Source organism: Euprymna scolopes, chromosome 18 (genome assembly GCF_053919585.1).
Source record: "Euprymna scolopes isolate OS-2025 chromosome 18, ASM5391958v1, whole genome shotgun sequence".
Taxonomy (NCBI): domain Eukaryota; kingdom Metazoa; phylum Mollusca; class Cephalopoda; order Sepiida; family Sepiolidae; genus Euprymna; species Euprymna scolopes.
Window position 1 is genome coordinate 65,596,635 of NC_136499.1, and position 72,089 is coordinate 65,668,723.

Sequence of the window (72,089 nt, forward strand, 5' to 3'; positions counted from 1 at the left end):
GAGAGGTTTGGAGAGTATGGCGGATTAGGCAGAGTTTCATGGACCAATTCATTTAATTTCTACAGGGTTGGTTTAGCAATGTGCGGTCGGGTATGGAAATGGAGGAGGATTAGACATTTTCCATTGACTAATGCTACGTGTTGTTGAAGTTTCTGATGCTTTTCATCCATTTGTTAACAGTACTTCTCTGCCGTAATGGTTTCGCCTGCATTCAAAAACCTGTAATGGATGAGACCAGTCGCAGATCACCAAACAGTCAGCATGACCTTCTTTTAGTGCAACTCTGGCTTTGGGAAGTGTTGTGAAGCTTTGTCAGTGTTTAACCACAGAGCTGAGCTTGTTTTCATAAAAAAACCCACTTTTTATCGGGCCCTTCTCATTGAGTAAAAGAAGAGATGACACTGCATAGCGTTTATTTTGGTTGTAGTTTAATTCATGAGACACCCATTTATCAAGTGTTATGCCTTTTCAATATCTCTCAAATGGTTGGAAATCATCTTATATGTTACGTATAATTCAGAAGCAAGTTCTCGAACAGTTGTGTGTAGATTAGCTTCGATTAAGGTTTTTGATTGTTGTCAACATCTGATGGCCAACCATTACACTCATCATCTTCAAAACTCTCATTGCGTCACAAAATTTCTTAAAGCACCATTGTGCTGTACATTTAGTAGTGGTTCCTGGGCCAAACGCTTCATTGATATTATGAGCTGTATCAGCAGCTTTTCGGCCTAACTTGCATTGAAATAAGAAAATTGTGCGAATTTGCTTTTTTTTTCCATCTTGTATTCTACGTACTGAAAAGAAGACATAATTGTTTTAAAACGATTGAAATTTTAACGATTAGATAGAACGAAAAACGCTCTTTAAAATGGTATATAAAGTAAAGGTATTATAACAAAAACTTATTTGGAAATACATTATTTGAAATCAAAATAAAAAATTCTGCAAGAACTTACACGTCCACCTTATAAAACTACATGATTTTTGGTGTGCAATATTTTCTTTTTTGTCATATATACATAGCATATAACATTATCATATGGATTTTTCATTGCCTTTCATCTGTCACATCAATGTATGATTCTGTTCTGACAGAAGCATATCTTTAATTTGGTTCACCCCACCCTTTTTTCTTCTTTGCATTATTCCCTTTACAGAAGTGATATTGCTAGTCTCAGTCTTTTCTATAAATACTATTATAGCACATGCTCTTCAGAACTGTCTCAACTATTCCCTGCTTTTTTTTGTTCCAGCTCATTTGACTCGTTAATCTAATGGTCTTTTCAAATTCATTGTTTTGCTTCTTTGGTATGATACAGTTTCCTATTTTAGTAGTGTATTCCCCAAAATGACAAGCTTGTGGAGCTCTCTTACTGTTAACTGTTTCCTCCAATGAAGAGCTTTGGTCTTTTCACGATTAAGGTTAATACGTTACCTCCTATGTTTGCGATAATCATCTTTCATCCTTTTTAATTTCTTATATCACAAATATTTAAACAACCATTTCATCTGTTTTCATCAATGTTGTGCTAATTTGAACAAAGTTGACTTTGGCAGGAGTAAATCGCTTAATTTTTAGTCTTTTTTTAAAATCCATTCAGTGATAGCTTAGATAGTAACGACAAAGGCTGAAGTGCTGAATGTTTTAGTTTTCATTCCAGCTGATGGCACCGAAGTTATTTTTTTTAAAACTTTTGAAATCATTACTATATATATTATGCACAATCATTACTATATATATATTATGTACAATCATTACTATATATATTATGTACAATATAATAATCAATACGAAATGTGCATAAATTAAAATATTCTATTCAAGCATATTTTACAATCTAGCGGGCGACCTGCTAGTAAGTAAATTTGAGGAGGAGGAGGATTGTTGTTGTTGTTGTTGATGATGATGATTCTAGCCGTGTTTATCAGCTTATTATTATGTATTCACTAGGAGGTCATTATTAGTGTGATGTTCCCTGGACTCTGAGTAACAACAAGTCTCCCCGATCACTAGTACTCTTCACCTCCTTCGATAACCTTTGTAGATGAATTAATGTTATTGATTCCTTGTTGGCAACAACCATTGGTCTTCCTTAGGACTTAAATAATAATAAGCCTCTCTAAGGTCCCAGACCCCTATGCATTGTTCCAGTGGAGGTCTTATTTGTGCTCTCTCTCCACGATCTTTTGATCCTTCACAGGTATTTTGTGTGGCATCGGCCAAGCCTGATTCTGATTATTATTATTATTATTATTATTATTATACGTCTTTGTTCTGCCCACAACCCCCACCCCCACCCCCACCCCCACCCCCGTCACCATCTCCATTCTCACTTATTTTACAATGCCCCCTTTTCTTTCTCCCATAACGATTACAGAATGTCATCAAACAATCTTAAAACCTCTTACAACTTTCTCCATTTCGGCGTTCTCTTACCCTTATTTAGCATTGAACGCAACCGGATGAAAAAGCAGATTTGCAAGTCATTTTGCCGACGTTGTCCATCGTAGACAAATCCATCAATCACCCAGCCTCTTCCCTCACCTGCCTACTCCTCCCTCCCGCGTCTTGTACGTAAGTGGTGTTTGATCACGTCGTGTACAGCCATAGGAATTAGAATTTGAATGCATCAGTTTGTTTCTGGACGTAGTTGCATGTTGGAATTGTCGAACCAAGGGCCAAATATGGCCACCTGCAAAGAGAAGTCGTCAAAGAATCAACATTTAATAAGGTAAATGTTTTGATTTATATTTAAAAATTTTTTTTATCATTTTGTTTTTACTGGGATGGAGCATCCTACCAGATGCCAGATATTGACCCCTACTTTAAACACTCCAACCGAGAGATATTTTTTAGATTTTAATTGTCTCTTTAAATGCAATTGTTTGCATTTCCCTTGCGCTTAGTTCACCGGGTATATTCGCTAGGTAGTTTTTAATAATTCTTTTTCATGACTCAGGTTGATCTTGTAATAACTGGAATGATGGAAATCTTAAGATTCCAGTTTCTTTTCCTATCATAAATAAAATCTTGATATTCTCCCTCTCACCTCTGTTTAAGCCAGCATCATTAGCAACACTGACTTCAACTAGGGTTGCTACTTTTTCCCTCTTGTTGCATATCACTATGCCAGGTTTAAACGCTTCTCCTGCTAGGTACGTAGCTTACTAGCTGTAGTAGAATGAGCTTTTTTTTCATTTACTTTCTTTGAAGATTGTAATGCTGGGTATGCGGCAGCCAAACCAGTTGCCAACATTGCCCTGCTTTTTATTGAAACCAACCGAGAGCTCTTTTTAGTATCCGCGCTGTTCCCTTAAGTGTAATTGTTTGGATTTCTTTTGCACTTGGTTCATCAGGAATATTATTTAGGTACGATTCAGATTCTTCTTCATAAGCCCTGTAGCACCTATAATAACTGGTATGATTGATATCTCCCTAAGATTCCAGTTTCTTTTCATATCATATATACGAGACCTTGATATTTGGCCTGTTTCTCCCTTTCAGCTCTGTTCAGACCTCCATCATTAGGGACACTCACTTCAACCAAGGTTGCCACTCACTCTAACTTATTCCATATAACTATGTGAGGTTTACCTCCAGTAGGATGATATGTATGTGTATTATGCACGTGCACTCACAAACACAGCACATACACATACATAGATTCACAGGCACAATGTGTTTATGTGATTGCATATATATATATATATATATATATATATATATATATATGCGGTGATCAGCAAGACATGCAAATTAGTCGTACATGCTTATGTGTAGTCGGTAAAATTGCAGTTTAGGTAGCTGTTGAGAAATCGTAAATAATAATTTAAAAAATAAATAAATGACTTATACCAACCGCAGTAGAATTAAATTATCTACCGACTTGTATACTTGTAAAGTGCTGAAACTGTTTTTTTTTTTTTTTATTTCAAAATTTATTTTCAATGTTCGTGTGGTTTATTGCCAAACTAAAATCAAAATTGCTGACCACCTTAGGCCTTTGGTTAAATTCATGCTGAAAAGATAGTAAATAAATACTTACTCAACATTAACCTTAAGTTCGGGTAGTAAGTTTCTAAAAAAAACAAAAACAAAAAAAGAAAAGAAAAGAAAACTCTCATGAAGTCATACTTATCACCTTCCATGTTTCTTATGTACATGCGATCACAGAAATAAAATTCTGAAAAAAAAAAAAAAAAATAGTTTTCACACTTTTAAATGGGCCGATAGAGAATTTTATTCTATTTCATTTGTTAAAAATTATTTTTTGTTTATATTTTCTCTTTACGATTTCTCGGCTTTTAACAAAACTGCAATTTTAACGTGTGGTCTCCTATTTATTCAACCCACCCGGCAACGAGAGCAAAGTTAGGCACAAGGTCTGTTTTTTAATGTGTAGAATCCTCCCTCTACCCCCCCCCCCAATAAAGAGAAATGCTAGATAAAAAAAAAATAAAATTGTTCCAGGCCAGGAAAGTTTCTACTCATCAGACTGAAAACTAAACAGATACTACACTTTGAATTATTTATTTGCGAAAATGGTAAGCAGATTTTACATAGTTAGCACAGGAACCTCAAAAGGATGCGGAGCATGAGTGAGTAGCAGGGGAGAAGCGTTGATTATCTTTTATCTATCCTACTCTTAACTAAATACATTTTTGACCCATTCGTCCAAGCTTCCGACTTGTTTGCATCCCCACGAGGTCAGTGTTAAGCACAAGATTGGCTTTTAGTGTGGAAGAAATCACCCCCCCCTCTAAATAATAAGGTGCATTCTAGATTGGAGCAAAAATAAAAGTTACCTCAGTTTAGGAGGATTTCTTTTTCACGGACCAAGGACTCAGACGAAACACATTACATAAACAGATGTTCCTAAAAAGCATCTGTGTGATTTGTTTCATTAGCAAATATTCTCATTTTCAATTTCACACACACTCTATCTATCTATCTATCTATCTATCTATCTATCTATCCCCCCTCTCTCTGTGTATATTTTAAAAACAATATATTATATATAACTAGTAGGACCCTGAAACCACATTCCCCAGTGGAATCATGCCCCCCCCCCGCCCACTGCTGTAAAAAATTAAAGTACGGTTGTTGTTGTTGTTGTTATTGTTGCCCAACCCACCAACATTTTGGAATAGACACTCCTAAACTTCTCATGTTAAATACGGCTTTCGGAATTGACACCCCCAATCTCCCTATGTTAAAAACGGTTTTTGGAATAGATACCCTCAACCTTCCCCATGTTAAAAATGGCTATCAGAATAGACACCCCATTTTGTGAGGGGAGGGGATTGTCAAAATATTTGCCCCAAATTTAACCTTGATAATCGTTGTCAGAATACCCACTCGCAAATACTATAAACCAACAAAAAAATTGAGGGATGGTAGTGTCGGTAGGATAGAAATAGATTTGTTCCTTTTGTGTGCATACAAATCTGGCGGTTACTGATTTAAAGTGCATAATACAGGTATTTACATCTGAAAAACGATTTGTATCTGCCAAATATTAATGAGATTTTATCAGCATAGTCGAAAACCTATAAAAGTCATCATTTTAAAGAAAAGTATGAAGGTGGAGGTAAGGTAAAAATTTACCTAAAAAAAAACATAAACAAAGGTAATGTATGTGCAGTGTCATCTCGAAAACTACTTGTATATGTCAAATATAAGTGAGATTTTCTTAATCAGCATAGTCGAAAACCTATTCGGACCAGAAAAGTAACATTATTGAAATGTAGCTATTTGTAAGAAAATATGTAAGTAATTTAAATCAGCCACATTAAAACTAAGTATAAAAAGTATTTAAAAAAAGATTTAAAAATAAACGCCTCGATAAGAAAACAAAAATTAGCATCTTGTAAATTTTGCTAAGCTGCTCTGAAAGTGAAAAATAAACAATGGTACCCATATATATATTTTTTAAGGGTTTGTTTTTGTTTGGGGGGGGGGGGTAGTGGCGTGTTGTTAATGTGAGCATAGGTAAGTGTAAGTTTATTAGTATTTAATTTTCTGTTCATGAGCGGTTATTATGTTTGTATTTGGTTTATTTTTTGTAAAACGATAGCTTCGAGAGTACTGTAGAGAGTGCTGCTATGTTTGAAAAGTTCTGGAGCATTCGTTTAGGGAGATTTTGGAATAAGCGAATTGTCAGCTCCCATGAGAATGGGTGGAATTTGAGAAGGGAGAATTTATTATTTTTTAATTGAGAAATGGAATGATTATTTAATGTCTATTAGTTTATGATCCAGTTACGAAGGGTTCAAGCGCAATATCTGTAGAATGTATATATTTCCTCCCGGTCTTGACTGGTGGCGGTAGGAGGACTTAATATTTAGGGTGAAAAATAGGAACTACTTTCTCTAAGGATGTTGCGATTGCGATGTTGTTGCATTTAAGGTGAAATGTAGGATTTTATTATAACGATTAAATGTATATAACATGTTGTTTTAAAGTTACATAAGATAGTGGCTAATAGTTTAGGCATAATAAATTAGTATATGGCATCTGTTGTTGCAAACCTCGAGTACTTTGGTCCAGAGAGGAATTTCTGCAGTTAAAATATGATATGCTAGCAGGACCCATTAACCAGCATTGTTTGGTGGACACAGTCACCCCTCTCATAAAAAATTAAAGTACGGTTGTTGTTGATGATCAATCCCCAGCCTTCGCATATTAAGAACGGTTTTTGGAATAGACACCTCCAATCTCCCCAAGTTAAGAACGGCTTTCAGAATAGACAACCCCAACTGCCTCATGTTAAGAACGGTTTTCAGAATAGACACCCATAATCATAGAAAAGAACTTGTCTTTACCAAACTTAAATGAGATTTTCGTAATCAGCATAGTTGAAAACCTATAAGTCGTCATGTTAAAGAAAATTGTGGAGGTGGAGCTAATGTAAAAATTTACCCACAAAAAACAAAAAAAAAACAAAGTTATTGTCTTCTGAATGGAGCGATGCTAAACGGTTAATATTTTTAATTTTTTTTTTTTCAGAACGATTGTAATCTGTAGAGAGCGATGACAATCAGTTAATATGTTTAATTTTGTTTTTCTTTTAGTGACACCAATTAGTTAATGCTTAATTTAATTTTTTTATCACAATTGTAATATGTAGAGAGCGATGACAATCAGTTAATATGTTTAATTTAGTTAATTTTTTAGTACGATTTTCTTCTGTAGAGAACGATCCCATATTGTATAATTTCTGGAGCATTCATTTATTTATTGTAGAAGTGGATTCTGAAATATACGACTAGTCAGGTATCAGCCAATCAAAATGGGTGGAATTTGAGAAGGGAGAACTTATTATTTTTGAATTGGGAAAGGGAAAGATTATGTTATGTGTATGTATGTAATAACTAGTTAATGGCAGTGCAAACACAATATCGAAGGAAAATATAGAATTTAACCCGGTCTCAACTGGTAGTGGTGGAAGCAGTAAATATTGAGAGAGAAAAGTAGAAACTTTTTCCTCTATAGATGTGGCGATTGCGATGGTGTTGCTTATCAGATGTAATATAGCATTTTATTATCACGAGTGAATGTGGCAGAAATGGTGGTCGTAAACTACATAAGAGAGTGGCTATCAGGGTAGATGTATTGAATTTGTATGTGGCATCTGTTGTTGCAAACCTACGGTATTTCGGTCCAGAGAGGAATTTCTGCAATCAAAATATTATATATATACAGTAGAATCTCGGGACACAGTGGCCCTAGGATACAGGTTTTTTCAGGTGGAATTTGATGTTTTTCCAGCCCCTGCTTATGGTATTTGCCCCGCTTTACAGTGTTATTTTTAATGTTATTTGCTTATATACATGTATATTATATACTGTACTGTATTTTGTTCCTAATTTTTAATGCCGTATCCCGGGGTTCTACTGTATGTATATTATATATATTATATATAATATATATATATAATAGATAACATTTATAATAAGTATATATTATAATATATAATATATACAACTACCTGGGGTACCCGGTGCTGCCCAGGTGTGGAGGGGTGGTGCAAAACAGCAGTAGGCAGCCCGGATGGAGAGAGGTGTTAAAAAAAGTGGTAGTAGGTAGGCAGTCTCGAACCCGTAACGCGAAGGAGGAAAAGAAGGTGAAAAAAAATCTAACTGATGCTTCTATCGCGAAACCAGAAGTTGCGAGGGTTAGAATTAAGGGTAGTCAATTGAAAGGAGACGATGACTTGGGAAAATGTCGACGAAAAAAGCCACACCTTGTAAAAAACAACCTAGCAACCTAGTTAAAGGTGAAGGAATTGATCTTTTTGGTCAATTTTTTGATATTTGTCGTTTGAGAGACCGAGCTTTAAAACAATACCAATTTTGCCACGTTCTGACACGTTGGAAGTTTTTGCGAGACACACACACACACACACACACACACATTTTACCTTTTATATCTTATATATATATATATATATATATATTATTTTATATTACTTACAAAACAGTAATCTACGGACATGCATGTTTTGAGAACCTATCTCTCGTCAGTGTAGCTTGACTAGTTTAAAGAATCGAACCTGAGACCATGTTTATTATGATCTGGTGCGTTAACCGTTACGCCACAAAGTCCTAGATCTTTTTTTAAGTGTTTTTTTATCGCTTTTAAACTTATGTCGATTTTTAGTAGATTTATTAAGTGTTAATACGGTTGATAATTCAAATAAAATAAATAAATAAAAATAAATTAAACAAAATTATAAAACGTATTAAATGAAATAACAAAAAATAAGATTTGAATTAAAAAAAAAGACAATATTTCAAAAGTACACGGAAATGGATGAATAATCAACAATAAAGCAAGGGAAAGATGGTCTTCTGTCAAGAAGTGATAATCACTATATATATATATATATATATATATATATATATATATATATATATATATATATATATCAGGTTAAAGATATTCAAGAGTGATAACTAATGTATTTTACGAGGTTATTAAGAGTGCTGAATAAAAGAAGAGCAAGATATATATTTATTAATATAAACACATTCCGAACAAATGGTCGATTAAAACTAGAAGTCCTTGTCAACTTAATAAATGGTTGCTTCCCACAGAAGAAACCAGTCCTCAAATCAAAGGTTTCACATGATCAAAACACCTACTTGCTATCAGTCCAGGGTATCAGTTTTACAAACTTCGTCTCTTCTTAGGCATGTAATAGAGCCGCTAATGTGCATCAGCAGCCGTATGACACATATGCAAATGACCCTGCCGGTGCGTGTGCTAATGTCACAGCAGATGAAGAGAAGGAAAAGAAAAACGGAATGAAAAAGGGCACACATGGGTAGCAAGCGACGTAAAAGCACATGTGTGTTGACAGCAAGGAACCATGTGGGTGATCAGAAAATTTGGAAGCATGAGTCAGTGTGAAAGGAACTTTTAAAAGAAGATGCAATCCGAACTTTGAGCAAAAAAATTGTTGGACGACCGTGTGCTGTTGGACGAGCTGCAGACATAGCAGCAGACAAAAAAAAAAATTTTTTTAAAAACCCATATAGTGGGACAACGAGGCGAAGATGGGCCAGCGTGAGAGATTTGAAATCCGTATGGTGACAGGACGAGCAGACATGTCCACACGGGAGAAGGAAAAGCACGTGTTCGATATGACAGTTTTGTCAAGTACATGGCGAACTAAGAGACTTTTAAAACAAGATGCAATGTGTTGTTGGAAAGTACCGTTAATAAATACCTTTTATTTCAACTATCAAAAAAGGAAGTTCTTTTTTTGTTCCTTTTCGACTGTCTCTGCATGCAAGGTGTTGGTTCATGTTAACATGCAATGACAATGTAATAGGGACAGAGAGAGCAGACTTTTACGTTCACCGACCTTCACTGTCCAACCTGCTAACAACAGTTTTATTTTCCTTCTGCCTCTTCTTTTTTTTGTCTTCTTGTCTTTTTCTAGATATTCACCCCTATATATATGTAATTGAGTCCATAACATAACTTAGACCATGCCAAAATGCTGACGCGATTTTTTTATAATATCAGCAACTTCAAAAAGGATAACTAATTTACATATTCCTTTAAAAACGAACATTTATTAATTCATTATTGTTTTTGTTTTCTTATTATATGATTAGTTTCATTTCACTATTACGCAGTTTTATTTCTGCATATTGTCTACATTGTGCATAATTGTGCATAACATTTGCAGTAAGTGTCTATCTATATCTACCAAACTGCTCTATCAAGTATTGGTCTACAGACTTGAATTTTAATGTAGAGTCACCAACACTAAATCTACGTATTTATAAATTGTATTCATATTGTTTAATATTTTATTAATTTTTTATGCATAATTAATCTATATTTATTTACTTAGATAATATTTATAACGGTCAAATCTTTTTATTTTTTTTTTTATTTTTCTTCCTTTGAAGATTGTAATGCTGGGTATGGGGCAGCCAAACCAGCTGCCAACATTGCCCCGCTTTTTTATTAAAACCAACCGAGAGCTCTTTTTAGTATCCTCGCTGTTCCCTTAAGTGCAATTGTCTGAATCTCTTTTGCACTTGGTTCACCAGGAATATTATTTAGGTAGGACTTCAGATTCTTCTTCATAAGTCCTGTGGCACCTATGATAACTGGCATGATTGATATCCCCTTTAGATTCCAGTTTCTTTTCATATCATACATGAGACCTTGGTATTTGGCCTGTTTCTCTCTTTCAGCTCTGTTAAGACCGCCATCATTAGGAACACTCACTTCAATCAAGGTTGCAACTCTCTCTGACTTATTCCATATAACTATGTCAGGTTTCACAGCAGCATTTTAAAGGTAGGTGGCTGTAGGGATTACATGGTCGTAATGTATGGTATAAAGGTCATTTCCAACTGTTCTTTCAGATTGATGTTCGCAGGACTTGCTGCTACACTGGATGTTTAATTTTTTACAGATGGTCCAGTGGAGGTACTTGCATACTCCATCATGTCTCGCTGTATAGTAGCCGTCCCCTAGAAGAACTTTGCAACTTGATATCAGATGACCAACACTTTCCAATTCTGTATGGCAGAACCTGCATTTATTGTCATTACTGATCCCTGCCATCTTCTTGAATGCATTGGTCATCAATCCCTGGTCTTGGGCAGCCATTATGACCCTTTCCTGATCGTGGTGGAGGGATCCTCTTTTAAGCCAGTCCAAAGAACCTTCTTTATCTATGTATTCCTGAGAGAGTTCCCCCAGAAAATACTTTGCACGCTGATGTTGTTCCCATTCTTTAAAGTTCATCTGTTGAAAGGTCTCGGTATATTTCTGCCGGCTCTTTCTTGCTATTTCTGTGGCACACTTGTTTGGTGTTTCGTCCTCATCTGAGAGACAGCTCTGACCAAAATGCTTGGCCAGCTGGGTGACTAATGTTGTTCTGCTGGCTCTTGTATCTTGATGTTCATATACTATTGAGAGGGTGTCATTCTGGGAGCTTCTCAGATACTGACCGGTGCTCACAATAGTTGCCCTATGTTGATGATTAATCTCTGAGAGTCCCAGACCTCCTTCTCCCCTGGGCAAATACAGCCTTGGTAGACACTGTTTTCTGTATGTTATTTTATGAAGCGTTAGTAGCCTCCGTGTCTTTACATCTAGCCGGTTGATCTATTTTTGTGGCCAGTCAATGATACCAAAGCTGTATGTTATTACTGGCATAGCAAGCTGGTTAGTGGCAGTAATTTTATTTTTATTGGTGAGCTGGGTCTTGCATATTTTCCTCACCCGGCGTACATATTCTTTACTAATCTTCTCCCTCATCTTGACATGTATGTTCTCGTTTTCCTCAATGCCAAGGTACTTGTAAGGCTCATGCTCTTCTAGATCCCTGATGTCGATGTTTTCATTAACCTGCATATTTTCTGTGTGGGTCTTCTTCCCAGCTCTGAGTGTACATTTGCCACATTTATCCAGGCCAAACTTCATTCCAATGTCACTGGAGAATGTGTGTACTACCTGCAGAAGGTGGTGCAGATCGGTGTCGGTATTATTTAAAAAGCCATTCTTAACATGGAGAGGGGAGGGTGTTTTGTACCTAATCTGTACTTTGACCTTACAATTGAATAATAAAACATAAAACTTTAATTAAAAGTGGAAATACGATTTAAGAAATAGCGGGGATCACTCTCTGCATTAGCACCGATTATTTTTTTTGTTTTTTTTTTTAAGAAAATCTTTTTTTAACAAAATTGAAAGTACACTTTTTTCTTTGTGTTTTTTTTTTACAGAAGTTGTTTTTACATAAGAAAATATGAATGCTTTTTCTTTATTAAAAAAATTGGGTACTCATGCGTGCACTTATTGATCCGTGCTGAAATAATTGTAAGAAATTTTTTCCCTACACACCCAATTTCCTCCCTGCAGATAGCAAATGAAACTCAGCAAACAAAGCCATACCTTTAACTCAAATTTTATTCAAGATGTATCAGAAATGAAAGTTCTTTGGTCACAGTAAGTCCCTTGCAAAAACAGTGGCTGAATTTGCTATCCATTGCAATGGAACCGGTAGTTATGATTCCTCTGTGGGAATGTTAGTTCAGGTTTCCTTTTAGAAGGATCCATATTATACATGGTGAACACGGCGGGAATGTTGTCGCCCAATATGGCATATTTTAGGACATCGTGGTCTCTGGGAGAATAGGAATAATTCCTATAATCAAATATATCATGCCGAACAATGCAGAATATCCTCATTGGGTAGAATAAGTTCAGCAATTATGTTGTCTCTGTATTTAGAGAAATGTCCTTCATCCACCCACTGCATGGTGTTCAATGAAGGTAAAATCCTGGCACCCTATAACGGAGCACCGCTGTGTGAATCCTTTACTGTTCTGTGTTCATGTCAGACAAGAAAAATAACGCACGTGTAATACAAAATTGGCGCCAACTGGCGCATTCAAATTGAACCAATCAAAGACCGTCTAGCAAATCATGATAGGCGGGCAAACAAATGGCGTTGGTTATAGAATTTCTCACATAATATCGTTATTATTTAAAAAGCCATTCTTAACATGGGGAGGGGAGGGTGTTTTGTATCTAATCTGTAATTTAACCTTATAATTGAATAAAAAAACATATAAAACTTTAATTAAAAGTGGAAAAATAGTGCGGATCAATCTCTGCATTAGCACCGTTTTTTTTTGTTTTTTTTTTAAAGAAAAGCTTTTTTAACATAAGAAATATGAATGCTTTTTCTTTATTAAAGAAATCGGGTACTCATGCACTTATTGATCTGTGCTGAAAAAATAACGCTATTATTTAAAAAGCCATTCTTAACATGGGGAGGGGATGGTATTTTATACCTAATCTGTACTTTAATCTTACAATTGAATAAAAAAACATATCATAAAACTTTAATTAAACGTGGAAATACGATTTAAAAAATAGCGCAGATCACTCTCTGCATTAGCACCAAATATTATTTAAGCACGTTACTAATGCGTAAATTTTCTTTTAAAAAACCTATACGTTCACCTAACAATTTATAGTTTTAATAATAAAAAAGTTCATATTTTTTATATCGAAACAACTGTTTAAAAAAACAAAAACAAAGACAAAATAAAAACAACAAAAACAAAAAAAACAACTTCGACTTTTATGCTTCAACTCAAAACGCAAGCAAGCAATTTTTTTTTTGCCTGATAGAATAATGAAAAAAATTTTTAAATTAAAAAATTTGGAAGATAAAAATGGATTTTAATTTTTTAAATAGGGGATGATTTTTTTTAATTATCGAGTAAACAGAAAATGAAATCTAATTTGTCTCGTCAAATCGTGGTATATGAAATGAATTGAAACGGAAGTTCAGTTCTACCAACAAAACAGGTCCGAAGTATGGGCTTACGAAAAATATTTTTATTTTATTTAATATTTTTATAATTGGCGATGTTAATTTATTTTAATAACATAGCAACATCCCTCGACTCTAAAGATGGGTTGTCTGAAAATTTCAAATAAATTGGTAATGTAGAAATATGGTTTTATCGATTTTGAACGAACCAAGAATTACATTTATATATATATATATATATATATATATATATATATATATATATATATATATATATATATATATATATATATATATAATAAAAAATCACTTTAATTAAAAACTTTACTCTAATAATACCCCCTTCTCAATCAAATGGACTATCATAAAAAAGTTAAGTCTTATACTCCAGGCTCTAAGTCATGTCGCATCTGCACAACCGAAGCTATAACTATAATTACTTCCCCTCAAAGTAACAATATAATAAATTCTAAAAACGAACTAATATCTTTCTGTAAACATAAGTCCAAATTTAATCATGGTAATTTTGAAATTACATAGTTATTATTTTAACCTTTCAGATAGATATATAATTTTTCTTTAACTTTATCGCTTTTTTATACATACTTTCTTAATACTTTATAACTTAATAATCCTTTATTTTAATTCTTTATTTCTTCTTTGCTTGGCCGGTTTTTTATCTGGAATTTCCGTTTTAATCTTTAAATATTCCTATCTATCTAATATATCAATCTACCCACACATCTATATCCTGTATGTATATTTACTTATATTTTACTATATGGATTTATTTACATACTTGCTTTATCCTGAATTTGCAGATACCGGCCATCCTCTCCCCTTAAATTTTTTTTATTCTTTTATTTTATATTTTATATTTTATTTATTTATTTTTTATTTATTATGTATTATTTATTTATTAATTAATTTATTTATTTTTCCCATTTAGTGTCTTTTAACAACTCTTGCTGACATTTTCTTAAGTAATAACCTGCTCATTTCAGTTGACCTATTTTTTGCCCTATATTTTTTTCGCGCCTTTTAACATCATTTTGTCTGGGTCATTTTGAAATTTGCTTTTCTATTTTATATTTAATTCTATCACCATTTAATTTTTTTCCTCTTCTTCTTCCCAGATCTTTCTTATTTATATTATGTCTCGGCAGCCGTGTAAAAAGCATATCTTAATTTTCTTTTATTAATATTATTGGAATTTTTCCCCTTTTCCTTGTACATATTTGGGAATTATTCCATGGATTTCGGCCTTTTAGATTAATTTGGACCATCTTCCAGTTACGTGATTTCCTTGGATTTTCCTTGTGCAAATGGAAATTCAACTAACTTTCTAGGAGTTATATTTTTGGATTTTACCGTCATTGGATTATTTACCTTTCACCTGACTATCCATTCACGTGTAATCACCTTTTTCTTCACCATATTCCTTCTGCTTCACTTTTTGTTATCAAGTAAGATCTTTGACTTACTTGCAGTTTCATTAAATACTTTTGTATGCAAAATCCGATCCCGCATTTTGCTAATTCCTACCCTCTGATGAGAAGGAAAGTATTTTTTCGAAACTCCGCGGATTAAGGACTATCCACTTATCAAGTGTTTCCTTTTCAGATTAAATGTTTTTAACTCTTTTTCAAAGTGTTTTTAACATGTTTTATTAACTGCTGGCTCTTACACACACACACACACACACACACACACACACACACACACACACACACACACACACACATATATATATATATATATATATATATATATATATATATATATATTAGCATGGATACCCAGCGTTGTCAGGGTTGACATAAAGTTCGGGTTGGCCACACCTGCCATACTAAGAATATTGAGCAGTTTTTCATTGTCAACTCCATCGTTACCCCAACAAAAATTTCAAAAATAAAAGAACAGATGAAAACACGAAAATGTAATCCATCACCTCCCACCCCGAAAAAAGAAGAAGAACGTGACAAACTCTCCACCAGATATTTCGGCAGAAGGGATACGAAGAGAAGCTATTCTCCGGATATTGAGCAGCTTTTTATGCCTATATTCCAGTTTAAACGAATTTCTTTTATGTTACCTCAGTCTAGAAAGATTTGTTTTTACGGTTTGTTACAACGAAAACAAACTAAATAATTCAGTTTCACAAATACCAGAGTAGAATTTGTGTTAACCGAAATACACGTTTTTATGTTATAAAAATGATGAGTTATGACTTTAAAAGTAAAAAAGGTAAAATCCATTGAGTGCGTACGGTGGTTATATGAGAAAATAAAGCTGTGTACGCATTATAAATGTTTCTTTTCTGTGTCTTATGTTATACATTAGTACATTAGGGGTCATTTCTTATTTATTTACTGCACCCATCTGAACTAGAGAAAATCATGATTTAAATGAGTATGTCTCGTCTAAATAACTAACGATGAATATCTAAATATGGCCGACCAGACGGGTGATCAAAAAGTCAGATCGAGCGTATCGTAAAACGAAATGAAATCGACAACTTCTCAACAAAAATGAGTACCTTTTATTTTCTTGAATAAAAAAAACTTTCTCGACAAGAACACGACTGTTTTTGCTTTAATAATTATTTTTTATTCAAACGTAACAAATAAAAATTTCAATTTGGCTTGAACTTTGCGGTTTTTGGATTATTTTTTATTTTTATTATTGCTTTTTTTAGTCGGATTTAACTAACAAACAAAACAAAACAAAAACCATTTTGGTGCTTATGCATTTATGTTAACGTTATTTTTTATGGTTTAAGTGCCTTCTCAAATGTTTGAAGTGTTTCTAATGTTTTTACCTATAACTATAATCTCTGGCAACCCCCCTCCTCTCCCCCCCTAAAAAAAACCGGCCAAAAAATATCCACCAAGAAAATAAAACATAAAATAATCCGAAATGCGCAAAGTTCAAGCAAAAAAACAAAAACAAAAACAAAAAGGCAAGTTGTCAATTTGGTCTCATTTCGTTTTCCGCTCGATCTGACTTTTTGATCACCCGTCTGGTCGGCCATATTTAGATATTCATCGTTAGTTATTTAGACGAGACATACACATTTAAATCATGGTTTTCTCTAGTTCAGATGGGTGCAGTAAATAAACTTTTAACTCGAAATGACCCCTAATGTACTAATGTATAACATAAGACACAGAAAAGAAACATTTAAAATGCGTACACAGCTTTATTTTCTCATATAACCACTGTATGCACTCAATGGATTTTACCAAAAAAAAAATAAAAAAAAAATTAACAGTTATGATGTAAAAAAAAAATGTGAAGAAAAAAACTGGTAAAAAAACGTAAATGAAAGTTTATTGTTTTAAATAAAGAATCGTAGTTGAATTGGATTGCTTGTTTATTTTAAAATAAAAATCCACTGGACAACAACATTAATTGTGAAATCACGGAAATTATTTTATTTAAATTAATTAAAAAAATAATGCTTGAAACTTTTAGTTTTAATATCCTCCGAAAAAGAAAACAAAAAGAAAAATAACAAAGTTCGCACCCAGGGGAAATAACTCAAACCGGTTTATAAAAAAAAATCGATGTCGGTAAAAATAAATTCAATTAAATATGTTATCAATATAAATCAAATTTAAATATAAACTTAAATAGAATACTTAAAACAATTCCCTCACTTTAAACAATAACTAACACACCGCTATTTAATAAAATAATTTTCCTTTATGTAATATGCAAATGACGTCACATCTTAATCGTATAATTTGCAAGAATCATACTATATATAGGGATGAATGAAACATTAAAGTAATGGAAATTTTGTATATATTAATCAAACTGTGAATAAGCAAATAAACAAACAAACAAACGGATAGGAAATCGAATTTATATATATAGATATATAATTATTTACTATAATAATTATTACATACCTACAGACACTAGTGTTTCATCCTTTCGGGAATCATCAGTGGAGGGTATCACGATTAACACCAATCGATAGAAGCCATCCCTGACTTCATTAGCAAGGACCTAATCCATTCAACTACCGTTAACCGCGAGAAATGCTGTTGAATTATAAACCTTTATTTTTTTAAATGCTTTTTATCTAATCATTATATGATGATCTGCGCATAAGAGCTAAATTGACTGACTTTAATTCAACTAAAAGTGGTCAACAATAAGAAACGAGTTTCTTAAAGGGGCTGACATAATACGCACACACACACACACACACACACACACACACACACACACACACACACATCATTTTGGTGGTGAATTTAACACATGCTAAATGGTGGCCCATTCTAAATCCGTTCTAATATGCATTCTTGTTCATTTGTCATATCCATCATATATAATCTTTTTAATTGTCTACGTGGGTTTAGGAAGCAATCTTTATATTTCCACATCAAATGGTGGTGTTCGGTTTTAGATTCATAAAAAAAAAGGAAAAAAAGAAGGGAGGATTTCAGACGCAGCAAGGCAAGAAAATGGTCTCCCGCTGAGAGTAAATCACGAAGTCCTTGATGTCGTGTCGATAACTCTTTATAACTGAGCCAATCAATTTGAAGTACTTCTCGTTCTTTCGGCATAACACGAAAGTTGTTCAGACTTATTTGTCTTTGATTCTTTGATTATAGGACAGAGAGAGAGAGAGAGAGAGAGAGAGAGAGAGAGAGAGAGAGAGAGAGAGAGAGAGAGAGAGAGAGAGAGAGAAGGGGGCGAATGTTATCAACATGTATCAAAGAATAAGACAAGTGAATAAATTAATTGACTTTACTGTTTTCTTTGGATACACCCAGTTTTTTTTTTCTTGTGCAAACTTTCTTTCTCGGCTTCTACAGTCACTAATGTTATTGTTATTGTTGTTGTTTTTTGATGTTATTGTCTTCTTCTTCTTCTTCTTCTTCTTCTTCTTCTTCTTCTTCTTCTTCTTCTTCTTCTTCTTCTTCTTCTTATTATTATTATTATTATTATTATTATTATTATTGCATTTATTATTATTATTATTATTATTATTATTATTATTATTATTGCATTTATGATGGTGTTTCCTGGAGTGAATAACAGCAAGTCTATCCAGAGTTCTCGTACTCTCCATCTGTTTCGATAACCATTTGCAAGCGATTTTATGTTATCACAACAACTGCTTAACATTGATTTCTCTCTAACAACTACCATTGATCTTCTCTGGTAATTGGATGACAGCCACCTCAACAAAAAATAACCTTCTTACTGACATACAATATGGTTTCCGTTCTGCTAGATCTACAGCAGATATGCTTACGGTTATATCTCATAGGATTAGCGAATCTCTTTATGGAGGCTTCCTTTCCAGGGCAATTGCTCTTGACATATCCAAGGCCTTTGATAGGGTATGGCATAAAGGTCTACTTCACATGATTTCCAGCTATGGTATAGCTGGAAATGTCTTCTCAGTTATTAAATCATTTCTCTCTGATAGGTTCATAACAATGATCCCCCAAAACACATACTAAAATCTTTCGTTGACATCTATGCTGATGACACGACCATCTATGGCAACACATCAAAGGCCGTAAATGATGATGTTCTCTCTGATTCTCTCTCCTCTGATCTTGAGCGTGTGGTACAGTGGGGAAAGAGGTGGCTGGTTACCTTTAATGCATCTAAGACCAAGCTCCTATCTCTACATCATAAACGCTCTGATCCCCATCTGGCATCAATTGAAATGGATGGCTCTCGTCTAAGGGATGCCCCAGGATTTGATAAGCTCCTGGGTTTGACCTTTACACCTGATCTTAAATGGAACACATACATCAAATCTGTAGCCAAGGTCGCTGGGAAAATGGTGGGATCCTTCTACCGCTCCAGAAGATATCTCACTACTGATGCAATTCTCTATCTATATAAGAGCCAAGTACGTCCAAAGATGGAGTACTGCTGCCACATCTGGGAGGGGCTGCAAAAAAACTGCCTTGACGGAGTACAAAATAGACTCCGTGGCTTGGTGGGGGATGCCCTTTTCTCTACTCTGCAACCTCTCTCCCACAGAAGAGACGTAGCGAGCCTGTCATTGTTCTATCGTTACTTCCATGGCAGGTGCTCGTCTGAGCTCCATTCTCTGGTCCCCCCTCGCCAATCTTTCTCAAAAAACACCCGACTAGCTGAAACCACCGTCAATAATTTTCCCCACTCCCTATCTGTGCCTAAATCAAAATGTAGATACCATGAACAAAGCTTCTTTCTTAGAACTGCACGCCTGTGGAACTCTGTTCCACTTGCCTGTTTCCCTCCCGACTTCAGCCTGGATGTCTTCAAGTCCAACACAAACAAATTCCTGATGAACCGCCCCCCCCTAAGTAATGACACCTTACCAATTCTCCAATACTATTGCTACACTATCCCTTTGATTACTGTACACACAATAACCCTTATCTCTGAGTGGCCATTGGGCCTTAATAAGTGGTGAACTCCATGTAAAAAAAAAAAAAAAAGTAGTGGTTGATGAGCAGAAATCAGAAGCTCCCAGTATTACTGCTAGAGTTCCCCAGGTCCAACTCTCTTCCTGATCTACATTAATGATCTTCCAAATCACATGATTAGATCATTCGTTCATTCATAGACAGTTGTACTGACAACATTACCATCTATGGCAGCACATCAAAGGGCGTAAACGACCAAGTTCTTTCTGATGCTCTCTCCTCTGATTTTGAGCACGTGGTACAATGGGGAAGAAGTGGCTGGTTATTTTTATCTTTATATAGTCAACGCTCTGATCCCCATCTGGCATCAATTGAAATGAATGACTCTCGTCTTGGGGAGGCTCCATGTTTTGAAAAGCTTCTAGGTCTGACCTTTACTCCTGATCTGAAATGGAACATGTACATCAAATCCGTTGCCAAGGTCACTGGAAAAATAGTGGGATCCTTCTATCGATCGAATAGATATCTCACTGCTGATGCAATTCTCTACCTATATAAGAACCAGGTACGCTCAAGGATGGAATATTGTTACCACATCCAGGCAGGAGCTGCTAGAAAGACTTATCCTGCTTTGACAGAGTTCAAAATAGACTTTGTAGCCTAGTAGGGGATGCCCTTTTCTCTTCCTTGCTACCTCTTTCTCACAGAAGAAACGTTGCGAGCCTATCTCTTCTTTATCGTTATTTTCATGGCAAGTTCTCGTCTGAACTCCAATCTATGGTCCCCCCTCACCAAATTTTCACGAGAAACACTCGTCAAGCTAAAAACACTATTAATAATTTCCTCCACTCTTTATCTGTGCCTAGACCTAAACGTAGATTCTATGAACAAAGCTTCTTTCTTAGAACTGCACATCTGTGGAACTGTCTTCCGTTTGCCTGCTTTCCAACTGATTACAATATGGTCGTCTTCAAGTCCAACATAAACAAGTTCTTGATGAACCGTTCCACTTAAGTAATCCAATTTACTAAATTTACACTACTAACGAATCCTATGATATTGTCACATTGACTACAGTACACTCTTTGACTCTTATCCTCGAGTGGCCTCTGAGCCTTGATAAGTGGTTAAAAAAAAGAAGCCTCACTTAGATTTCAGTACTCTCTGCACCATTCCAATGAAGGTCTAGCTAGTACTCTCACCCTTCGGTCTTTCTATTTTCCTTGACTATTAATGGCTATTTAGTGTGGTATAAACCGAGGCTAGGGCCATAATATTACTTTTTTTTTTTTTTAAGAGGGTAGTTTATAATATTTCTCGCTGTTTTAGTTCCATTGGATTCATATGGTGTTGTTCTTTCCATGTTTTTGTTTTATTTCCATTGCGTCTGCAGCTTATGTCTAATGAACCATCTCCGGTCTTTTTGGTTAATATCACAATGAGTAGCATTTTATCATCATTGATGGCAAGGGCCGCTTGCTGAAATTGAATCTTGCATAGAATAAGCGAACAGCAACTTTTTTAAAATATAGAATTATTCATTTTACATTTAAGGAGCATTTTTAAAATGGTTCGACGTGTATCACCAACAGCCAGCGCAAAACTGCTATGCGTCCCTCGTGCATGAAATCCAGTCTTCCACTGTTAAAACAATACAATTTAAGAGAGAGTTATGGCCTTTATGACACGTCTGATTCAAAATCAGTTATCCTCGCGATATATCCAAGTGAGTCACACGAATGGCAAAAATGACAGAACACATAAACAATCACAGATTTAGACATAAGAATATTTTTTATTACAATAGAGGGTTCAATCTCCCCAAATTTATATACAACACTCAATGGACCGAAAGAGGGGACAAACACAAAGAACAAAAAATAATATTATTATAAGAAGTGATTGATGAAGTCAAAAGCAAAAAAAAAATTTAAGTATGAATGTCATTGCAAATTCTGCTTGACTGTACAACGGGGATCGGGGCGAGGGTTGAATGCTGGGATTGGATGAAAGAAAACATGAAGTACTTAGCTGGATGGCGTAATCAGCAACCCGAAAACAAAATATCAAAAAAAAAAAAAAAAAAATAATATACCCAGTCCTGAAGTTTCCACGGAATCGGGAGATAATAGTATGATCCATATGCTGTTCAATCTTTTTTCTCTTTAATCCATACGCTCTCTTCTTTTCTTTTTCTTTTCGGTTATATTGCTATTGCCCCTTTCCTTTGAATGTTCATCTCAGCTTTTTCCTTCAGTGAATACTTCAATGTGGTTGAATCAATTATTCATTATAGTTTTATTTTTCGTGACTCCATTAGTTGCGTGGCGTAAGTTCCAAGTTGATTGTTGTTTGGTCTTTATGATGCCGGCCGATGCATCCAATTACACCTAGGCGATTTCGTAAAATCTTAAATCAGCTTCGTCTCTTTTCAGTCATCTCCGCATGAGTTGACTTGGGTGCATGGTATACAGGCTGATATGCCGTGGATTCATATCATAACCCAGTTAATGATGTGGTGATTTGAGCATCTATAGTAAACGCCGGCTAATGCATAGAATGATTCTCTAAAAATTTTGTCGCGTGTGGCTTTCATATTGTTTTATTCCACCTCCCTTGAATTGCCCACTTCCATTATAATTTTTCCCCTTCCTTTTTACTTTTGGGAAATGAGGAGATCGCAAAAATAGGGAAAGAGAGAGTGTGAGAAAGAGATGAGTGTGTGTTTTTCTGTCTGAACTGTTTCCGCTATCGCTCGTGGCGGATGAAGGAATTGGGATGTCGCCTGACTGTTTGATAACTCTAAAAGGGAGGTTCGTCTGGCCCCTTCTGCATTATGATTTTATATCGCACTTTATATAAAAATGTTTTCTTATAAACTTTCCTATTTCTACATTTTTCAATCATGAAAGTCAGTTTATATAACCATTGCTATCCGGCGACTGTTATTTTAATGTTTCACATTGTTTTCATTTTATTATGCATGCTTGTTCCATATATATATATATATATATATATATATATATATATATATATATATATATATATATATATATATATATATATATTCTTCATTAAATTTCTATCTGATGTTAGTGTGTCATCTTGGCTACACACAAAGACACTTCAAGATGGCATCTTTCAAAGCCCGGAACAAAGCACATATTCATTTACTGATGTTTTTGATTTTAATATTTAGTTTTACTCGTTATATGAAAAAATTGAAATAGTTTTTATTCTCACACTCATATCGACAGACATTTTGTAAGACACATACTTCTGTAGCACCGTTATTGTAAGTTAAATATTGTACATTTTCATACAAATAAGGTATGCTCCCTATTTATACCTGTTTTCTTTCTGAGATGTGTTTTCCTTAATAAAGAATCTATAACGAATTAAATCTTTATCATTTCGGAATTTTTGAGATGAGGATTAATAATTTTGTAACATAGCCGTTTGCTGGGGACGTTTCTGGAACGGCTGTTACATTCTGGCTATGGCAACGACCTATTCAAGTGTTAAATACGATAAAACAATAGGCGCATCCCGTTTAGATCAAGTGGTTTGTTATTATATCTGCTCCATCTGCTTGATAGGTCTTCGCTTCAGGTCTTCTGTCAAATTCTTGGCATCATTAGTTGGGACATGCGACCCATTGCTTTCGGGGTCCCAATTTCAGCTGCTCGAGACTGGCCCGCAATCCGCCTTCAACGGTTCCCAATACCAACCGAATTACAAATCTTCCCTTGTGGCGAAACTGTAGAGGACTAGGATATATAAATCCTAATCCCGTTACAAAAGAAAATAATGAAACGAATGGAATTGAAGGAAACAAAAACTCAATTGCTGGATAAGATAAATGTGTCGTTTATTTACTGTTGAAAGAATGAATGTTTTAGATATAACATGTGTTCATGTCCGCGTGGGTGTAACCATCGTTTGTTACGGGACTGGTGGTGTAGAAAGAAAAAGGAAATGTGTGTTCATCTCACTATCGTTTGTTCGCGTGTGGGAAGAAGTGAGTAATATAGTAGAAATGAGAATGATAGTCCAGCGTGTAGACAAAGACAAAGGATAGAGGGTTGACATCAGTTAGCAGTCAACTACGCAAAGGTATTCTCAGGGACAAGTTGTATATATATATAGAGAGAAAGAGTGAGAATGTCAATCAAGTTCATGGAGAAAGAAAGCGTATAAAGTGTACGTACTATTTGTTAGCTTTTTGTCCCACATAGTAGCAAGTGGCATGAGGCACGCGCATGAGCGTGCCTGCCGAAATGGCGGCGGCTGGTGCGCCGACCACTCACCTCGGAAGCTAGTCTGAAAAAGGCTGGAAACAGCTTGTCTCTTGCTTTTATAGGTGTTTCCGGTGGTCTTTTGCGCTTGTGTGGATTTCCTTTGAAAGGGGAAGTGACGTTGTCCATCTGTGCGTACATGTGCGTGCGTTAGCGTGTGTGTGTATACACGTGAATGTGAGTGTATGTACGCGAACGTTAATATATCTACTTGTGTGTACATGTGCGCGTATGTTTGTGTGTGCGTATGTATATGACAAGTAATATAGCTTGAGATGTGAACTCGTGTTTTTGTGTGAGACTAGAAAAGGCTCGCGCAAAACACCAGAGAGAGAGAGAGAGAGAGAGAGAGAAAGAGAGAGAGAGAGAGAGAGAGAGAGAGAGAGAGAGAGAGAGAGAGAGGTACATATTAAAAATAAAGAGACTGAAATGTTATTGTTTTACAATTTTGGTGTCGGTCGAGTAGATTTGACTATTTTAGTTGTCAACCTTGATTGCATAAATAACCTGGCCCAGCAGCCGTCACTCTCTGTTACCAAGCTGTTAACCCTAGCTGGACGAGGGGCCGCATTCTCTACAACGTTTCAATAACGCATTTATTTTTCTAATTTTACTCATCTCCTCAAAAGGACTAGAAATGTCGGCTATAAATCCTCCAAATGTGGGGGCTGGGACTCCTCCAAAAGGATCTTTATAATTGCGCCACAACTTAGATTTTTTTAGATTATTTATACTATAATAAGTAATAGAAATATGTCGGCAAGTTGAAATGAACATTTGAGCTCGTTAAAATCGGGGAAAAGTTATATCGGTTGACTTAGAATAAGTTCTTCATGCTAAATTGATGGTTGAATATGATTAAATTTGTGCTCATTTTTTCATTAAATCATAATTATATTAATCCCTATCAATCCATAACTGTGCATCGAACGGATACCATAATACTTAGTTAGCTGCACCTTACCATAACAAAAGTTTATACAAAATTTCACCCAGATAGGCCTAGTAGTTTCTGACAAACAAAAAGTGGAATGGATAGGCAGACAGTTCCTGCAAAAAGAAAGTCCGCACTTGTAATTTTTTTCAAAATTTTTTAAATTGACGTGAACACTAGAATATTTTAATTAAAAGTCAAATATGAAGAGGTAAAATTATAGAGGAATAAAAGGCCAATATAATGAGGTATAGGTTGTTTAAACAGTTACATTAAATTTAGTTTAAATTTGCAATTTTTGAAAAAAATTACAAGTGCGGACTTTCTTTTTGCCGCCTGTATATATATATATATATATATAGTGGCGTCCAAAACTAAGGGACAAAATTTTAAAACCTAATATTTGTTAGAAATGACAACTATGAAAAGCTGAAAAGCTGAAATTTGACAACTGGTAGTCGTTATCATCCATAATGACATACTAAAATTTGAATCATTTGCAAAGGATAGGAAAAAAAATTTATTTATTTATTTTCAAAATAGGAACGTCCAAAAGTAAGGCCCAAAATTGAGAAAAACAATGTAAATAGCCAAAAAAGAATAAACATACATGTACAATCAATATTTAGTAAATAAGCCCTTGCTCTCAATGACAGCTGCACATCTTCGACTACAAGAACGAATCAGTTCTTGACAATCCTCGATACTAATTTTAGCGAGAGAGAGAGAGAGAGAGAGAGAGAGAGAGAGAGAGAGAGAGAGAGAGAGAGAGTACATCAAATTATGTGACTGTTGCAATGTGCTGGTGAGTTGGTTTATGCGCTATTCGCTGATTACTTTTTTTCCAACCTTTTATTGACAGATCAATACTGTTCTGAGATCCATTTTATGAGCAAGCGTTTAATTACTCTGAGATTGAAGAAAACAAGCAATCATGGTTGTAAATTATTGCACACGTTCAATATCACTCCACAACTGACGTGTGAGAGGGGGAGAGAAGGAGAGAGTGAGAAGGAGGCGGAAAGCCAATATCGTTTGATAACACTTTGAAATAAAAGAAATTAAGTGAAAGGGGAGCAGAACGCTGAAAATATGCAGACAGACTGGAACAAATTAAGGTAAATATTACTAACCATCTTTAATTTACCTTCACTTTCATTTTCGTTGTATTTTTTTTAACTGACAACTTTTGTTGCTTTCTTTACTGACTTTTTAAAAGTTAGTTGTCTATCTGACTTATAATGTTAACAAAGATACACACACACACACACACACACACACACACACACACACACACACACACACACACACACACACACACACACACGTGTGTGTGTGTGTGCGTGTGTGTGTGTGTGTGCGTGTTTAGGGATATCTATTTTTAAAATTTCATAAAGTCAGAGATATCTGAATTTTAACACCCTTTTATTCCTTTTGCATAAAACTAAATTAAACTAATTATAGTCCACATTACGACTCTTCACACCTAACAGCTGTGGTTCAAAATGCACAATCACCGGTTAATTAGTTTATGAGTAAATCCTGTATATACAAATATATAAATTCTAGCAGAACGACCCGGCGTTGCCTGGAATTGAATAATGATCAATGAATGTTTCACACTCCCATATTTTTATTGTCATCAAAATCGGTAAAATCGCCCATTTTTGTAATCAAATCGATTGATTGTCTGCTCTAGTTGGCGACTCATTACAGTGCACCAGGAGGGGAGATTCATATGACTCCCCGCAGTGACTTAGTCCACAGTACATTATATTTTACATTGCACTGTAAAGAACATACTGTTGATTTTATAAAATTATTTTTATTTAATAGCTTGAATTAAACTTTTAAATGCAAAAGTCAAGTATCGTGCTCCAATTATGCTCTAAACAGAAACATTTTGAACGCGCCCCTTTCATATCAAAGAAACTACTGTTGATTTTATAAGTCGGGCCTTTTGGCTTGTGTGGTAATAAAAATTCTCAAATGCATTTGTGATGTTTAGACTGTGTACAGAGTTAACTTTAGTCAAAATCGCCTGTTCCCTCTTTCATTGGATTATTTCGATTATCGATTATCGATACTTATCGAAGACATTCTGATACAAAACCTATCTAAGAACATTCCCAAACACATAGGTACATTTGTGTGAAATATCATAAAAACCGCCCTAGCCGCTTTCGAGTCCATAGGAAACGAACTCACAGACACACAGACAGTTCCTTTTATATAATAGAGATAGAGATAGAGATATACGCATTCTTAATTAACTAAACTAAATTGCCCTATATGTGCTTCCAGGTTGCACTTGCTCACACCACCATGTTTATATTTGCCCTCTATCGTCCCCACATCAGCGGAGTTACTATCTTTAAGAGTATATCTGAGAAAGTTGACCACATTTTGTTTGCTCGTCCTTCGGCCCACATTTACGTCTGTTGAGATTTCAATGTTAACAATGTGGAATGGTTAACCTACTCAAACAAAACAGATGATAAGGGGAGGTTCTGTCACAATTTCTCCATTGCTTATGACCTAACTCAGATTGTTCATGAACCCACCCGTGTGTCCGATACTGACGGTCAGTATGCAAGTCTCCTAGACCTTTTTCTTACAACTTGCTCTGAGCCATGTTCATCCTTGTTCTGTCTCCGCTGGGATTTTCTGCACGCCATGTTTAAAAAGAATATGTCCTCAATAGTATAAGACCTAATGGAATGGTTAATTGTAGGTATAGACCGCTTCATACCTTCAAAAAAATTCCAGCAAACACCTAACAGCCAACCGTGGTTCTCTCCAGAATGTGCTGCTGCCATTGGGCACAACAATCACTTTATCCATTACTCCCAACATAATAGATATACTGGGACTAAAGCCGTTTTCAGGACTGCCGGCAATCATTGTAAAAGAGTAGTAAAGAATGCGAGAGAGTTGTATGCTTAATCTGTAATGTTCAAAGTAGCTGAGCAGTGACTTGGTTCTCCCTAGTTTTGGCAAGTAACAAACAGGATCCTGAATAGAAGCATGTGCTCTATCCCAACCATCATCAATCGACCTGAGGTAATCTCGTCAGAATCGGACAAAGTCAAACTGTTTGTCAAGGATTTTGCAGTTAATTTTACCCTATGTGATCAGGGCTGCCAACCTCCCATATTTACTCCTGTGCCTGAAAACGTGCTATGCAACATACAAATATCTGTGCGTGTGATGTTGCCAAGTTAATCAAAAAACTTGATTACAGTAAAGCAACTGGCCCCGATATTATTCTAATTAAAGTGCTGAAAAAGCTTCAACCAGAACTAGCTCTTATACTTACAAGGAGAAATGCTCCCCAACACCCTTGAAAACCTCATCAGTATGCCCATATTTAAGAATTCAGGTGATCGGTCATCTATCTCTCAATACAGACCAATAAGTCTCCTCTGTGTTATGAGTAAGTTGCTGGAATCTGTGTTAAATAGAGAAGTAGTCAACCACCTCAGCAAAAATAGCCTTCTCAGTAGCATGCAATATGGTCTCTGTTCTGCTAGATCTACAGCTGATGTGCTAACAGTGATATCTCATAGGATTAGGGAATCTGTCAATGGAGGCTTCCTTTCCAGGGAAATTGCTCTTGATATATCAAAGGCCTTTTATAGAATATGGCATAAAGGTCTACTCTACAAGATCTCCAGCTATGGTATAGGTGGAAATGTCTTTTCAATTATTAAATCATTTCTCTCTAATAGGTTTATAAGAGTAGTAGTTAATGGGCAGAAATCAGAAGCTCACAGTATTAATGTTGGAGTCCCTCAGGGGTCCATCCTGGGCCCAACTCTCTTCCTGATCTACATCAATGATCTTCCAAATCACATCCTAAGATCATTTGTAGACATCTATACTGACAAGACTACGATCTATGGTAACATTTTAAAGGTAGTAAATGATCAAGTGATCTCAAGTGATAATTGTAATATATCTAAAACCAAGCTTCTATCTTTACATCATCAACGCTCTGACCCCCATCTGGCATCGGTTGAAATGAATGGCTCTCATCTTGGGGAGCTTCAATGTTTTGACAAGCTTCTGGCTCTGACCTTTACTCCTGATCTGAGAGAGAACACATAGATAAAATCCGTTGCCAAGGCAGCTGGGAAAATGGGGGAATCCTTCTACCGCTCCAGTAGATATCTCACTGTGGATTCACTTCTCTACCTGTATAAGAACCAAGTACGTTCTAGGATGGAGTACTGTTACCACATCTGGGATGGAACTGTTAGAAGCACCTTATCCAGCCTTGACAGAGTTCAAAATAGACTTTGTAGCCTAGCAGGGGATGCCTTTTCTCTTCTCTGCAACCTTTTTCCCACAGAAGAGATGTTGCGAGTGTGTCTCTGCGTTATCGTTATTTTCATGGTAAGTACTTGTCTGAGCTCCAATCTAAGGTCCTCCCCTTGGCAAACTTTTATGAAAAACACTCGTCTATCTGAAACCACTATATTTGTGCCTAAACCTAAATGTAGATTCGATGAAGAAAGCTTCTTTCTTAGTACTGCACACCTGTGGAACTCTGTTCCATTTCCCTCTTTCCAGCTGACTACATGGACGTCTTCAAGTTCAATTTAACAAATTTTCACTAACGATTACTACGATATTGTCCCATTGACTACTGTACACTCATTAACCCTTATCCTCGAGTGGACTCCAGGCCTTGATAAGTGGTGACTCCTTTGTATAAATAAAATATACATATATATTCTCACTAATCTATCTATATAAATAAAACAGTAAATGTATGTATGTGTGAAAATATTTAACTGATGAACTCTTAAACTATTAGTCACACAACACTGAAATTAACAGGAAATAGTAATCATACACTAAGGATGGTTTATAAGGAGTAAAATCTTGGATTGGATGGATAAATAACGTATACGGAAATATGTCAGCAAGTTGAAATGCAAAATATTAATTTCAACTTGCTGACATATTTCTATTACTTTTGCGTATGCGCAAATTCATTCATAGCTTAAAAGTGATCTAATTTTAAGTCTTTCTTATCTATCTATTAATAGCTCAAGCAGTAAAGAACACAGTAGAAGCATTAAATGTTTTGGTTTCGATTCCAGCTGATGGTACCAACGATTTTTTTAAAAAATCTTTTCAAATCAGTATTATATATTAGGTACAATATGATATTAAATAGAGAATGGGCTTTGTAACAATAAATACGAAATGTGCATGAATTAATATATTTAAGTGTATTTTACAACTGGACAAAGGCTGGGCGCCCCCCGGTGATATTCTTATAAAATAACTTAATCAGTACAGTTAAAAAAATGAAATAAGAAAGAATATCTGAAACTGAAACATTTTTTAAAAAGAAAGAAAACGTACTAATAGAAGAAAAAGAAAAAAGAAAAAAACGTCTCATTATAGAAATAAAGGAAAGATTTCTTTCAGAATTAATTTCGGGCATTGCTGGTTATATGAGTTCCTATTGGCTTTCTCTCACCCTCTAAACACATGAAATGGTTTCGTCCGGCACGCTTTTTACTCACATGACAGAAGTGAAGTACATTGCCCCCCCTCTCTCTCTTTCTCTCTCTCTCTGTTTTCCTTTCTCTCTCTCTCTCTCTACACCCACACACACACATACACACACAAATAAATACTTTACTTTTGTCCCTATTATAGTATGTTTCCATTTGTTTTGTTTTATATAGGTCTGGCGAGAAGAGGTTGGGTTTTGGAGAGAGCAGTCAGACCAAATCGGCACGCGGACGCTGGTCCCATCTATCTAGGACTTTAGATGTAAAGAATCTAATTCAACAGGTGATGGAGATGAATTCACAATACAATTACGTTGTCAGCATCATCTCTAAACCCCCAGATGAAAGACAGCTGACAGAATGCGAAGAACTGATTGGCTGGTTCAAATCCCGCGTACGCAAAATATTTACCAATCTTAAAACAGGTATGTAACTGTATGTAAACGTACACACTGCTGCATGTTTAGTGATGTATGCTGCAGATGACAGGTTGGTGATGGGAACAATATTTGGCTCGGGATAAGACCACCCAAAAAATTGAATAGCTTTTTAAAATAATAATAATAATAATGCTGTTTTAGATACGAGGCTACCTGCTGTGATTGTGAACTACTTGAGACTTTTCGAAAATTATGTTCATCCCAGATGGTACCCTCCATTTCCCTGCTCTGGCTAATAAGTTTTTATGTCCAGTAGTAAAATGGCCCAGGATTTTTTTAAATTGGCTGGCTGTGGTCTAATCAAAATGACACCAATCTCCCTATATTTATTTTAGTAGTATAACCTCTTAAGATAAAACATCGTTACTTGTCTGAAGTTTAAGTCGTGATTTTGTATGGAAGGAAAATCCTTTTGTTGCAGCAGAGCCCAAGATCACATGATCGACACGGTGGCAAGTGTTGAAGTCAAGCATCAAATTAGGATGAAGACAACGAGTGGACGATCATGACCTGTGCAGTGTATGCGTAGAATAAATGGACAAAGTCTCATTCTAAAATAACTTTATCGAGTTGTCTTTGTTAATATGTAAATAAAAGGAGAGTGGAAGAGAAGAGAAGCAAGTTCGACTGAATTCCAATCTATGGTCCTTCCTTGCCAAACTTTCACAAAAAAAAACACTCGACTAGCTGCAACCACTACATACGATTCCCCCCATTCTCTATCTGTGCCTAAATCTAAACACAGATTTCATGGAGAAAACTTCTTTCGCAGAACTGCCTACCTGTGGAACCCTGTTCCACTGGCCTGCTTCCCAGTTGAATCCAATGTAAACAAGTTCTTGTTGAGCCGTCCCTATAACTAACCAAATTCTACCCAATATACCCCATTAACGATTACTACAATACCATCTTACATTAATTAACCCTTATCCTCGAGTGGCTTTCGGTCTTGATAAGTAGTTGCGAGTTTGTCTCTGATGTATCGTTATTTTCATGGAAGGTGTTCAACTGAGCTTCAATCTATGGTCCCCCCTCGCCAAACTTTCACAAGAAACACTCGTCTAGCTGTACACACTATCAATAATTCCCCCCACTCTTTATCTGTGCCTAAACCTAAACGTAGATTCCATGAACAAAGCTTCTTTCTTAGAACTGCACGCCAGTGGAATTGTCTTCCGTTTTCCTGCTTTCCGGCTGACTACAATAGGGTTGTGTTCAAGTCTAACATAAATAAGTTCTTGATGAGCCGTTCTATATAAGTTATCAAATTTACCAAATTTTCATTACTAATGATTACTATATTGTCCAATGTCTACTGTTCACTCTTTAACCCTTATCCTTGAGTGGCCTCTTGGCCTTGATAAGTGGTGATGCCTATGTAAAAAAAACAAAAAAACAAAAAAAAAAAACTCCCAATTAAAAAAAAAAATGAACAAAAGAAAATGCACGTGTTGGTAAATGAATGTACAAGGAATAGGGAAGAGAAAAAAGTGCATATATGAAGAATGTTTGTGTACTATATGCAGGTGTTGAAGTTAGGGCGTGTGAAAGTAGTTATGTAGGTGTGTATGTATGTGTGTGTGTTATATTATGGTTGCATGTCTGCTGCTGCTGGTGTTGTTGTTTTTGTTGTTGAGGAAAAAGAGGAGGAGCATCATTCATGATGATTTTGTTGACATTCGTTTCCCTGATATCTGTAACATTACACACGTTTACACATGTAGACCCAACACGTTGTAGCAGGGTACGTCGCAAGGAACATAGGACAAGTAATAACTTGACACCTGTTTTTTTTTTTTGTAACAACGACATTTATTTCCTAATTTTCTCGCCACGCTTGACTTCTTGTTACGACCGCGACGTCACCCATCTCTAACGTTATCTCTCTCCTTTTTTATAGTCTTTTTCTTTTTCCTTACCGTGACGTCATTTCACACATGGCTCGGTATTTGCATATAACTGCCATACACATGTGCGCACTCTGTTACATATCTTTCTCTTAAGAATTCTTTCTAGAAGAATATTGGATACTTATTAAAGGGACCAGATGAAGGTTGCCACGTTCCTAAATGAAAGTGTTTCTATGGAATGACTTGGATTCGAACTTGGCACACCCACTGAGCCACTGACACCTCCGTGCTGCTGTAGCAGCCATGTTAGTTAGAAGTGCAGAATAAGTGGACAGTGGACAGTTTCATTCTAACATTTAAAACAACTTCATTGAGTCGTGAGATATGTAAATAAAAAAAAAAGTGAAAGACAAGATAGAGTACTGCTGTCACATTTGGGCTGGTGCATCTGCTACTAGTCTTTCCCTCCTGGATAGGGTTCAAAAGAGAGTTGTAGCGGGGCCTGCCGGGTGTCGATGTTTAGTCCCACAAACTCAAAATAATAAAAAATAAAAATCAAGTGTAAAAATGGAGTCGAAACAACCAAGAAAAGATGACTGAGACGAATGGATAAATTAAATACAAAATTTATTTTTAAAAGATTATAAATGAATGAAAAGAGAAGATAAGAAAATGTCTTCTTAAATGAAAGTCTTTTCCTGCGACTGAGGTGATTGAATGAAAAGATGTAGAAAAGTGAAAGTTCTTGGTTAGAAATAACCAGGTCTTTTAGGCAGAATTAAACATATAAAAGTCCATCGCTTACTTAGCGGAGAGATAGAAAAGGGTTAAAAGTCCATCTTCATCAGGAGAATTAATTGTCGGGCGTACGTGCGTTTAACGTCCACGCAGACGGAGATCGACGTTGATGTTATTTACAGCATGCTGACTTGAGGTCGACTGATTCGTTTGAGCACAAAAATGTCCTTTTTATACATTTCAACCGGCTCCACGGAGACCTTCAGAAAAAAGAAATATTTTTTTAAATTTGCTTTCCTCATAAACCGGTTGGATGAACAGAATAACATCTGTGTGACGTAAGATGCTTTGAACTACGTCTGCGCGAAAAAGTAGAGTTTCATTTAAAAGCCCACATAATTTGCGTGGGTGGAGAATAGTGAATGTGCGCCTAGCTGACACGATATTTACACATCGGCACGCAACTGGGTTTTACAGTTGGGGCAATGCACCATTATTCTGTTTGAGTAGTCTCGACGCAGCGGCATCAGGGGCTACGATAGAATCGCCAATCTGATTGGTCCTGAACTGTCATCTAAGTTTCAGCCTCTGTCCCATCGACGAAATGTTGCATCCTTCTGTCTGTTCTACAAGTATTTTAATGGTAAATGCTCTGACGAACTACAAGCACTTGTATCCCTTCAACGTAAATACACCTGATAAACCTGAAAAGCAGTTATATCCTATCACTACACAGTAGAGATCCTTAGGTGTAAGAAAGCCTTCTACTCCAATACTACTCCAGAACTGCTAGACTTTGCAACTCCTTTCCAGGATTTTGCTTTCCCAACTGTACTGATATGCAGAAGTTCAAGTGTAATGTGAACATACATCTTGCTGCTCATCTCACTTCATAATACACCTACAACTTATGTTCCCGGTAATAGCCCCCTACTTCAAAGTGGAACTGTGCTCTGTTTGGGGTGAAAATTGAATTAAAAAAAGAATAATAATAAATACAGCAATATGTTCATGAGTATGGATGAAGACAAAAGATTAGAAAGTCTGCATAGTGTTAAATAAATGTCCCATTAGTAGTGAAAAGGAAAAGAGTTCTTATATAAGGAAAGAAGAAGTGTTCATATATGAAAATATGTACAGTATATACGTGTTGAAGTCATATAAGTCCATACATGTGCAGCAGTCGCCATACTGAATTCTTGAGTCTTCTTGTTGAAATCAAATATGGGGCCATCCCAAGAGAAAACATTTTTTAATAGAATATATTTGTTGTTTTCAAGTCAGTTTCTATTTAGCCCATAGTTGGGGTCCTAACAGGTACTACCACTCCGGGTCAGAGTGCACCTGGAACAATGGCAATTAAAGGGTGGCTCCACACTCCCCAAAGTCCGCAAGCTGGGGCCTCATCACTGGATATAGTTTAAGGTCATATCCAGGACCCTCACAATATTCTTACTTCATATTTCTATTTATATAAAATAAAGAACATATCCAGAAACAATATTAACCGAAAACAAGAACGAATTTCACATTATTTTGTTTAAGGAAATATTCATTTATCAACATAACTCCCATGCTTCAAAATCACTTTGAATAGCCTCTTGTCAACTGATGATGTCAATTGACGGATTTGAGATGATGTGATGCTATAGGAAACTTCCAAAATCTTCCTCCAAAGTTCATCCTTCGATGAAAAGTGGACACCTCCTTCATAAGCTTTCATCTTTATTATTGACCAGAGCTGCTCAATTGGGTTTATATCTGGAGAACAAGGTGGTCATGTCATCAATTTTTCTCCACCCATGCCTAATGACATAAAGTAGGATGTTGTAGCCTTGGCTGAGTGGGATGGCGCATTGTCGTGCATAAAAATCAATTTGTGGTGATGTGCCAATGGAAAGTCATCAAGCCATGGTGACAAATGCTCATTTAAAAAGAAAATATAAGACTGGCTTGTCAGTTTGACACCTTCTGCAACTCGAAATGGTCCAATTAGTTCATTGCAGATTATTCCAGCCAAAAACATGACACCTCCACCTCTCTGTTGACGACAGAATCGAGAGGGATAGGGAATCCTAGAGAACTCCAAACTTTGGCCCATCCATCTCGTCCATCAAGGGTTGCTCTGGTGTCATCAGTGAAAAGAACATTTTCAAAGCTGGTTTTCATGCTTTTCTGAGTCTAAGCCAAACGTTTTTTCCTTATGAGTTTGGTTTAAAACAGGTTTTGCTATGGGTTTAAAGCTTCTTGCAATTTTGTTTAAGACATTGCAGCATGTCTTTCTGGACAAGAAAGATATTCCAGCCTTGTCAAATATAGCAGCACTGTTGCTACCTGGCTGCTGGATAAGTTAACAGCCAATTTTTGTAACATCACAAGGAGAAATTGACTTTCTTGAGTTTTTTTCCTTCCTTGGCTTGATGTTTGGATTTTCAATGAATGAAGACAATGTTCTTCGATCTCTTTCTAGCTCCTTGGCTAGTTCTACGAGAGAGATAACTCTTCTGCAAGGCCTGCAACAACACATTCCTTTTCACTAGCTGTCAATCGACCCTTTCTAGGCATTTTGGGAGACCTGCATTAAAGTGATACATACTTAAAATTACAAGAAAATAGAAAGCATAATTTTCAAAATATTTGTTCAACTTCCACAAAAATCAGGGAAATAATGCACCTTGGTATGCTCTTCGAGTGTACCAAATTTCACTTCTTTGCATTTCATAGCAATTTAAAAACAAAAAACAAAATATTAATCTGCAATAAAGCGATACACAGGGTTTATATATATATATATATATATATATATATATATATATATATATATATAACTGTTCTTGTTGTTATTTTTTATTAGCGATAAAGCGATACACAGGGTTTATATATATATATATATATATATATATATATATATATATATATATATATATATAAACTGTTCTTGTTATTTTTTATTAGCGATATTATTTGTATTTAATCTCACTTCCTAAGTGATGAAAGAGTTACATTCCTTTTTGTTTTGTATGTCATCACTTTTTTTTTTTTTTGATGGGACATTTTATGTTTATTTATTTTCATTTAAAAATTTTTTTTTTTATCTATTTTTAAAAATATTTTTGCATGCATAAAAGTTATCCATGGACACATGTTTTTGGCTACCGGCCATTGTCAGCATTGCTAGACTTTATTTGACAAGGATCAAGCCTGCAGTCTGGCATAAAATCTGACAAGATATTGTGTCTCAGCAGTAAAATGCCATGCTGACAATGGCTGAAACATGGGGCCATTTCACTTCACTGCATTTCATAGCAATTTGAAAATTAAAAAATATTGACCTGTAATAAAACAATACAAAAGTTTTTAGTCAACAATAAGTGTGAGGTGGGTAGATTCCGATCCAGAATGCGACAATTCTTCCTCCTTTGTCAGAAACATGGAATGTGAGGACTAAAGGACAAAATAAGGGTACTGAAAGTTGACTTTCGATTTGCTTTCTACTCTCTTTTATTCAAATGTGATTTCTGGATTCGAACCTGGGTTTACTGTGTGTTGATCGTAATTTTCTTTTTTTTAAATACGAATCAGTCTGAATCACTGGCTTGAGGACAACAAAAAGTGATTTATCGATGATTGTCAAAAGTGATTAACTTAAGTAGAAAGCTGAATAGATTGGTGTCAAATATTGGACATTTACACGGACACAATCGGATCGACTGTTACTTTCACTGTCAGGACTAATCTCTCCAAGCAAGAAGAAGTTGTGAGGTGTATGGATAGAAGAGGGAGGGGCAGCCTTTATGAGAGATCCCTGGAAAAATCTTGTGGGACTATGGTTCTATTATAAAATAATGAATAATGTCACTTTATATATATATATATATATATATATATATATATATATATATATATATATATATATATATATATACTTCAGAATAAAATTATCTAACAATCAACTGGTATGGAAACCTATAAAAATATTAAATATATTAAATTATATATTTATTAAAGAAAATTTCTCCAGGAAAATGCCTACTTCGGACTATTACGTTGTGATTGGATCACTTTATCACACTGCTATCAAAGGAATCCACTTCGGATTTTACCATGCAATTTGGATGTGAATTTTCATATCCTTTTCATTAATTTCCCTTACTCTATGATATTTAAATACTTAAAAAACTTTTAATTGTGATTTTCCATGTCTCACTGACTTTAGCAAATAAGGTGTAAACCATTTATAATTATTTGCTAATATTTTCTCCTCTGAAGAGATGGTAGACATCGAAATCCTATAGGATAAAGATTTATAATATCTCAAATGTATTCTCTGTCTTACATATAATAATAAAAATCTTTTAATTTGAAATTTAACCATATTTATTGAATGACTAAAATTTGATATATATATCTATATCTATATCTATTGATTTAAAGGTTATGGCGATTTTTTGAAGCATGAAAAACGATGTTACTTTTTGTATTTAATATTTTTATTGTTATTTTTTATATTTCAAGCGGACCTCCGCTCTTGGTCACAACAAAGTATCGAAAATCATTATATCTATCTATCTATCTCTGTCTCTGTCTCTGTCTCTGTCTCTCTCTCTCTCTCTCTCTCTCTCTCTCTATATATATATATATATATATATATATATATATATATATATATATATATATATATATATACACACAAATAACATCTACGTAAATACGATGTATCCAAACAGTCAGCGAGTTGGACGAGTGGCAAGAGATTAGGCTTCTTACCATGGGGTCCCGATTTCGAATCTCGCTAGATTAAGCCACTCTGATGAGTCGTAGATGACGAAACATGTGTCAGTGGATAATTATATTTTAAAAACAATATATATGCCGCTATGGGGTACCAAATTGGTTAAAGGGAAAATTATTCCCAACTAGCATTTAAGTAAAAATGCACTTTCGTAAATAATTGAATTAATTCAAAACGTATTGCAAATACAAAAACAAATAACATCTATCTCTCTCTCTCTCTCTCTCTCTCTATATATATATATATATATATATATATATATATATATATATATATATAACTACTTCATTTACTCACATAAAATTAATATACGAAAGTATAGATTTATGCGTAAACTTTAAGTATTTACTTCAAAAGTGCTCAATACGTAGGTAGAGCTAGTTAGTAATTTATAAACTATATATGGTGATTAAGCTACACTGAATATTCGGCGTTTAGTCCACTCTAGGATTCGTCAGGCTTATGCGCGAATTTTGTGGTTGTTTATTGTTTTTATATGGTCCTCTTCTGTTGAGGGTTTTAGTTAGCCAATCAGCTTTCTAGTATCCACCGCGCCCCTTCCTATCAGCCAATGGGCATGCATTTTATCGAACAAAGGATCTGTTTTAAAACTAGTTTAGTGGTTTAAGGCAGACATTTCTTTCTTTTTATATATATATATATATATATATAAATATACATATGTGTACACACATATACGCACATATATATATATACATACATATATGTGTGATCGTTTATGTATATTCATGTTTATTTAATTTATTTATTTGTTTATTTTCTATTGTTTTTGTTAGTTTTAAAACTATTTTGTATCGCTATCCTAGAGTAAATTTTATTTTGTGAACACAGTTATTTGCTATTTCTCTTCTACAGTTTAATAGATTTTGAGGTTCTTTAAAGTACAGGATAGCAAATTTTTCATGAAGGCATAATTTACATGGGTCATCTAAATACCTACACGTGGTAGCTTGTCTTATTATTTTCCATTCGACTACCGGCGAATGTCCGCTTTCTTTGAGTTCCCAGTATTTATTCGCTAGTGTTGTTTTTATACAGTGTTTTTTATTGTTGAATATAGTTTTGTGGTCATAGTATCGGGTTTTGAAATCTAAGGAAGTCATGCCTACGTAATATTTCTTGTTATTCGGGTTTTCTTTCGCAAATATTTTTGCCTGATAAACTACGCTTTTTGTTAGACATTTATTTTGAACTGGGCAAAGTGTGCGGTGTCTACAGTTGCATTTATCTTGTTCGTTATTAGTATTTTTACTTATGGTATGGTTGTTCTTGTCCGGGGTTGGTTTGTTGTTATTATTATTATTATTATTATTATTATTATTATTATTATTATTATTATTATTATTATTATTATTTTTGCTAGTGTTAGTTTTATTTTTGTCATGGTGTCTACTTTTTTATTGTTTATTTTGTTGTTGTTTACATTATTTTTATTTAGTATTTTGTTATTATGTGCTTTAATTATCATCTCTAAATTTTCGTAACAACTGTAGGATAACTTTAAGGTATTTTTATTGAAGATTTTGTGTAAGGGGTTGGTTGCGGGAAAGTGTTTTTCAATAAGATCTAGAAATTTCTTGCCAAGTTTTGTTTTTAACATTTGATTGTATGGGGCCGTATACCAGATTATAGTTCTTTTTCTTCTATTTTTAATTTTATTGTAGTTATTGGTGTTTTATTGCTTATATTTGATATCGATATTTTTGTATCCACTATTTTTTAGGGCTGTTTCGTAGATATTGGTTGACCTGTTAAATGCATTTTCATCGCTTGAGTTATTACTGAGTCTACTTACGATCGAGTTAGGAATGTGTTTTATAATTGATGGTGGGTGATTGGACTTAGGGTTTATGTAAATTGGAGTAGCGTTATCTTTTAAGTATGGTTCATATGTGTTTTTATCTAAGTTTAACGTGACGTCCAGGAAGTTTGTTATTTTTATGTTAGCTGATACGTCTGCTTTTAGGCCTAATTTTTTCATTTCCTTGTGTATGATTTTCTTAAAGTTTTCTCCCTTGACTTTGTTGGAGTTTTTTATTATAGCTAGTCCGTCATCTCTATATAGGCCGATATCCATAGTATCGAATATGCTTGTGAGGGTATATAGAATGAATAATCCCACAAGATCTGATGCCTCTGCAGAGTCCTTGGCACCCATCGCCAAATCAAACGAATTTTTCATTTTAGTTTTTATCCATTGGTTATTGTTATTTATTAGAACTGATTTTCTACATTTTTTAATGATGTTGATTTCTTCCGAGGATATATCAGTGTATGCCGCCTTAGCAAATTCTAAGGCAATGTTAAAAAGTTCTTCGGATATCGAGGGATAAAAGTCTATGATGTCAAACTGTATAAATGTACATTTATCTTTGTTTTCTATATTTTTAAACCAGGTGATTTCTTCGGTAGTATTTGCCCACTGGTTTAGTTCTAGGTCTTGTTTGATTTGTTTGTTTACTCTAGAAAGTATAGTTTTGCTAATTCTACCTATTTCTGGTTTAGTTGGGTTTATCAGGCGGGTGCTGGGATTATTATTAAAGTCCCATTTGTGGTCTTTAAGCAGAATGTATGCCTCTCTAGGTTTCAATTTGCCAATTTTATTGCTAATTTTTAATTTATCGGTAATTTTTTACTTTCAGTATTTATTATATCTATGTAGTCGCATTCGTTTGTGTCTAGTCTTTTGTAGTTTTTTGTAATGATTTCTGTGATTAGTTTGTTATATTCTTGCTTATCTATTTTATAAAAGTTTCTGGTTTTATCTGCTTTTACAAAGATTTTATTAGAGTTGTTTATGTTTCTAACGATTTTGTGTAGTTTCCGTTGGAAACTGTTAGGTTAATTGTGGAATTCTAAGTTTTTAATTACGTTTAAAAGGTTATTTTCAAAGTTTATCAAAAGGTCTACTGTTTTCGCATTTTTAAAGGTTTTAAAACCATAGGATTCTTTTTTGCTTACGTTTTCATTTTTAAGGAAGAAATTTGCTCGCCATCGCATTCGGCGTATTCATATGATTTTGGGATTAATTTAATAATATAGCTATGCTTGCTGGGTGTGGGGATGTTTTTTAGCGATGTTTTGAAATTAACTCTTTCCATATCTATTTTTAATGTGGTGAAAAACAGATCCTTTGTTCAATAAAATACATGCCCATTGGCAGATAGGAAGGGGCGCGGTGGATACTAGAAAGCTGATTGGCTAACTAAAAACCCTCAACAGAAGAGGACCATATAAAAACAATAAACAACCACAAAATTCGCGCATAAGCCTGACGAATTCTAGAGTGGATGAAACGCCGAATATTCAATGTAGCTTAATCGCCATATATATTTTATAAATTACTATATATATATATATATATATATATATATATATATATATATATATATATATATATATAATTGTTGCAAGAAAGTAGGGTGTATACTTTGTGAATGTAAGCAGTAGGGGTTTTAGAGAGAGGTGTGATGAAGGAAGTAGGTAATTGATGATAGTTTTTTATTCTCTGGTAGCGACTTCATTATCCATCTATTTTATTGATAAGCTCTATTTATTTATTTATTTTATTCCTTACATATTTTATCCGTTCATTTGTTTCTCATTTCTCGTTTTCAATTTATTTATTTGTTTATTTATATGATATATGTCCATATAGTCAAATTAACATGTATATGGTCTGGAAAACCTATCTCTATAGTAAAGCATATAAAACTTATAAAATATATTTATACTCTAGCATTGAGGAAAAGATAAACAACCCAAATGAAATAATGACAACCATCGAAATTAAGTTTATAATATAGATATGAAAACCTTTGCCGCTATAATTACTTCAGACACTGTGTTAGAGTGGAAAATATAACACCCAATACATTACCTTTATTTAAATCATATAAATTAGTTTGTATCTCTGTTTACTGGCTGTTAAACACACATACACTATATATATATATATATATATATATATATATATATATATATATATATATATATATAGTCAACCTCATGCAGTACTGTATCGCTGTATCAGTGCGGACTAGATAAGCAATTACCTCAAGCCAGGATCGAAACTTGACTACCCGAATGACATTTAGAGCTTCTAACCCTTGGGCTATTTGCCACTATTTGGGTAGTGAATTAACAATGTTTTCAAATTTTCGAGTAGTGAATTAACAATGCTTTGACATATATATATATGTATATATTTTTATTTATTTATTTTTAAAACAAAAAAAATCAACAAAATATATATATATATATATATATATATATATATATATATATATATATATATATATATTAGTGATGGGACGATTTCAACATTTTTCCCAATTCTGATACAATAATTACCGATTCTAATCTCTATTCTTTATAAATTTCTAAATACTATATTATAGAGTTGTTATTTTTCCTGATTATTGCAAAGCACATATTAAATGTGCATATATTTTTTCAAAAATACTAAAAAAAAAAAAACATTATGGGGGGGTAGGGTGATCGATAGATTTTAGTTTTACTGGTAGCTTAAAATCAATAAAAGATAATTAAAGGAATCGTTTTTGACATCAGAAAATAGACACAATTTTTTTTATTCCAATACCGATCCAATACCCCAAAAACTACCGATTGTTTTAATTCCTGAATCCGATTTTGATTAATCGTCCCAACAGCAATCCATCTATCTATCTCTCTTCGTTATATCTATAAAAGTGAACGTGAGTGTGTGTGTGTGTGTGTGTGTGTGTGTGTGTGTGTCTGTGTACATTTCCCTACGCAATAACTCTGTCAATTTTAAGTCTACAGACTCGAAATTTTATATACAGGGTACTGAGATTTAGGAAAATCGATGTGATCGGGATTCGGCCAGAAATTTCGCTGTTAAGTGGTCAAAGTTCAACGATTTGACCTTTGAGAACTCTACCAAACGCCTCCGACAATTTTGGGTCTAAACACTTGAAATTTTAGATATAGGTTCCTTGGACATGGATCTAACTTAATAACTCGATTTGAGCCCAAAATAATAAATGTTAAGGGGACATAACAGGGGTCAAAGTTTAAAAAAATTTGATCTCTACGGTCTCTACCAAATTACTCAGACAATTTCTGGTCTAAATATTTGAAATTTTACATAAAGGGTATTAATCGGTTTGGGTCGAAAATTTGAGCTACCAATATATAGATGTATGCATGTATGTTTGCATGTCTGCTGAAAACTTTCGACAGAGGCGACGGATTTTCACAAGATCAGTATCGTTTTGAAGCTTGACCCTTCAGACGACAAATACCGAAACATTGGCTAAAAACATTAATATTTTCACCCTCAACTGGGCGCTTTTCTATAGGGAGGGCTCGCTTTTCTCAGTGATATTTTCGAAAGCCATCCCCTCTTTTCGATTGTCTAGCCTTAATTTAAACCTACGTCACTTCCGGTTTGGCGGTGGTCGTAACAGCAAAGACGTCACGTTTTTTTTCCATTCTTTTCCTCCTTCTCGGCACAGGTTCAAGCCTGATTTCCTAGTACCACTTTTTTTTTTGCTCAACACACACCTCCAAACACCCAAGCAACGCCGGGCACCCATGCTAGTATATATATATATATATATATATATATATATATATATATATATATATATATATATATATATATATATATTATAAAGTTACTGCTTAGGAAGGCCCGGGGGTCACTCAAGGATAAGCATTAATGAGTGTCAGGTGACAATGAAAATTGGATGAGTTAATTTATTTTAGACGATGCCTGAACAAAAACTTGTTTACATTTGATTAGGAAACGACCATATTATAGTCAGCTAGAAAGTAGCTCTGTGGTATTGTATTCCACAAACGAGCAGTTCTGGGAAAAAGACTCTGCTCGTGGATTTTTTTTTTTTTTAGATTCAAGCATAGATAGAAAATAAAGGAACTTATAGGTAGTGTTTAAATAAAATTGAAAATATATTTAAAAACGGTTATAAGCAAAAAGAATGCTATCTTTTTTTTTCTTGAATTATTATTTATTTAAAAGTTTGAATATTTTCAACGATTTTTAAATAATACAAGATTACACAGGTTCTAAAAATTTGATTTTTTTGACATCGAATGTTCAGTTACGAAGTTAAAAAAAACTTTTTGCATCTATATATTCAACTAATTAAACTCTACTTCCACATTTTCACAATAACAGTATATTTTTGACTGATTTCAGGTAGTTGGAGAGCAAACCTCTAGAAAATCTTGTGAAAAGTTCACAAAATATTCCTATGCATATAATAAAAGTAAACGTACGTATGTCCGGCTTGCTCTAATAATCACGTATGCAAATGTTTTTTATGTGTAAAGAAGAGAAGGCTTAATTGTAATGATTAATGATAAACAATAAAGGAACGAATTTCTTACACTTTTAATAGACAGGCAAAAATATTCCCTTGTTCTGAATATTTTTATGACTAAAATAGGAATTAATCTGTGGGCACAGATGCTTTATTTATAGATTCAGGAGAGAGAGAGAGAGAGAGAGAGAGAGAGAGAGAGAGAGAGAGAGAGAGAGAGAATGGAAAGGAGGATTACTTAATTTTTTGAAGTAAAATTTATTTTGCGTATTTAAAAAAAATCTTTTTTTTTGTAGAACTTGACTTTTACCTGCTTTCCAGCTGACTACAATCTGATTGTCTTCAAGTCTAACATAAACAAGTTCTTGATGAACCATCCCCCTAAGTAATCCAATTTACAAAATTTCTACTACTTAAGTTTACTACGCTATAATCACATTGACTAATGTATACCCATTAACCCTTATCCTCGAGTGGCCTGCGGCCCTTGATAAGTGGTGATTCCTGTGTAAAAAAAAAGAAAAGAAAAAAAAAGTAACCTTTAATTTGCACGTTTGTTGTTTTTGTTTTTATTTTTATTTTTATTTTTTTTTTTTTACAAAGGAGTCACCTTGTAGGGAAAGGGTAACGACCGACGCCCAAATTCGTGACGGTGACGAGAGCAAAGGTAAAAAGTCCTTTCCCTAACAAGAAAAACAAAACTTTAGGGTTTTGAATGCTTTTAGGGCACAACCTAATAAAATAAATAATTCAATACAAGCTTCTGAAATGACGAACGCAACAACTTCATAAAATGTAACACAGAAAAGGTTTATTAATGAGAATGTGATATGTTCCTTGTCAAAAGCTGGACTCCGGCTACCTGGTGCTATCGTGGTAGTTATTCCAGGGGAATCGTCGATACCATTAGAAATCACCGAGGTGGAGAGAGAGAAGAAAAGGGAGGTCCGTTCTGTTTGGTCTCTCTCTCAGTAAGAATGAGTTCTTATTCCTCAAACCGGATGCTGGCCGATTTCCTTAGGGGATAGGAAGGATCAATGCGCTGTACCCCTGATTGGCCAATATGTAGCCAAATAGCACAGGGGAAAGGCATTGATTCGAGGAAGAAAAAAGTTCCATTTGTTTCTACTACAAAACAAACAAAAAAATCATTGAATACAACAATTCGGGAACAGATTCTAAAACTCAAACTAATAAATTTTATTTAACCAAAAGTAGTTTATTTTTATATATGGGAGATGTGTAATTTGTATTCAATCTTGTATGTTCGTGATCTCCCATGAGCGTGAAACTAATAAGATTAAAGTATATGAATAAAGAGGGGACAATGATCATTTTTATAAGACTAAAATCCAGAATTGTAATCCAAGTAAAAAAATAATATTTGTGTAATTGTAAGAGTATTAGCTGGAAATCTTTTGTGACACAGAGAATCCTTTGCGACTGAGGAAATTGTTATTGTCAACATATTTTATGAAGAAACACCGCAAATGAAGGTAAGAGTTTTGCAAGGAAAAATATTCATTCTTTGTTGTTTGCGTGAACTTCTGTGCTAAAGGATTGAGTAATTTATCCATTGTAGCTTGAGATTGGCAGTCTTCGAGGTGCAGTTTTACGTCTTTTAGACAGAGTCAAACACATGTGATAATCACAGGCAGTGGCGAAATAACTTGCAGAAATGTTGTCTGGAACAGATTTGTTTTTGGCGCGTCAGGCCTTTTATATTGATTTTCTAGAATGTTCCGGCCTGTTCACTGTCTATATGCGTGAATAGACAAAAATGTAATCCCATGGATTTGTGTGTAAAAAGTTTGCATCACAACCACGATTCTACGTGCTGATAGAATTGCTTGGGCAAACAGTGACAAAACCAAATTGTTCCTGAAATGAATAAATTCCAGCTGACTACATTCCTCTGGTTACGTAACGAGCGATTTGATTTAGCTGGTCACTACAACCTCTTATCAAGGCCTAGAGGCCGCCCGAGGATAAGGGTTAATGAGTGTATGGTAATCATTAGGACAGTAGCGTAGTAATCATTAGTAGTGGAAATTTGGTAAATTAGATTACTTAAGGGGACGGTTCATCAAGAACTTGTTTACGTTGGACTTGAAGACGACCATATTGTAGTCAGCTGGAAAGCAGGAAAACGGAAGAGAGTTTCCCAGGCGTGCAGTTCTAAGAAAGAAGCTTTGTTCATGGAATCTACAGTTAGGTTAAGGCACAGATAAAGAGTGGGGGAAATTATTGCTAGTGATTTCAGCTCGACGAATGTTTTCGTAAAAGTTTGGAGACCATAGATTTATTTTTGATAAGGTTTTACTCCGATTAGTTGTTTCGAATTTTACAGTAAAATTTACCTCGCATATCACAACGGTTGTGAATCAGTTGTTATTAATAAAAAAAATGAATTACTACTCTTCCCGGACACCAGAGGGTATCCTTGCTAATTGTAAAATATGACTGGAGCATATTTTTTACTTTCTTCAGAGACAATCACTGACGTCATAAGAAATTGCAAGTTTGAGCGGAAGAAACCGAATGAAGTTATAATTAAACAGGGAGAAATTGGAGAACAGTAAGTTAATGTCAGCCATTTTCTTTACTCCTTTTAGAAAATCTAAGATCGACAAGAATATGCATCATTGTCGTCGTCATCATCATCACCATCATCATCGTCATCATCATCACCATCATCATCGTCGTCATCATCATCACCATCATCGTCGTCGTCATCATCATCATCATCATCATCGTCGTCGTCGTCATCATCATCACCACCGTCATCGTCGTCGTCGTCATCATCACCATCATCATCATCACCGTCATTGTCGTCATCGTCATCTTCCTCCTCTGCCTTCGCCTCCATTATTTATAGTAAAAACAAAATTATATTTTAAGTAAAAGTAGAAACAATGATTTTAAATTCTCTTTTTTTAAATTAATATTCGATCTTAAGAAGGTATATAAAAGACTAACAGGATTACATGGCATTGTCCAGAGGCATGAACAATAAAATAGAAGAGTTAAAAAGTGTGTATAATATCTGTTTTGTTTTTAAACTTTTCTCAATACCCCTTTATATATACCTTTCTCTCTATACCTCTCTTTTTATCCCCCCACCTCTCAGTGACATAAAATATCACGAGTATACACGTTAAAAATATATTAGATTTTCAAATATCAGCGCAAAAACACCGAAAATCAGTGGAAAAAATCGGTCCAAATGTCAACCTCGCTTTCTCCTGGATAATTTTGTTCTTGTTGATATCGCAAGGGAATAAATATTGCAACAACAAAAAGGTGTCCATATTCTGTCCAAAACAATCATGAAAAGAATTGACGCAATTTTGGGTTCGTCACCAAAATCGGTTTTTCATGGTAACAAAATGGAAAGAAAAAAAAGGGGGAAAAAGCATTTATGGCAAATTTCTCGTAAAAGAGTAACTAGTGGAAATGAGCAAAAGAAATACAGACCCGAATAAGTTTAAAATGATCCAAGTTTATTAAAACAAAAGTTATCGATTGCCTTTATTTCCCAAGGCTCGGGTTAAAAAAAAACCCTTAAGGAAACATTTAAAAATACATTAAAAAAAAATTAAAAAAAAAGACGTCAATCCTTACTTGCAAGAAAGGCTGAAAGAAAAAGAACATATAAAAAACGAAAAACAGTCCTGGTTTAGAATTCAGTCCTTTTAACAAAATGTTCAGTCTTTCTTTGACAAAATGTTCTTTTTTTTTCTTTTTCGAAAGGACAAACAAAAGGTTTCTTTGACCTAAAATGGGAGAAAGTAATTTCCTTTGTGAAGGCTCATGTGCCTTTTAATTCAAAGGGGAGAGAAGACCATAAAGCCGCTTTGGTAGGCTTTATGTGTACAAATACGGGGTAAATTCTTGAATTATGGAAGATTTCCTTTCTGAAGGAAACTTCTGTTGAAAAATCTTTCAAAGAGGGGATTTCTTTTCTAGGGGCGATATTCTGCTCGTCTCGTCAGCGAAATTAAATTTTGTTCTTCTTAGAAAAGAACTCCTCAACACACGGTAGTTTCCTTCGTTAGTCCTTTAAGAATAATAATTTTCCAGTTGTAAGACTCGTTTGTCTTTTAATAACTGGTATTAATCTTCCAGTCGTAAGACCTTGTTGTCTTATAATGACTGAGAATAAAATAAAGTTAATAGTTTAGTATTAATCCATGAAGTTCTAAACAAACGTCTTTCTCCAAAGGAGAGAAAAAACCGTAGAATTTAACGTCAAGAATCCCTTTTTGACGGAGCCGAATAGCGTCCTTCTTCTTGGCCGGCTAGATTCGAACTGACGAAAAAGGGCAAAAGCCCTTTCCTCCTCCTCCTCCTCCTCCTCCTCCTCCTCGCCCTCTCCAGAGGGTAGGAGTGGAGTTGGCTGCTAGAAAGCGAACTATACCGATGCTGAGGATGATGGAAGTGACCTGCCGGTCAAGGAATGCGTTCCTTGACCCAAATGGCGAGATGTTGAATGGGTATAAATAAAAAAATAAATTAAAAATTATTTCTCTATTAAAAATTTCAAAAGAATATATCAACTTTGTGAGTGGGTCTTGGGTAGTTTTTAACTTTTGTGTGATCACATGCTCACATGCCCTTTATATAATAGATAAAAGGTATGGACTTTTTAAGATTGTAGTTAAAACCTTTCATTCAGCATTAATGAAGACTTTTGCTTTGCTGTTAAACGATTCGGAATCAAAGGTGTTATTTTTTATTAATTTTTTTTTGTTTTTGTAGGATGTTCATCGTGCTAAAAGGCTCCATGTCTGTCTACGTGCAAGACATGATGGATGATGTCGATCAGCTGCAGGCAATTAATTCAATATGCCCGACGGAACTCCTTGAAGATAGATCAATACTGGGTGAATATAGAGCGCGTACAGGTATATTACTCCTTCGTCTCTCTCCCTCTCTCTCTCTCTCTTTCTCTCTCTCTCATACACACTCCCACATACAAACACACACACGTTTTTTTTCTTTTTGACTCCTTAAAATGTGTTATAGTCATCTAATGAATCACTCACGTCATGAACCCTGATTAAAAAAAGACAAAAAAAAATTTTGGATTAGTTGGATTATTTGAATTATTCGAACTACTGTTCTCATCTTGAATGTTATTCACACAACGTTTTGGTCGATGTAATCTACGACTTCTTCAGAGGTGTTTTGTCGAACTCAAAAATCTTTCTAGATTTTCTGTGTGGATTCCTGAGCTCGGCAGAAAGATTCTATTCATAGTCTAGAATCTACAATATGCTAAATACTATAGCTTCTATATAGGAAGCACAACAAGACCTTTGCACCAGCATATTAAAGAACACATGAACACTCGCATATCCTTTTCCATAAACACATTATATCATCTATTATCTATATTATATTTCTATTACTTTGCTATCTGTCTGTTCCACGTTTCTAGAAAATTACTAAGTATTGTGGTAATCGTTTGATGCATAGCTAAAGATTGATGGCGATTAATAGAGATTAGTATTAACGCAAAATGAGCATAAACTTAATCATATTCAACCATCAGTTTGGTATGAATCATTCATTTAAAGTCAACGAGCAATAACTTTTGCCCATTTTTAGGGGCTAAAGAGTATATTCTATCTATTTGTCTGTCTGTCCATTCCACTTTTTAGACTGTTTTTAACGGGCTTAAAAGTCTAGTTCGTCTATATTCTTGCTACTGTAAGGAACATAGACAACTTGAGAATTGCAGAAGCTATCCTTATTTCGAGACATAAACCTATGGTCAATAACAACAGCATATTCTTTTCATTGTTTTGACTCTCGAGTGTATATCCGACACAGTTAGACACAATTAATCAACCGAGAACCACATCACTCTACATAAAAACATATATGATATCAATGGATATATACCTGAGGATCAAAACAAGGAAAAGAATATGATGTTGTCATAGCCTTATTAATAACAGACTGGATTTCAAATTCCCTTTCATTATATATTATCAGAAAAATGATATGCAGTAGTGCAAAAATTGTATTTTTTAAAAGATTATGACATCCTGAACGTACTGGCGTTAAAATCAATTTAATATTATGTATAAAACAAACGAACAAATAAAAAAAAAACAAAAAAAAAACACTGTCTTAATAAATTAATCGACATACTGTGATAAATTCAAGATGGACGTCTATAAGCTTTCTGTAAGCTAGTGAATATAAAATCTGGAACAGAGAATGGATAGTTAAGATGAAAAGAAATAAAGTATTTTAGTGTGTTATACATATAATTATTTATATCTCTAAAAATAATTTATTTAAATCAATTAAAATATTTATAAAAATATTTGTTTCCTAACTTATTTTATTTTCGCAACATATCAAAATAAAAATAAATTTTCTATTACTCACTAAAATACTTTATTTCTTTTCGGCTTGACTGTTTTCCGTTCTCTGTTTCAAGTTTTTAATTTTAAAATTATTTTTTATTCTTATTTGATTTTAACGCCAATACGTTCAGCATGTCATAATCGTAAAAATATGCAAATTGTAAGTTACTCCATATCGTTTTTCTGATAAAATTACATAGGCTGAAAAAAACTAAATGTTTATACTAAATAAATAACATAAGTTATTTATTTATGTACCTGCATTATATAAAAATATTTTTTAATTTTAAAATTCTTCTTGAAGGACCAAGTGCAGTGGTGGGTGAAATTGCCCTTATAAAGAAGGACTGTGTTCGTACAGCTAGTGTTGTTGTGGATGAAGAGGTGGACCTTGTCGTCATCGACCAAGAACTTTACAACCGATCCGTGCGGGAAACATTGGAACGCGACTACATAGAAAAGCGTAATTTTGTCCTCGACAATCCACTCTTTAAAGACTTGGCACCAAAAACCAAACGACAGCTAATAATAAGTCTGAAGAAAGAAATTTTCCAATATGGCAACGTTATCATTCGACAAGGCATGGACCTTGAAAAGACTTACTTTGTTTTGCAGTAAGTTGTCCTTTAACAACAGATTTCTATAGATTAAAAAAGGTTTACGTCTCTTTCTTTCTTAAAATAATTTTCTTCTTGTCCGACCCTCCTATTTAAAAAAAAAAAAAAAAAATTAGTCCTATTTGATTGGCTAAGATAATTCTCTTTGACCAATCAGCTGACACTTAATTTTGGCGGGTTGAATGCAAAAAAAAAAAAAACATTCTTATTCTTCATCTTTTTTCGAATGAGATCCTGTCCAGTCAACAAGGAAACGTCTGCTTCTTAATTTGAATGCGACAACTTGAATCCGAACATTCAGAAGGCCATCTATTTTTGAATATTAAAGAACTTTTTCTTTATTATAGTTAGACATTTTAAAGCTGCAAATACAATTAGTTTTACAAAGACTTTTCTATATCATTGTTTAATTTAATGCACATATTTTCCTTTATCTGTCTTGTGTATCTTCCGTACATTTTTTTTTTTTCATTTTTCTAACCTCGGAAAGTAACAAATGAACCATTTTCTCGACAGATCACTTTATCCCAAATGTCCTTATATTGGACTTTTCTTCATTACATATCCCAGACAATAACAAAAAATTTGGAAGTGTGTTTACAATGCACTCACTCGGAATTACGAAACTTTCTTCAAATTCTGGAAAGAATAATAAACAGGCGTCAAAGACGTAGATTGTTTATCATATTTAATGAAATATGTGACGCTAGTTCATAACACCCCCATGAAAAAACAAAAATAAGGAAAAATATTTACGATGTATGTACTTGTGATGGAAAGATATTATCGTATACTAAAAATCACATAAATGAATCAAGTAGTTTTATTTTTATACCAGTTTTAAGCGATTTTTCCAAAGCCCACCCCCATCATAAAAATGGCTTTATAAAATCCGACAAAAGTTCGAATTATTTGGAATTATCTCTTTTGTCCTGCAAAAATGGCGCTGAGAGATCGTCGACCGTTTAGCCATAAAATACATGAATCTAATTTTCCTGTCCGACCTATCATATCACAAATTACTACTCCAAGCTATTCCTTAAAAACCTTGAATGAACTTATCAGCCCGTATCCACCTAGTAAATATACTCTTAAATCAATAAAAGAACTATTACAAACCCTAAAAACAAAACAAATCATTACTTTTTTTTAACGCAGAAAGCTTATTCATTAATGTACCTGCCAAAAAAAACAACAAAAAATAAAAAAACAATTGATATAATATCAATAATATATACAATAACTTGTCTCTCCTTCCATTTAAAATTAATAAAAAAAATACTATATATATATATATATATATACATATATATATATATATATATATATATATATATATATATATATATATATATATATATATATATATATATATATATATGTGTGTGTGTGTGTGTGTGTACTAGCATTTCGGTCCGGCGTTGCCCGGGTATTTGGATGTGTATGTTCAGCAAAAAAAAAAAAAAAAAAAGGCGGTCAATTTTTTTTAAATTTTGACCCCTATTATGACTTCTTGAAATTTGTTCTTTTGGGCTCAAATCAAGTTATTAAGTTAGGTCCATGTCCAAGGAACCTATATCTAAAATTTCAAGTGTTTAGACCCAAAATTGGCGGAGGAGTTTGGTAGAGTTCTCAAAGGTCAAATCGTTGAACTTTGACCACTTAATCGCCAAATTTCTGGCCGAACCCCGATCACATCGATTTTTCCAAATCTCAGTACCCTGTATATCAAATTTCGAGTCTGTAGACTAAAAATTGACAGAGTTATTGCGTAGGGAAATGTAAACAGACACACACACACACACACACAGACACGTTTACTTTTATAGATATACTAGCATTTCGGCCCGGCGTTGCCAGGGTGTTTGGATGTGTATGTTGAACAAAACAAAAAAAAAACTGTGGAAGTAGGAAGGCAGGCTCGAACCCGTACCGCGAAGGAGGAAAAGAACGGGGTAAAAACCTGACGTCTATGCTGTTACGACCACCGCCAAACCGAAAGTGACATTTTTTTAAATTAAGGCTAGACAATCTAAAAGAGAGGATAACTTTCAAAAATATTGGCAAAAAAAGTGACCTCCTCCCCTGTAGAAAAGTGCCTAGTTGAAGGGGAAGATATTAATGTTTTTAGCCAATTTTTCGATATTTGTCGTATGAAAGGTCGAATTTCAAAACGATACTGATCTTGCTAAAATCCGTCGCATCTATTGAAAGTTTTAGGCAGACATGCAAACATACATACATACATACATACATACATACATATATTTATATATTGGTAGCTAAAAATTTTCGACCCAAACTGATGAAAAAGCTTGCCCTATCTCTGAATACCCTTTATGTAAAATTTCAAATATTTAGACCAGAAATTGTCTGAGTAATTTGAAAGAGACCGCAGAGGTCAATTTTTTTTAAACTTTGATCCCTATTATGACCCCTTAAAATTTATTGTTTTGGGCTCAAATCAAGTTATTAAGTTAGATCCATGTCCAAGGTACCTATATCTAAAATTTCACGTGTTTAGACTCAAAATTATCGGAGGAGTTTAGTAGAGTTCTCAAAGGTCAAATCGTTGAACTTTGACCCCTTAATCGCAAAATTTCTGTCCGAAAACAAATCACATCGATTTTCCTACATCTCAATACCCTGTATATCAAAGTTCCAGTCTGTAGACTAAAAATTGACAGAGTTATTGCGTAGGGAAATACACACAGACACACACACAGACACAAACACAGACACGTTTACTTATACATATATATATATATATATATATATATATATATATATATATATATATATATATAAAGGAACTTTGTCTGTGTATCTTTGAGTTCGTCCCTTATGGACTCCAAAACGGTTGGGCCGATTTTTGTGAAATTTCACACAAATGTACCTTATGTGTTTGGAAGTGTTCTTAGATAGGTGTATCGAAAAAAAAAACACATTAAAGATGGAACAGTCCGATTTTGACAAAAGTTACCATTTTTGCACAGTTTAACATCACAATAGTATTTGAGAAGTTTTATCACTGCACAAACAAATGTGTCAAGCTTCCTCCCGGTACACCGCGATGGATCTACAAATAGAGATAGCAATTAATCAATTTGATTGAAAAATAGATGATTTCACCGTAAAATATGGATGAAATACCAATTAAATTTATTTAATCCTAATTGAATCCTGGAAAACGTCGGGTCTCCCTGCTAGTATATATCTATAATATAAAGCTGAACGTGTGTGTGTGTGTGTGTGTGTGTGTGTGTGTGTGTGTGTGTGTGTGTGTGCCTGGTCACGAATAGGCTCCTATATGATTGACTATTTTAAAAAACTGATTACATATAATGATAGAAGATGTATCGAGGATCAGGAATGGGTATGTTTGATCTGGCAGAATGGTTCATAAAAACTGTGGGGTCTGCGTTCGTGCCTGGCCCCCAAAGTATGGAAATAAAAAATGAAAAAAAAAGACGTTTACAAGGGTTTTTGATATAGATGTACATAAGAATACTTTGATAAGTATGTTTCAACTTAAATAGGGATGGTATAATAAAATTGTGGGGTCGGTGTTCGCGCCTGTACTCCATGGAAATATGGCACAAACTTTAACAAAGAGTTTTCATATCTATTTGCATAAATAGACTTTGATATTATGTTTCAGTTTGAAGAAATATGGTATAATAAAATTATTGGATGTTCGTTTGCGCCTGACCTCCATAGAATGTAAATGTCACAAAGTTTAACAAGGTTTTTAAAATGGGTGAGGGTCCACATTAACACCTTAACTTTAATCTTAATTCATGTTAGCTTTTATTTTTTTTTTTTGAGTTGAATCATATTGTGTCGAATAAATTCACCTCATAAATTCACGTTCTTATTAAAGTGAAAGCCAAAAAAAAAAGTTGGAACTTTAGACAATTCTCGACACAAATTTTTCATAACTCTGTTTTTTTCCTTCTCCACTTGCACGTGGCACTCTTTCGAAAATAGATAGATAGATAAATAATAAAAAATAAGAACGTTACTTGTTATCATGTCAAAAGAAGGAAAAAGTCCTGCTCATGTGATTACGTGTCATTTTTTTGTCAGTGTACTAGAAGGAATTGATTACTACCCTTTCTGCATATTCTTTACATTACAATAGTACAATCCTGAATCCGATGGCGCAATACTACACCGTTCAATACTGTAAAACTGAAAAAAAGCTGTTCTGCTTGAAAAGGGCGCCATTTTCTTCTTATTCATATTTATATCGATTCTTTGCTTTAAAAAACTAAAGTAATTACGTGTTTACTTTTTTAATATCCCATTATGCTGTTTCGGATTATTTTACTAAAGTAAGTGAAGCTTCATTATTTTTCAAAACTGTTTTTGTTTCTTTGTTTTTCGATATTTCGTCATAATTATTTAGTAAGAGTGTTTAGCAGAAAAGCCAACAAACGACTACCTGAAAAAATAAATATACAAGAAATAAATGTTACCATAGTCAATAAAAGTTCAGTTCATGTTTTTTTTTTGTTTTGAAATAGTTTTTAATGCTCTTTACTTGAAATAATTTCAGCGAACCGAAATTAAAATGAAATTTGAGGCGATAACTACTTAAATGAATTTTTATATAAACTACACATGCCATAATCGAATATTCCTGAAGCACAAAATAATGGAAAACATTAAAATATGTTTATAAATATTCCTTATGTTGACGGAACTCTCTTAAATTGTTAACACAGAATGCTCAGGTGCCCCTCCTTCAAATTGAAAACGGGGCTCTCCATTTCAAAGTCGCTGCCATTTTGATTTTTTTTTTAAACCGGTTCGTGAATTAAAGAAAAAAAATTTTTTTTACAAACTACTTAAAAATACAAACCAATGAACTTTTCTACCATAAAAGTAACTTTTATTGACTATGGTAACATTTATTTCTTGTATATTTATATTATTATATATATAACATTTTCTCTTTGTAAGGAAACATCATTTTGTTGGTCACTCTTGGCTACGAATGGAAACAAAGTTGATATAAAAAATATATATTTCCGCAAAAATTATCTTTACTTTCATCATATTTTGCTTAGAGTAAAATTTTGGAGTATCAAAACCTTTCTCTTTACAATTCCCTCCTTTTCATAACCTATCATACTTTCATCAATCACAGTCCATTTTCTGTAGGTTGTTTTTGAACCCAGTCAACCACGGGTACTTCTGCTAGTATATATATATATATATATATATATATATATATATATATATACTAGCAGGGGTGCCCGGCGTTGCTCGGGTGTTTGGAGGTGTATGCTGTGCAAAAAAAGCAAAAAAACAAAAAAAATGGTTAATTTTTTAAAACTTTGACCCCTATTATGACCCCTTAAAATTTATTGTTTCGGGCTCAAATCACTTTATTAAGTTAGATCCAGGTTCAAGGAACCTATGTCTAAAATTTCAAGTGTCTAGACCCAAAATTGTCGGAGGAGTTTGGTAGAGTTCTTAAAGGTCAAATCCTTTGACCCCTTAACAGCCAAATTTCTGGCTGACACCCGTCACATCGATTTTCCCAAATCTCAGTACCCGGTATTTCAAATTTCGAGTCTATAGACTAAAAATTGACAGAGTTATTGCGTAGGGAAATGTACACAGACACACAGACAGACAGACAGACAGACAGACAGACAGAAAGACACGTTCACTTTTATAGATATATAGATATAAATTCTTTTGAAAAATATTCTTGAATGACAAAAAAAAAAAAGGAATATGTATTTGGTGATGTAACCAGATGAATAATTGATGTGTATTTTTATTTGAATTTTAGAGGAGAGATTGAAGTTTCTATCAGCGCAGAAACCAGCAGAATCCAATACAAATCTTCCTATGACGAAATGAGATCATTACTCCCGCAGCTTATGACAGAGTAAGATTATTCCTTTTCTTCTTTTGATATTCATTTGATCATTCTTTTGTGCAAGTAATAATCTAAAAGAATAAATGCGAAATTAGGGCCACTTCTCATACTAGCGGTAAAGTCAAAATGCCTTATTGCAAATTAATTGAAATTTACACAATAGTCGCCACATTAGTAGTCGGCTGATGGTCTATTTGTGTAGCATGATGGAGACTGTGCACATCCACTTTGTCTAGCACCTCTCACCCTAAACTGAAACTATAAAATGAAATGACAGTTCAATCAAAAATAACGATCAAACCAGATGCACTCTCAAACAATGGTCCGCCTCCTTCCTTGAGTGTCACATTTACAAACATCTGTGACTTAGAACTAACTTAAACGATGTCGAATAATTTGTCCTAGCAAACTCCCCGGATATTTTACCGCTAAGTAAAACTAACTTACACTCCTTCATCCTCTCTAATCACTTTAACATGTCTGGTTATCTTCCACTTTGTCATAAGAACTCTGACAGATATCTGCACAGACTTGGAGTCTATATTCGAAATACCCTTCCCATGACTACCGTATCTAAACTAGAATCAAACGACCAGGCCTTCATGTGCTTTAGACTAACTTTAAAACATAGCGTTACCTACTTATATTTTCTCTACCGCTCTCCTTCGACCCAGGACTGAATTCTAATCAATCACGTCTCTGACAGCATAAATGTAGCACTCTCCCTAGATGTTAGTGCCCAACTACCTGTATTTAGTGATTTTAATATCCACCACAGAAATTGGTTTGGCTTCTCTAATTATGCAGACACAGCTGGTAGCGTCATCCATAACTTTTTTATATCCTATTCTTTGACACAAACAGTAATCTTCCCGACCCGTCTCCCATATCGTTAGGACTAGCAAGCCTCATTTCTGGATCTATTTCTGACTACAGTTCCTGAGGATTGTGTAACAAATGATCATTGCCTGCTCAGGAATGCTGATCACTCTGCTAAACTCTCGACCCGAAGTTAAAGAGCCTTGTTCAAAACGATACGGTACTACAACAAGACTGACTGGGATGCCATCAAGGAGTACAAACAGACAAAAGTTTATAGAAGCTAGAAGTAATCGTAAGAAAGAAATAATCACAGCTAAGAGAGAATATACTGAAACCACCAGAAAACGCATTGAAATGCAGAAATTAGGAACTCGTGATTATATATGACAGTGTAGTAAATAATGGGCAATCAACAATTTCCCCACTATCCAACAATCTTGAAGTTATTTGCAACTGAGAAGACTAATCTGCTTGCCTGTTGGTTTGCCTCCAATTACACTTTGGACCCAGCAAACCACTTCCTCTCAGATTTTCCTTTGCGAACAGAAACCACACTAGATGATCTGAAAATCACCCCTTATCAAGGATACATGATATGATAAAAGAACTAGACACCATCCCGGCTGTACTATTAAAAAATGCTCCGGCTTTTTTTATTTTTTTTTACAAAGGAGTCACCAATTATCAAGGCCTGGAGGCCACTCTAGGATAAGGGTTAATGAGTGTACAGTGGTCAAGGGGGAACATGTCAGTCATCGTTAGTCGTGGAAACTTGGAAAATTGGATTGATTAAGGATTAATTAAGGAGATGGCTCATCAAGAATTTGTTCACGTTGGACTTGAAGACGACCATATTGTAGTCAGTTGGAAAGCAGGAAAACAGAACAGTTCCACAGGCATGCAGTTCTAAGAAAGAAGCTTTGCTCATGGAATCCACGTTTAGGTTTAAGCACAGATAAAGAGTGGGGGAAATTATTGATAGTGGTTTCAGTTAGATGAGTGTTTTTCCTGAAAGTCAGGCCAGGTGGAATCATAAATTGGAACTCAGACGAGCACTTGCCATGAAGATAACGATAAAACAGAGACAGACTCGCGATGTCTTTTCTGTGGGAAAGAGGTTCCAGGAAAGAGAAAACGGCATCCCCTACTAGGCTATTTTGAACTCTGTCAAGGCAGGTAAGCTGCTTCGAGCAGCTCCTGCCTCGAGCAGCTCCTGCCTAAATGTGGCAACAGTACTCCATCCTTGGACGCACTTGGCTCTTATACATGTAGAGAATTGCATTAGCAGTGAGATATCTACCAGAACGGTAGAACGATCCCACCATTTTATCAGTAGCCCTGGCAACGGATTTGATGAACAGATCAGGAGTAAAGGTCAAGCCCAGAAGCTTGTCAAAACATGGAGCTTCCTCAAGATGAGAACCATTCATTTCAATTGATGCCAGACGGGAGTGTTGATGATGGAAAGATAGAAGTTTGGTCTTAGATACATTAAAATTAACCAGCCACCTCTTTCCCCATTGCACCATGTGCTCAAGATCAGAGGAAAGAGAATCAGAGAAAACGTGGTCGTTTACAGCCTTTTAAGTGTTGCCATAGATGGTAGTGCCATCAGCATAAATGTCTACAAATGATCTTAGGATTTGGGAGACCATTGGTGTAAATCAGAAAGAGAATTGGGCCCAGGATGGATTCCTGAGGAACTCTAGCATTAATTCTTTGAGCTTCAGATTTTTGCCCATCAACCACCACTCTTATGAACTTATCAGAGAGAAATGATTTAATAGTTGAAAAGACGTTTCCAGCTATAGCATAACTGGAAATGTCTTGTGAAGTAGACCATTATGCCACACTCTATCAAAAGCCTTTGGTATGTCAAGGGCAATTGCCTTAGAAAGGAAGCCTCCATCGAGATACCCTAATCCTATGAGATATAAGTGTTAACTCATCAGCTGTAGATCTAGCAGAATAGAAACCATATTGCATGTCACTGAGAAGGTTATTTTGGCTGAGGTGGTTAACTACTTCTCTATTTAACAAAGATTCTAGCAACTTAATCATGACGCACAGGAGACTGATTGATCTATATTGAGAGGGAGATGACCGATTATCTGAATTTTTAAATAGGAGTATACTGATGAGGTTTTCCAAGGTGTTGGGAAGCAATTCTCCTTAAGACAATGCTTAAATAGCTTTGTAAGTATGAGAGCTAGTTCTGGTTGAAGCTTTTTGAGCACTATAATAGGAATGCCGCCAGGGCCAGTTGCTTTACTGGAATCAAAGTTTTTGATTAGCTTGGCAACATCATGCACAGATATTTGTATGTCGCATAGTGTGTTTTCAGACACAGGAGGAAATATGAGGGTTGGCGGCCCTGATCACATAGGGTAGAATTAGATGCAAAGTTTTTGGCAAAGAGTTTATCTTTGTCTGATGCTGACGAGATTGCTTCAGGTCCATTGATGATGGTTGGGATAGAGTACACACTTCTATTCAGGACCCTGTTTGTTATTTGCCAAATTGGTGGAAACCAACCGCTGCTCAGCTACTTTGGAGGTGATAGACTGAGCATACAACTCTCTCACATTCTTTATTACTCTTTTACAGTGTTTGCTGGCAGTTCTGAAAGCAGTTTTAGTCTCAGTACATCTATCACATTGGAAGCAATGGAAATAGTGATTTCTGTGCACAATGACAGCAGCACATTCTGGAGAGAACCACAGCTGGCTGTTAAGTTTTTGCTAAGAATTTTTGGCGGGTATGAATCGGTCTACACCTACAATTAGCCATTCAGTCAGGTCTGATACTATGGAGGACACATTCTTTTTAAACATGGATTGAAGAAGTAGATCTGATATAAATGTACAAAAGCTATCCCAGTCAGCCATAGAGTATCGACATACTGAACTGACCCATTAAATTATTGCCCCATTACCTTCTCCTTCTTTTTGCCAAAATATCTGAGTTCATAATTAATCAAGCTCTAGTATACCAACTCATGCCAGGATGTAAAACGCATGTTAAACAGCTGTTGTTGTTGTTGTTGTAGTTATTTATACTCAATAAAAGTTCTCACAGAGACCATCATCAGTTTTTCTAAATAATCATAATAATATGTCACTCACAACAACCAGTATTATTATTATTATTATTATTATTATTATTGTTATTGTTATTATTATTATTATTATTATTGTTATTATTATTATTATTATTATTATTATTATTATTATTATTATTATTATTATTATTTATTCACTAGAAGTAGTCACACAAGCAATCATCAAAGATTGCTCTTTGAGAACATTTTGTGGTGTTCCCCGGAGTCTGAGTGACAACAAGTCTCCCTAGACTTCCAGTACTCTCCACCTCTTTCGATAACCTTTGCAAAAGAATTTGTGTTATCACAACAGCCGCTTACCATTGATTTCTCATTGGCGGCGACCATTGGTCTTCACTGAAATTTGGGTGGCAATAAGCCTCCCTAAGGTCCCAGTCCTCTTTTCAGTCAGCAAGCGGAGGTCTGACTAGTGCTTTCTCTCCTCGGTCTTTCCATCCCCCTTAACCCTCATTATTTGGTGTGATGGCCGTTTCTGGTGACACTCACACACACAAAAAAAGTGGGTGAGGGCAGTATCTTACAATTATACAATTTCATTTTTCATGATTTCATGTGATGTTCCTTTATGTTTTGCATCTGTAGCCGTTTCTGTGTGTTCAGTTTGTGTGTAATTTATGTGTGGTGTTGGTCTCCACATTCAAAGGTTTTCCTTAATATTTCTGCAGTTTTTATTATTGAAATTCGTTGTATCTTCTCAGCCATCCCTCTGATTACAATCTCTCCCATTCTTTTTTCCAAAGTTTTTCGGTATTGTTCCTAGTGCTTCTACTATTAGTGGTGTTATTTTGACTTTCTTCATTTTCCAGATCCCTTGGAGCTCTCTGGTGTATTTGCTCTGCTTTTTAGTTTCCTTGATCTTCACTCTGTGGACTGCTGGAACGGTAAAATCTACAATCTGGCAGGACTTCTCCTTCTTGTTAACTATTATGACATCCGGTTTTCTTGCTTGGATGGGTTTATCCGTTTGTATATCCATGTCCCATAGGATCTTTTGACTTTCACTCTCCAGTACAGCTGCCGGTTTGTAATTGTACCATTTTTCTGTGTGTTCAAGATGTAATTGTTTTCATAATTGCCTTCCCCACTTGATCGTGTCTATTTTTATATTCTTTGTAGGCTAGTTTGCTGCATTCACTTATTATGTAGTTTTATTGTTTCGTTTCTTTGTCTGCAGAGTCTGCATTTGCTGTTTTCTGGTGTCTTGTCGATCCTTGCTTTGATGTGGTTAGTTCTAATTGTGTTATCTTGTGTCGCTATTATTAGTGATAGTTTCTCTGTTTAGGTTTCCTTTTTGTAGTCATTTCCAAATGTTTTCGTGAGTCTCTTCTTTTGCCATTCTTATGAATTGTCTGTGTAGCTGTTTCTCTTCCCATTTTTATTTCCTCGTCTTATTCCTCGTCTCTCCTTTTTCTATTTTGTTTGCTTCTTTCGTGTCTCTTGCTGCAGTAATTATTCTTTCGGTGTTCTGCATTATGTATTTTTCTAATTCTTTTTTTTTGTATTATTTACACAGTCTTCTATACAGAGCAGCCCTCTTCCTCTGTCTTTCCTTTTCACATATAGTCGGTAAGTATCATCCATCGTGCATTGTCATGAGTTTCCTGGTCATCTGGTTGAGATTCCTTAGTTTTTCTTTGGTCCAGCTTATAAACATTCCAGAGTGTCTTATTAATGACACTGCCCAAGTGTTTATTCCTTTAAGTTTCTACTATATAGTTTAGTTTTGAGGAGTTTTCTAGTTCTTCTGAGGTATTTCTTTCCTATTTTCTCTTTCATTTCCGTTGCTTTGATGGCATCTACTTCAAGCACTCCCAAGTATTTGTAGCTATCATGTTCACCTAGTACACTAATATCTGTTTGTCTGGGCAGTACTATACCTTCTGTTGCTTCTAGTTTTCTCCCTTCTCATGGTCAGTAGTGCACTCTTTTCCATACCGAATTCCATTTGGATATCCTAGCTAAAGATTCTGGTCATGTTTATTATTATTTCTTTCTTCTGTGTTAGTGAACTTGGATCCGACTTGGCATTTTCTTAGGATGTTGTTCAGAGGCATCATGGCTATAATGAGCAGTAATGGTGATAAGGAATCACCTTGGAAGATTCCTTTTTGTATTTTGATTTCAGTTATCTATTGTCCATCAGCTGTCAGTTCAAATATCCATGTTTTCATTGCATTTTCTATCAAATTGATTATCTTACCTGGTATTTTGTACATTCTCAAGCATTCTATTATCCATGATTATGAGATTCTATCATATACTTTCTTATAGTCTATTTAAGCCACGGCTAGCTTCTTTTTTCTACTTTTAACCGCCTTCACAATCCTTTAGTTTATGTATAATATGTCCTGTGTTCCTCTTTTTCCTTTTTGGCATCCTTCCCGTTTCTCTGGGATTAGTCCGTGGTTATGAAGGGACTGATAAATTTGTTCCCTCAGTTGTGCAGTTAGTATTTTCCATGTTGCAGGTAAACAGATTATAGGCCTGTAGTTGCTGGGGATGATTCCTTTTTTCTGTATCTTTTTGCACCAATGTGGTTCTACCATAGGTCATCCATTCTGGTATTTGTGCTTTGTGGATGGACCTTTCAAGTGCTGAACTAGACTTTCATGTAGTGTTATGAATTTCTTAAACTAATAGGCATATATTTCGTCATGGCCTGGTCCTCTTCAGTTGGCCATTTTTCGTAGAGTTGCCTTGAGGGTTTCCTTGCTGATTTCAATCGCTGTTCCTTCTTCGATTTGCTGTGACCCTTCTTTCATTTCTTTCAGCCATTTTGCATTTCTATTATGATCCTTTCATTCTTCTCATAACTGGCTCCAGTAGTCTTTAATTTCTGTCAGGTCCAATTGTCCTGTTTTTGTTTTTCCTCCATTTACATTTTGGTAGAATTGGCTTTCATTATTTTGAAAAGTCCTGTTTTACTGGCACTGTTCAGATTTGTATCGGTATCATCTTAATCTTGCTTCTTTTTCTGCTATTTTTTCTTTCACTTCTTTCTGTTTCTTGTTGAGCCACTCCTCGCTGGTTATAGTTCTACTTTTCCATCCTCTTCTAGTTGGTTTCATCTTGTTCATTGCTTTGACTTCTTTCTTTAATTTGTTGATATGGGTTTCCAGCCTCAATTCCCATCCACGTTTTATTGGTCCTTTTGTTTTCTCCGTCTTGTTTCTACTTTAAACTTCATACTTACTGTCTTGCCACCTGCATAGATTAAATTGTTTAGGTCTGTAATAGTCTCTGTTGGGATGTATGGGAAAAGTATGTTCACCTTCTCTGTTTCAGCTTTTAGTTTTTTCCAATCTTGATTTCTTAAGGATGGAAGCTTTGTTTTTTCCTCGTTCATAAGTTTCCTGATATTTTTTTTATTTCAGCTAATTCATTTTCATTAAGCTATGTTGTTTCATAGTTCTCGGTCTCCACGTTTCATGCATCCAAGTTTTGCAGGTTTTCTGCCTCTGGAGTTCCTATGTTTGGGATTCCATTGAATGGCGTTTCTTCGTCTGTTCCGTCATTTGTCTTTTGTTGTATTTCATTCAATTCTAGATTTGGAAGCCAGCCTCTCTTGAGGATAAGTTTCGCTTGGTCTGCGATTCTTTGTTCTGATGTATGGTAGTCACTGGCCATGTCCCATAACTCTTTCATCCGTTTGCAATATCCTCATTCTTTGGGGTGACTTCTGTAATAGCATTCCATTACCAGTCTATTCTCTTTTTTGTCCATTTCTTCTTTCGGTTTTTTGAGTGGTGTTGGTTACTTTGGTTCTTCTGTGTTTTATCTGAAATTAGATGGGATACTTATGTGTTCTGTGTCAGTGATATTGTTTCTGAAATTAGAAGAGGAGCCAAAATTTGCAGGATGACGATCGAGTTCCCCATGCTGGCTACTGATGGAGCACCTGCCGTTCATGACTCCCAGATCTTTCTTCTGGATCCCACATTGTGTATCATTTGTGAGTTGCATATTTCATGTGGTGTTTGTGTTAACACCAAGCCCAGAATTGTTTTACTTTGCTTCAATTATTTGTCCTTTAGATGTTTACCCTATGGTCTGTTGGGACGGCAAATTTTACAACTAAGCAGTTTATTTCTTTTTAGTTAATTATTATGACGTCGTTAGCTTGGATGTGTTTATCTATTTATAACTTCATGTCTCAGAAGGTTTTGTGGTTTTCATTTTCCAGAACTGTCTCTAATTTGCTTCTCTACTATTTGTCTGCATGTTCAAAATGCAGTTGTTTGTATAGCTTCCAGTGTACTGCTTTACCTACGCAATCGTGTCTGTTCTTGTATTCTTTTGAGGATGTAGTTTACCATTTCAACTCTTTGTGATATTGTCGTAGTGCGCTTACATTGTGGTTCATATTTTGCTATGCCGGCCATTTTTTTCATTTGTGGACAATCTCATATACATCGCCTGGTGACAAATAACCGTTTTCTCGTGTCGAACTGAGATGAAAGAAATCTAAATTCAACTCTTTCTCCACTAAAATAAATAGCAGAGACTTTGATTCTGAGCTGAATCGAACATAAACACAATCAATTTATACATGGAACTCTTTTGATTGTATTTGATTCGATGGAGAATTAATTCTATTCATTTGTTTGGTTTTGACTGCGAGTGCGCTTGTTGTAACAATGCCTTCTCATAAATACAGCACGTTAGCGGCCAGCCCACCTAACTTGGCGAGAGAGCAGGGAGCCTCCCAAGATGCGACCTTAACGTTTCCAGCAGCCAAAGGGTCTCCAGCAGCAGCAGCAGCAGCAGCAGCAGCAATATTTCAAATAGCTCTTGTCAGGGCTAGCCCTTTTCAGGGCTACCTTTTTCCACATTAATATATGATTCTCAAACTATGTGATTCACAAACTAATACCATGCAACTACTACTGCCTGTCTGCTTCCTCTTCAACCAGCGACCTCCAGCTCACTCCAACGCCCCCTGCAGTCTTCGAGACCTTGGTGCCCCAGCAGTCTTCCAGCGCTTGCTGCATCATCTTGCAGCCTTCCAGCTCCTGCTGCATCCTCCCGCAGCCTTCCAGTGCCTGCCGCATCCTCCTGCAGCCTGTCCAACATCTGCCGCACCCTCTTGCAGCCTTCCAGCACCTGACTCACCTTTCTACACCCTTCCAGCACCTGCCACACCTTCCTACAGCCTTCCAGCACCACTCGCAGCCTTCAGCAGCTTACCATTCTTACTTACTTCATTTTTGTAAATAAAAGGTGATTCGTCGTCTTTAAACTAACACCAGCTTTTTGTCATACTTCCTTTTGCTTTGCTGTTCATTTTTTTTTTCCTCTGTGTCTTAATATTTTAGTTGCACGGTCAACTGGTTTAATCACCAGTTTCTCCGTTCTGCAACAATATGTTCTGTAATAACCATGACTATGTGCATCTCACTCTAACGTGTGTGTGGGTGTTTTCTAATGCCCTTTTTGTGATCGTCTCTTTAAGGCTCGTCCACATGCATCTTTCTCATTTCGTTATATACAAGTGTACATTTATCATATACAGTTTACATCCATTTATACAGTCGGGTGTGTATACACGTGGTCGAGCCCCTTTAAGGATCGCTAGTTGTGTATCTACCTTAGTAGTTCCTAACTATGCATGTGTGTGTGTGTGTGTGTGTGTGTGTGTGTGCATATATATGCGTTAAGAGATCACCATACCTTTTTTTGTTATCTTGTATCTTCTGGGCCGCAATTCTTCCCGTCACTGGTTAGTGAGCTGTAAAGAACATCTTAGATGAAAATATGACGCCAATTTTCTGGCGAGGTTCTCTTAATTTGTCTACGAGTGAACCTGGGGGAACCTCTCACATTGTTGACTCAAGCTTTTCTGCATTTCCGGCAGTGCATCTTTCTTCTGACCCTTCTGGTCTCGAAACTAACTCAAGTCCGACTGTCTACCAACTTCGACTCCAATCGACTGTCTACTCTCTTCTACTAAAAATCCCCATGTGCATTTCTATTTATATTTATATGGGTGCATGTATGGCGAGGATAGTCCCCCCCCCACTAACTGGCCTGCACCTAAAACGCACCAACTCACTTTTTAGCACACAGGTACATGCTCTGTCAAAGGAAGTCACTGAGTCTGATATGTTACCGGTAACCCCTTGACCTTACTATACCTGCGCAATACAAGTATGCTACCACGTTAACTGCGTTACTGACACACAATATTTGTCCATACTCTTCAGTTACTGTTTCCCTGGATTTTATCTATTTTAGCTTTAATGTAGTGAGTTCTAATTGCATTGTTCTGTGCAGCTGTCAATAGAGATTCCGTTTCTCTGTTCAAGTGTCATACAGGATTTTTTGTGATCCTCTTCTCTTGTCATTCCTACAAATTGCTGTTTCTATCCCTACTTTTCTTTTCTTGTCGTCTTTTTCTAGTTTCACTGTTTCCGGTATTGTTTATTTTGATTGTGTTTCTTGCTGCAGTGATCAGCCTTTCTGTGTTTTGAGTTATGTATTTTTCCAAGTCTTGGATCTTTCACACAGTTTTCTATACTTATCAGCTCCCTTCCGCTTTCGTTCCTTTTCACATACAGTCAGTCAGTATCATCTTTCAGGTGTAGTGTATTCTACATGCTCATTACTTTCTTAGTCTTCTAGTCAAGATGCCTAAGTTGTTCTTTGGTCCGGCCTATAAATGGTCTCACACAGTCCATCATCAAAGATTATTCATTGACAACAACTGCTGGTGATTCCTGGAGTCTGAGTAACAACACGTCTCCCCAGATTTCCACTATCTCCACCTTTTTGATAACCTTTGCAAATGACTTTGCATTATCACAACAGTCCCTTGCTATTGACTTCTTGCTGACAATAACCATTCATTTTCATTGAAATTTTGGTGGCACCAAGCCTCTCCAAGGTCCCAGTCTTCTTTGTGTTCATTCAATGGAAGTTTATTTTGTGCTTTCTGGCATCAAACTTTTTATGCTTCTCGATTCTTCTTGAATATTTGGTGTGATGCCAGTCGATGCAAACACTACAATTTCTTGGCGGCGGAGGGGGGGGTATTATTATTATTATTATTATTATTATTTATTTATTTATTTATTTTTTTTTTTTAACTGATTAAATGACTTTGAATGAGCCTATCCTGGTTATGATTGTAAACTTCCTCTATTGTTTAAGCATATTTTGGAGATTGTGGAATCATTTCTATTTATTATAATATTCATTACTCCTAGGTCCATTCTCAATAGGACATAAAACTTAATCAGGCGGTAAACACATGTTTCTATCATGAATAACTAGTAAAAACCGAACACCATGAATAAATACTTGAAGACATTAAAATTTTGAAGCATAAAATCTTTTATCAAAATTCATGGATTTAACATTACAAAATGTTTGATATGCTGTAAAACAAAACAAACCAATCCAATTCAAACAGAGGAAGACCAATTAAAACAAAAGAAACTATTGAGAATTTGCAAAAAAGCTCTTAGAAACATTTTTAAAAATTATAAACAAAATTATAAACAGACAAAATGTATTTGAAACCAGACACTTTGTTTATTCAAAATTTTAAATTTCTTAAAGATGCTTCTCTGAGTCTTTTTTTTTTTTTTGCCATTTTTTCATTACACCACCTACGATCACGTTCCTAAAAAGTCTAAAGAAATTTTATCTACACTACAGCATGCAACAACATCTAAACAGCGTCTCAATAATAACAACAGGAACCAAAGGCATTTTTACAAAAAAAAAAAAAAAAAAAAAAAAAAAATCAGAAAACTCCGATATTAACTAGAAAAAAAAATCTCAAGTAAAAAAAAAAAAGAAGATTTTTAATAAAATATTTCCATCTTAACTTGGTTTCAAGAACATTTGGTTCATTTAAAAGAAACTAAATTTGGTACATGTACAGTTTAGTCAAGACATTAAAAAATGAATATATTGAAAAAGTTTAAATTGTATGTATCCGTTATGGAACGAAGTTTCACTTAATTTCGTCAAGTAGTTTTTTTTTTTACAGCGAAAAAACAATTTGTTATGATACCGAGCAAAATGTTCGATTGTTAGGAAGAAAAGCTAGTATTAAAGATGGGATGGAGGTGTCAGCGCTTTAACTGGAGTTATCTCCCTTTGGCATTTCTAAAGTTCAAACAAAATTTTTTTTTTAAAATCCAAGATGGCCGCCTTCAACGCGCTCTCATAAAAACGTGTTTTTCCACTGCAAAAAAAAAAAAAAAAAACTTGATGAAATTAAGTGAAATTTTTTTTCGGAGAACTTCGTTCTATAACGGATACATACAATTTAAACTTTTTTTTCGGTATTTTCATTTTTTAATGTCTTGACTAAACTGTACAAGTACCCTAAATTTAAAGCATATATATCAGGTCTACAATAGAAAGAAATACCATGATTGCTTTTTTTAAAGCAAAAGTTATTTAATATTAAATGACTGAATGAGACAATTTTATTTTTTCAAATTCATTTTTTTGTTTTAGCCACAGCAAAAATAAAAAGATGAAAGAAAATGAAACCCTTTATAAAAGTCACCGCCAGATGTGTCTTCTTGGAGCTAATGAACACATCGGTAGGTAAAATTATTTTCTATTGAAAATGGTTGTGTTTGAAATACGAATTAACTGTCAAGCTGAATTGTAAGAACACGGTTCATGCTGTTAATTATGTTTTTTTAGGGTCCGAGCAAAAAAGTGTCATTTTTTTGTTTTTCCGAATTAATCTAACTATACACGGATTTTCATCCAAATTTAATAGGGAATTTGATAAAACTACGCAAATAAAGCTTATTTTAAGGACAGAAATTTAGTTTTTAGATATCTTACTAAATTTATTCAGAAAATAATTTTTATATTGACTGATGCTAACATATTTGCATATTAACTAAACTTAAAAAAAATTAACGACAGTTGAAAATGGACCGTGGTTTACTTTCGGCATTCTCGTTACTCTCTCTTGCCTTTTTTTATTTTTAATTTCTCGCATTTTATGAGTGATGTTTCCTGACAAAATGGGTTTCAATCTGTCCATCTAAAGCATATCGTTGATTAGATTTTGACATTGATGCAGTTATTCTTACACGAAGTGGCTTCATCCGTTGTTTTGAGTGATTTCCATTAAAAATATATTTCTTCTCATTTATATCATAGATATATGATATTGATTACTTATTTTTATTTTGTATCTTTGAGCTTAAAATGTTTATCGTTGCCCGGTTGCTTGGAGGTGTGTGTTGAGCAGAAAAAAGTGGTAGTAGGCAGGCAGGCAGGCAGGCAGGCTCGAACTTGTGATGCGAAGGTAGAAAAGAAAGTGAAAAAAACCCTGACGTATTACCTCTACTCCATGACACAACCTGAAGCTTGAAATGTTAAAACTAGGCAAAGTCAATCCAACCGATACGATGACTTGCAAAAATGGCTTGCAAAAAATCGACTCCTCTTTGTAGAAAAGTACCCAGTTGAGGGTAAAGGAATTAAAGTTTTTGGCCAATTTTTCGATATTTGCTGTCTGAGGTGTCGAGCTTCAAAATGATACCGATCTCGTGAAAATCCTTCACCTCTGTCGAAAGTTTTAGGCAGACATACATACATACCTACATACAGTGCAACGTCTTGTCAGACGAGTGCCACTCTCTCAGACACTTAATGTCCATGAGCCCAAATGCTTGAGGGAGTATCTACAGAAATATGATGTTACAGAGCTTTAGCTTTGTACGACAGCTAAGTCTCTCTCTCGGTTCAAAATGTTGAAATGCAGTAACAAGCAAGAGCAAGATAGCCAGCAACAAGTACCAGCTTAATGCGAGTACTGGTCTCCCGCTGTATGGTTTTTTAAATCAGAGATTTGCTTCTCGTAGAAAGGTTGCCTTCACCACGGCTTACAGGAGCCCTCTCCACCCCAACATATATATATACAGACACACACACAAATATACACGGTGCTAATGATACCAGTAGCATATGACATGACCTGACCTCCATACATACATACATACATACATACATACATACATACATACATACATACATACATACATACATTTAAACAGACAGATGAGATTTATATTATAAATGATATGATATGATGGACCTTCCCGTT

General features: G+C 34.9%; 1 protein-coding gene across 1 annotated transcript; it reads left to right on the forward strand.

Moving 5' to 3' along the window:
* Window positions 1-31,273: 31,273 nt before the first annotated feature.
* Window positions 31,274-58,072, forward strand: LOC145297873 (uncharacterized). Its single transcript, XM_080144200.1, has 5 exons — window positions 31,274-31,412; window positions 47,651-47,738; window positions 49,922-50,067; window positions 51,848-52,157; window positions 57,970-58,072. The coding sequence occupies exons 1-5, from the start codon at window positions 31,274-31,276 to the stop codon at window positions 58,070-58,072; spliced, it is 786 nt and encodes a 261-aa protein (XP_080000326.1).
* Window positions 58,073-72,089: the final 14,017 nt, after the last annotated feature.

Coding starts and splice junctions, on each gene's coding strand:
- LOC145297873 (XM_080144200.1), top strand. CDS start 31,274: ATGGAGATGAATTCACAATACAATTACGTTGTCAGCATCATCTCTAAA. Junction 47,739..49,921: donor CAGGGAGAAATTGGAGAACA/GTAAGTTAATGT, acceptor TTGTTTTTGTAG/GATGTTCATCGTGCTAAAAG. Junction 52,158..57,969: donor AAGACTTACTTTGTTTTGCA/GTAAGTTGTCCT, acceptor TTTGAATTTTAG/AGGAGAGATTGAAGTTTCTA.